Source organism: Arvicanthis niloticus, chromosome 1 (assembly GCF_011762505.2).
Source record: "Arvicanthis niloticus isolate mArvNil1 chromosome 1, mArvNil1.pat.X, whole genome shotgun sequence".
Lineage (NCBI taxonomy): Eukaryota > Metazoa > Chordata > Mammalia > Rodentia > Muridae > Arvicanthis > Arvicanthis niloticus.
The window spans coordinates 72498219-72570307 of record NC_047658.1 but is presented as its reverse complement, the minus strand read 5'-3'; the positions used below and the strand labels follow the sequence as shown (position 1 = coordinate 72570307).

Below are 72089 nucleotides of genomic sequence, written 5' to 3'. Positions count from 1 at the left end.
CCTCAGTGACAGTTCAGATAGGAACATCATCTGGAACTCAGGGCCTCTGCTCTGCTTCCATTTACCAGATTCAATCTCCTCAAATAGTACCACATTTTCTGATTAAACCAGATTTCATCCTTTTCTCCCCAGTATGTCACTCTCACTTTGTGGGGGAAAATAGATTAAAGGTGACTTAAGCAAACATACTTAGATCATCTTCATTCTGGCCCACAGTTGCTGGACTAGGTGCTCAAGGCATGTATTCTCAATGTGCAATGTTATTTCTGATCAAATGTTGAGGAGGGATTACTATTTTTTGAGACCTTTCACTAGAGCCCCCTAAAAGTTCATTTTTCTAACTTATGTAAAATTTCTGTGTCATCATTTATCATGAGAAATAAGAGCTCAGAGCCATTAAATGATCTGTCAGTGATCACATCTAAAATTACTGTCTGAATATATGACTTTTGGACCAGTGCTCCTATAGGAACACAATGTCTGGCTCTGTTGGCAATGAGTAGTTGAGAATCCTGCTTCACATGGATTGCGCCAATTGCTAACCCGTTATAACAAATGCAGATGTGCAGAGAACTTAGAAAATATACTGAATTAGAGAATTTGGACTTGGGATTCTTCTACTTCCCTGACCCAGAGCCACACCAAGCTCTAGGTGCTCTCTTTTAGTATATCTGAAAATTTATTGCTTTCTCTGGGATCTCTCTCTCTCTCTCTCTCTCTCTCTCTCTCTCTCTCTCTCTCTCTCTCTCCCTCTCTTTCCCTCTGTCCTTCCTTCCCTTCCTTACTTTCCTGTCTTTTTTCTGTTCTTTCTCTCTACTTTTCTTTCCCTCTATCTCAGTAGGGTCTTGATATTACTCCATAGCCTAGCTGGCCTCATACGCCAGAATACTGGAACTTTAAGAATGTAACGTCATGCCAGGCAAGAAATAACATTTTCTCTGGCTTCTTACCATTACTTTGAGCAGAGAAATCACTTACTGACAGTTTGTTAATTGGGGACACACACACCAGTGTTGCAGAGCTTAATTGGAAATCCAGTATTCCTCCACTCCTCTATCTAAATGTTTTCCAGATCCAGAACTCTCATTTTAAGAGACATGCCTCCGTATTTCTCATTCTATTCTATCTGCTCTGACTTTATACTCTCAGTATGTATTTCTTGGAGCAGCACCAGAAATAAAGAAATGACCTGAAAGCTACATTTAATATAAGAGCTGTGATCTTCAACTAGTGTCTGTTTCTTCCTAAATTTTTTTTCATGTTCTATGGAATCTGTTGTCCTCACTGATAGGAATTCCCATCTGTTTTCCTTTCATTCTTAGGACCTGAACACATTAAGATTTGCAAGTACAAGCTATGCTTAACAGACAGGTATTTGCTGATCCTTTGTCATTTTTGTTACACATGGAAGCATTTCCTTAGGAAAAGAACAGTTTATCATCTTGCTTTGGTTTGAGAGAATTGTGCATTTCTTAGACAAGAGGAAAAATACATATAATTTTCTTTTTACCCACGATTCCTTGTTCCTCTATTCTTCTATAACATATACTATTCTTATTTTTATATAATATAACTATTATTAGCATACTATATATTACTACTCAACAGAAGAGGAAATAAAGTTATACGCTTGTAAGTGAAAGGGTGCTGAAATTTTGAGTCTCACTGTGGACTATCTGAGCCTAAGTACAGAGCATGTGAGATTCACAATCATCCTGTTGCTGGAAAACATCTGCCTGGAAATTATCTTCCTACCTTTCTAGGTCTGACACAGAGGAAGCCATGATTCTTCTCCCTATGTCATAGTGTAGCTCAGTGGATCTGGATTTCTAGACAAGGTGCTCCCATCAAGCCAGTGCTCTCAATATGGTACATCACTTTCCTTCTGGATTCTTGAAGAGTCCATGTGTCCCACTGATTTATGAGAAGGAAAAAATATGCCTTTGGCAAAGGGAATAATTCACCATGAGTTCTACTATATCTTTGAACAAGCTGCATATGGCTAAAGATGTTGTGACAAGCCCCTGGTATTCAGCCTTGTTTGGAGACTTTGGGTCAGGATCTATTTAAAGAACTGTGTGGTCTATCTGTTCCCCCAAGCACTGATTCTTTTCTGTTTCCTATATTCACTACCTCATATTTACAATAACTCCAATTATTCCCTCTGAGACTAGTAGCTAAAGCTGGAAGCATTAACCCCTAACTTTACTCTCTTAAGTATATACAGGAACACAAAAACAGGTTTAAGTGAATGCAGAAAAAGGTGTGTTATTAAGATTACATAAATTAATAAAGCTTATTCTTATATTAAAACTTTGTATTAAAATATTTATGGCTCTCGTTTAAGGTATATTATATGCAACATGAAAGCTCATTGATACTTCACATATATTTAGGTATAACAATGAGAGGTATGCCTGTAAACATAAAAAGCATTCAGATGTATGTTAGCATATGTGAATATATGTGAAAGTGTTGATAATTACTTGTTTTAAGTATGTATAATTAATGTAACACTCATTCTACAAATTCATATTGTAGAATGCACTGCCTTTGTGTAAGTACATGCCTACTTACATTCTTGATAGTCTGAAATGGCAAATCATGATGTACATAAGTATATGACATTATTTTAAAATAGGGCCATTTTGAAATGATGATGATGGTTAGATAAAGCTCTCAGAGTCTAATGAATTACTAGTCCAATATGACTGAAGTTCTTATCTAAACATAACACCATATGCACATGTCTATGTGCACACACACACACACACACACACTGTGAACAAGAAGGCATAGATTAAGGTGTTGTCCCTATAAATGCAGGTTTCCATCAAACTATCAGAAGCTAAGAGAGAAGGACAGAAGAGACGCTGCTTCCACAAAACCAAGAGAATGAACCACATGTACCAATGCACTGATAATAGATTTGAAGCTCTTGTATCTATGACAAAGAGATTTCTGTTGTTAAGCCACTAAGTTTGTGACCCAAATAGAAGTTGGGGTTGGACAAAAGTCTTGTATCAAGAAAAAAGATGATGGCTTAATGATATTCCTACTTTCTGGGATTCCTTAGTACTTTCCAATAAATAATAAGCCCTGGAGTTGCTGAGATAAAAAAAAATCCAAAGATTAAAGAATGCATTGAGGTAGCTAAGAATTATAAAAGTGGGTTCCAATGATGCTTGAATTGGCATTAAAAAAAAAGAGTTTGCTAAATTGTAAAAAAAAAAAAAAATTATAAAAAGTATTATACTTAAAGCTAACTTTCTCACAAAAAAATAGCCTCTGTGTCTACACTTGGCAACCACAACATCTGTGCCCAGAAAATAGCATAGGATTTGCTATGTAAAAAAAAAAGAGGGGGGGGGGGGTACTTGCTCTCTTACTATCTAGGTTAATTTGCCTTTGTGTGCTCTGTATTTAGTTTCTATTTCTAAGAGTCAAGGGGCTAAGACCTTAAAATGCAGATGATCAAAAGGGAACTTAGGGTAAATGATTAAAATGTTACATAATTTCAGGAAATAGCTTGTACAATTGTAGTAAATAAAAGACTGGGCTTTGGTCTGTAAGAGAGAGCAACTTGAGCAATTACAGAGCTGTCAGTGCATCCATCACTGATCTGAGTCATTCTTTCAAGGCTCCCATTCACTTCTCAGGACTGTCTTCAGGCTGAGGCTGGACCTAAGCATTCCTTGGTAGAATTGCTGCGGTGGCTTACCTATACTTTCATATCATCTGAGATTAGCAATATTTTGACTTCTTCCTTTCCATTCTCTTCATATCATCTGAGATTAGCAATATTTTGACTTCTTCCTTTCCATTCTCTATCCTCTTGATCTCCTTCAGTTGTTCTTTTGCTCTAGCTAGAACTTTAAGTACCATATTGAATAGATAGGGGGAGAGTGGACAGCCTTGTCTTGTTTTGAATTTAGTAGCGCTGCTTTGAATTTCTCTCCATTTTACTTAATGTTGGTTTTCAGCTTGCTGTAAATTGCTTTTTATTATGTTTAGGTATATGCTTTATATTCCTCCTCTCCTCAAGATTTCTATCATGAAGGGCTGTTGGATTTTTCAAAGGCTTTCTCAGCATCTAATGCATGAACATGTTTGTTTCTTTTGTTTTGTTTATATGATGGATTACATTATGAAATTTTGTATGTTGAATTATCCCTACATCTTGATCATGGTGAATGATGTTTTTGAAGTGTTCTTTGATTTAGCTTAAAGATTATTTTATTGAGTATTTATGTATTTATGCTTATAGTAGAAATTGGTTTGTAATTTTCTTCATTGAATGTTTGTGTGGTTTGAGTATCAGCATGACTGTGACTGTTTAAAATTATTTGGAAATGATTTTTATGTTTTGATTTTGTAGAATAATTTGAGGAGCTCTTCTTTGAAAGTCTGGTAGAATCATGTGTTAAAATGTCTTCCCCTAGGTTCTCTTGATTTTGGAGAATTTTAATAACTTCTTCTATTTCCTTGGGGTTGTAAGTCTATTTAAGTTGTTTATCTGATCTTGATTTACATTTGGTAGGTGATAGCTATCAAGAAAATGATACATTTCTTTTTAGATTCTATGAAGTACGGGCTTTTAAAGGATGACTTCATGATTCTTAGAATTTCCTCAGTGCCTATTACATCACCCTTTTCTTTTTGAAATTATGATTACATTTATTCCTTACCTTTTATCATTCCAAATTTTGCATATACCTCTCCAGCCTCTCTTTCCTTCAGATTCATGCCCTTTTATTTCATTGTTATCAAATGAAATAAAATATATATTTATCATATCTATAGATAGATAGATAGATAGATCTATCTATATATGTATATGCATTATGATGTTACTTATATGTATGTTTTCCAGACTGATCATTTGACAATGGACAACTAATTAATGTGCTCTTCTGGCTAAGTGATGGAGAGACTTTAGGCTTTAGTTGGCTTCTTAATTATAAAGGTATCTTTTATTTGCCTGATGCAATTTTCATCTTGAAGGCTTACTCTTAAATAAGCTAATCCTTTCTAGTTCTTTATAAACTCTGGCTGACTGATTCAACTCAGCTCTTCTGGCTCAAACTCCTCTCCAAACTGACTGATTCAATTTGGCTTCTCACTGAAATGGCCTCAAACTAACTTGTAATTTGTTCTAATCTTCTAGCTTCCTCTTATTCTCTGGCTTCAACTGCCTCTGCTGACTTGCACTGAACTTTATGAATTCATGAGTGAACTTAACTCCACTGATCTGCACTCACTGAATATGCTTCCAACTGACTGAACTGATTCAACACCACTACACTGAACTCAACTAACTGAACTAAAGAAAATTCCACTCAATTGAATGACTATCTCCCTGCACTGCTCTTAAATGACTTTTCTCCTAAGAGTTGGCATATCATATCTCTGACTTATTCTGTCAAATCTTTCCCTTATTATTGCCTGCCCCTCTCTGAAGTATTACAGGTGTGTACTAAGGTCATGTCTGCATTAAATCCAGGTTACACAGACCTAGAATGTCTTTGGATGTGATCAGAGCACCCATGTTGCTGGATTAAAATTCCTTTACACTGAATAAACTCCCAAAGTAAAATCGCTTCCTTCTGTTTTATTTCCACTCATATCTTTTATTCTGTTTATTGATTTATTGAATTAGCTAAGATTGCCAGTGCAACATAAGTTAGAATAATATAAAATATTGGCCAATCCCATAGAACAAACAATAATACCCACCAACCAGACCCCCTCAGATCTCCCAGGGACTAAACTACCAACCAAACAGTACACATGAAGGGACCCATGGCTCCAGCTGCATATGCAGCAGAGGACGGCCTTGTTGCACATCAATGGGAGGAGAGGCCAATACATTGTCTAAGCATATCGATTCTCACTTTAATCAGTTATTATGATTTGAATTTAATTGGTCTCCCCTACTATGAAGCTCCATGAATGCCCTATACCACCATGAGAGTTATCCTGGATAATGTCTTCTTTGTAGTTCTTTTACAAGTTTCACAATGCCATGAGTTTGCACCTACATAATTAGACAGCTGACTTTCTACCAATGACCACACTATGGTCAAGCTTTTTAACCCTTTGTGCTCACTCTTGACTAGAGATCCATTGATAAGTCATACTTCTGAGCAATTATACTGAAAGAATCAATTAAATCACAGTAATGTCAATCTCTTCTTCTTTAGATTTGAGTATGATATATAAGTTGTGCTAATATTCCAAGGAAACATAGTTTGGCTAGAAACAAAGGATAATTTCTCAGAAAATCCACCCAGATCTAGTTGTTTTTTATCTTGACTATGACTTAAGCACAAATGTCTACTTCTAGGCTGGGATATTCTTTCTTAATTCTTGTTTTGAGTAGTATCTGGATCTTATAAAAATCTTCTTTTATTTCCAAGTGACTCTGATCTTTCAAAGGAAAGTCTAGACAGGCTCTGACTATATACCTTTATGACCCTTGTTGAAAATGCATCTACCAACTCTGCTGTCTTTATTTTCATTTTCATACATTTGTGGAATATATTTGAAACTTCAATGGTCTCCTTAGGAAATCCCAGCACTCCCTGATTGTCACCTCTTAAACACTCCCTCCTACTGTGTCTGTTCCTCCTTCCTCTTTAGCTATCAATTTTCCCATCAATTTCCTGTTGCGGACTGAGATGCCCCACGCTTGGGGGCCAAAATGTTGAGAACTGCTCTATCAATGTTGGAACCCGCACTCCCAAAAGCCTTGGGGGCTAAATTGTTAGGGCCGGACTGCCCCAAGCTGCTCCAGTCCACAGGTTGGGGTTCAGCAAGAGAGAGAGTTAAGATGGACCCAAGGAATGCAGACCAGACAGAGTGTGATTCAATCCTGTTTATTCTTCAGTCTCTCTCCTTCTCTCCAAGTCCCTAGTTCTAAGTCCTTAGTTCCTAGCACCAAGTCTCAAGTCCTAATTCCAGTTCTAAGTTGCTAGTCTCTTTCCCAGTTCCAAGTTACCTGCCTCAAGTCTCAAGTCTCAAATACCTCTTCCAAGTTCTCTGTCTTAAGTCTCAAGTGTCTAATTCCTAGTTCTCTGATCTGAGAGATCTGATCTGTCTTCTGTCTGCCTCTCACCTTTTATATGTCTCACTTCTAAGTCTCGCCTTTAAGTCTTGTCTCTAAATCACACCTTGAAGTCACACCCTTAAGTCTCACACCTTTAAGTCTCACACACCCAAGGGAAGATCCTGGGTATCTAAAACAAGATGTTATCAGAGTGTACTCAGCTGTTGTAGGCTATTGTAAACAAGTCTCTTGTCAGGGTATATGGCTCAAGATGGCTGCACGGATGATAGCCACCTTCTGTCGGCTCCCCACAATTTCCTTTTGCCCTTACACATGTTTCACTGAGATTCTGATATTATCCTTCCTTTTGTCTATCTCTGACACATTTTCCCCACCTTGGCTCTTAAGCTCTCTGTTGCTACTGTAAATTCTAAATTAAATTCTAAATTAAATTATTTAGAATTAAATTCTAAATTAAGTTATTTAGAATTAAATTCTAAATTCACTGGAACCCTTGGGAGACTCATGCCTCGCTACAACCAAAAAACGTGCTAACAATCAAGTGAGACTCAAATTAGGTGAAACTGAATATTTACCTTCATTGACATTAGAAGCAAGCAAACAGCTGTTATGTATCCACAAACATCACTTAAAAGGTAGTCCAAAACCTCTGTCTTAATATGCATTGGGTGTAGGAAACCGTGGTTAGCGGTGATATATTCACCATTCCAAGATGGCGCAGACATCGTGTCCTCTCCACTAGTAAACAATTAACTGCGCAGCTACAAAGGCAGAAAGCCCGCCAAAGTCACTGGCCAATCCTGAGGCGTAATATTCGGTGATGAGTGAACAGCCAATCAGAAGTGAACACATCACTCTAGGGTATATTTAAGCTGTGCCTCTTCCTGTCTTTGGCCCTTCCGCGCTCTTCCACGTTTGCTGATACAAGTAAAGCCTCGCTGTGGTGATACCCAAATTCTGCCTCTCGTGTTTCTCTTCCACAGGTGGAGGGGACATGGGAGGTGCGCACAACAACTGGTGCCAAAACCTGGGATTCCTCAGGATTGGCCAGTGACTTTGGTGGGCTTTCTGCCTCTGCAATTGGGGACAAAAATTATGAAGCTCTTCTCCACAAGTTCAATTAAGCAATATCAGCACAACCAAGCATGGTGGTTTGTACCCATAATCTCAACCCTTGGGAGGATTCAAGATCATCAAGAGTTCAAAAGACAGCATCCAAATTAACAAAATCAGAAATGAAAAGCAAAGCATAACAACAGAAACCAAGTCCTAGAAAAACCATTCTCAGAAAATCCACCCAGATCTAGTTGTTTTTTATCTTGACTATGACTTAAGCACAAATGTCTACTTCTAGGCTGGGATATTCTTTCTTAATTCTTGTTTTGAGTAGTATCTGGATCTTATAAAAATCTTCTTTTATTTCCAAGTGACTCTGATCTTTCAAAGGAAAGTCTAGACAGGCTCTGACTATATACCTTTATGACCCTTGTTGAAAATGCATCTACCAACTCTGCTGTCTTTATTTTTTTATATTTATTTATTTATAAGAAACCAAGGAACTTTTAAAAATATATCAGATCCTACTACAAAAGCCTGTACTCAACAAAACTAGAAAATCTGAACAAAATAGACAAGTTTCTAGACAGATACCAGGTGCTAAAGTTAAATCAAGATCAGATAGACCGTCTAAACAGTTTCATGAACCTTAAAGAAATAGAGTCATCAAAAGTCTCCCAACCAAAAAAGCCTAGGATCAGATGGTTTTAGTGTAAAATTTTATCAGACCTTCAAAGAAGAACACTCCTCCATTGCTGGTAGGGACTGCAAGCTTGTACATCCACTCTGAAATTCAGTCTGGCAGTTCCTCAGAAAATTAGATACAGTACTACCTGAGGACTCAGCTATTCCACTCTTGGGCATATACTTAAAAGATATTCCAACATAGAAAAAGGACATATGCTCCACTATGTCCATAGCAGCCTTATTTATAATAGTCAGAAGCTGGAAAGAACCCAGATGTCCCTCAACAGGGGAATAAATACAGAAAATGTGGTACATTAACACAATGGAACAGTACTTGGATGTTAAAAACAATGACTTTATGAAATTTGCAGGCAAATGGATGAAACTAGAAAATATCATCCTGAAGGAGGTAACTCAAAACACAAAAGAACAAACACACATGGTATGCACTCACTGATAAGTGGATATTAGCCCAAAAGCTCACAATAACCAAGATACAACTCACAGACTATATGAATCTCAAGAAGGAAGACCAAAATATGGATGCCTCAGTCCTTCTTAGGGGGAGCAAAATATTTACAGGAGATAGAGGGTGGAAGGAACTTGGGAGAAAGAAAGGAGGGGAGAGGAAAAAAGGGGGACAGGATCAGATATTGGAGGAGATGGGAATAATATACAGAGGGTCAGGAATTTGAACAGAAGTGTGTAGCAATGGGGAATGGGGAACTGGGAGTAGCCACCAAAAAGTCCCAGATGCTAGGAAAGCAAGAGGCTCCCAGGACCCAACAGGGAGCACATTGGATGACATACCCAACAAAGGAGAGGGAGAACCTCTAGAGACCATATCCAGTGCTTAGATAAAGCCCTGGGTTGGGAGATGGGGCCACCCACTCACCTCCAAATATTTAACCCAGAATGGTTCCTGTCTAAAGGAGATATGGAGAAAAAATGTGGAGCAAAGACTGAAGGAAAGGCCATCCAGAGACTGCCCCACCTGAGTATCCACCCTGTATACAGACACCCAACCCAGACACTATTGCTGATGCCAAGAAGTGCTAGCTGATAGGACCCTGATATAGCTGTCTCTTGAAAGATTCTGCCAGAGTCTGACAAATACAGATGTGGATGCTTGCAGCCAACCATTGGACTGAGCGCAGGGACCCCAATGGAGGAGTTAGAGAAAGGACTGAAGGAGCTGAAAAAGTTTGCAACCCCATAGGAAGAACAAAAATATTAACCAAACAGGGCCCCCAGAGCTCCCAGGAACTAAACCACCAACCAAAGAGTACACATGGCTCCAGCTGCATATGTAGCAGAGAATGGCCTTATCTGGCATCAATGGGAAGATAGGCCCTTGGTCCTGTGCAGGCTGGATGTCACCCTATAGGGGAATGCCAGGGTGGTGAGGTGGGAGTGGGTGTGTGGGTGGGGAAGCATCTTATAGAAGCAGAGGGAGGGGCATGGGATAGGGGGTTTGTGGAGGGGAAACGGTGTTGGGGAAAAAAAGGCTGTGGGTAGTTGGCTGGGAACGCTCTGGGTTCCTCCAGCTGGAAGTTGGGCCCGGCTGTTCATTAACTAAAAGCCTCTCCCTAGCTCCTCACGGTTCCTTATAGCAGCACAGCCCCAACACACGAGGAAGCCCTTGGGTTTCCAAAAGTGGTTTATTCACATGGCGGATGGTGGACGGATCTGGATGCATACCCCCATAAACCCAGGATCGACCTGAGTTAAAAGGGGAGGGGAGAAGGGGGGTGGGACTGGGGAGGAATGTTTAATGGCTCCACCTCTGGCCTTCAGGTACCTCATTAGTATGTAAATCTCTCTAGGGCCTGTTTGCCCTCCACCTGTGTACCTGACTGAAGGATGAAGGTGGAATGGAGATTAGACCTCCTGTTAGGCCCAACAAAGCTGGAAAGGAGATAACATTTGAAATGTAAACAAATAAAACATCCAATAAAAAAAGAGTTCAATATGATCCTCACTACATAGTGTTGTTAAAGCCAGCCTAGGCTATATAAACTTAGTTTGTTCCATTTTTGTCAGAAACACAATTTGGATTAGAGTATAAAGTAGAGTAAATATGAGATATAACTTGTGGGGAAAAAAATCTCACGGGGGGTGGGGGGGAAGGGAGTCCGGTGGCGGGGTCTCCGTAACACCCTCTGGCCTACATAGTGTTTTCTTTTGACTACAGAGTCACCCCTCTTTTTATGAAAGAAAAGAGAGTGGGATGTTGGGCCTTGGATGAGGTAACTCCATTTAACCTTCCACCTTCAGTCATGTAACACACAGGTAGAGGGTGTGATTAACAAGTCTCCACCTCCAGAGATTTAAATATTAATGAATTATCAAAAGGCCAAGGGCATAGCTAATTAAGTTATTCCCTCCCCCTTTCCCCTCCCTAAAAAAGTCCTGCTCCCTTGGCTTTTGGGGGGGAAGCACATACCATCTATATCCACTCAACATGCCATGAACAATAAAGCTTTGGAAAACTGGACTCCACGTGTTGCCTGGTCTCTCCGCCAGAATCTCAGCTTTTGGAACCCTGGAACCTTGCTGATGCAGCAGCTGGCCCGCCCACCGACAGGTGCGTGAATGTGGGACTCTCCTTGGCAGGGAAGCCCAACCCCCCCACTCCCCGCCCCCCCCCCGCGAGATTTTTTTCCCCACAATAACTTTTATACAAACTAGTAAATTTTTATTAACAATTTTTATAGACAAAACTAAATACGTAAAGTATGTTGTCTGTTTATATCTAATTATAAGTTTATGATAAGAAGAGTTTGACCTTTGAGAGGCTCTACCCAGCAGCTGACTGAGACAGAAGCACATACCCACAACCAAACATTGGACAGAGGTTGGGGGCCCCATGGAAGAGTTACGGTAAGAACTGAAGGCCTTGAAGGTGATGGCAAGCCCATAGGAAGACCAACAGTGTCAACTAACCAGGACCCTTGGATGCTCCAGGAGACTACCAACTACAGAGCATACAGGGGCTGATCAGAAGCCCCCTGGCACATGTGCCCCAGAGGGCTGTTTTGTCTGGCCTCAGCGGGAGAGGATATGCCTAATCCTGCAGAGACTTGCTTCACCAGGTTGTGGAGATTTCAGAGGAGGACAGCGGAAGGGAGAATGGAGGGAGGTATTCTTAGAGAGAGGATCAGAAAGTGGGAGGCACTTGGGATGTAAATAAAAAAATAAACTAAAAAAGAGAGGGAGAGAGATAGTTGTACATCTAGAGGCTGTTTGGGCGCTATTGCATGGCACACTGGGATCCTAGAAGGAAATAAAAAAGGGGGGGGAATAGTGAGAACAGAGGAGGCTTGATGGGTTCTGTCTATTGATGGTTAACTATTTCCAATGACATGGTCCCAGGGTCATCTTAAGGTTTACCTAATGGAAGTTTTCATTTCTTGTAAGAATGTTGTGCTGAGTTAGAATCCCCAGAGCTCTGTGGACTAATTGGGAATCCTTGGGGAGACAGGACTAGACATTGAAGAGACGATCAACTGCTGTTCTTGCTCAGCAGTGAAGCTCTAGTGACTGCCATGCCAGTTGTCCCTTCTCTGTGTGTCCCACTATCTACCAACTTACTATCAAGCTTCCTCACAGACAGGGTTCCAATTTTACTTTGTATTACCTCAAGCAAACAGCCTTTAATTTTTGTCTGATTCAAGTTTCAAAAGCTATTGGTCTAAAGGCCAGAACCTCAATCTTTACAAAAAAAAAAATCTAACAGTGTTTTTAAATGCTTGCTAGAAGTCCAGAGTTCTATTAGCTCATGGAAATCAACTAAGACCTACCCCCAAGTCATTGAAACACACAGAAAGAAATCCAAATCCAGGTACGTGGACCAATCTTGAGACAAAACTGCTAAGGGATAAAGAGGCGTAACTGATTTACACTTTAACAAATTATTTAGAATTTGGATACTGAAAACACAGAGTTTGCTTGGGTGAAAAAGCAGTAAGAATGAATAAGAGTTCCTGGCCTCAGTAGCTTGCTCTCACTTAGCATGCTTCTCATTAACTTTAGGTCTTTGCCTCCCAATTTCTATCTCTTGATAAATGAGAAAGCAACTTTACAATAACAAAAATATGACTAATAACTCATGACATTTGAGCAGCCTTGTGACAATAGATTTTGTGCAAATTCTACCCAGTTATTTGATTTAAACACAGAGGCTACCAAACTGAAATATGACCTCACTCATTCACCACCAGTGCATATAACGTCCGTTTTAATGGGATGCTGTCAATCTGGAACAGGGAGGCAAAAGTATAATTGGTGATGACTGACATTGTGGTGCTGGTGCTCGCTTCAGTGGGTTTAATCATTGGGCAATTTGAGAATCAGCCTGGGTGGTTTACATATAGAAAGGCTGGAAAGATAAACAAGCACAGTACTCCAAGAAAAATAAGGCTGTGTCTCAACTCCGTAAAATATGTCCTAGGTTCCCCCTCAAATTAAAGGAAAAACTCTACATCACTTAGAAATATAAGTTCTTGAAAAATAGTTGAGCCCTATAGGGTTCACTTAGAACATTTCCTGAAGCAATAGTATGTATTACTATTCTTGAACAATTGCAAGTGAAATTATAGTAAATGATTATCTTTATCTCATCCTAAATTTATTCACATGATCTCAAAGTTTGTATTGCTGCTATCATAATAAATATATCAGAGGTAATTCAGTCTGGGAAACTTTTTGCTGCCTGTGCTTTGATACCAAAATAAGCATTTAAAAATTTGTTTCTCATTTGCTAATTATTTATATAGATATATTTTCATTTACTTCATTGAATTCTGCTGTTATAATTCCAGATGCTAATATTATCTGCTGAATATTTTTAAAGATATAAGTTGTTGCAGATACATGTCTACCAAGTCAATATCTGTACTATCTCAAACTAAAGTGTACTCATTTGAGATAATTCATTTATGCCACTGCAGGAGCATTCCTCTGAAAACCAGGTCCTGAGGGCTTGGTGTTCCTGTAATGTCAGTCTTTAATGCCTCTGACATAGAAATCCCCACCTTCATTCTGATTGGGATCCCAGGGTCGGAGCATGTACATGTTTGGCTCTCCATCTCAATTTGCCTCATGTACCTTGCGGCCATCATGGGAAACTGCACCATCCTCTTCCTCATAAAGACAGAGACCTCTCTGCACGAGCCTATGTACTATTTCCTCTCTATGCTGGCATTTTCTGACCTAGGATTGTCTGTTTCTTCCCTTCCAACCATGCTGAGAGTATTCTTGTTCAACTCCACTGAGATTTCCTCAGATGCCTGTTTTGCTCAAGAGTTTTTCATTCATGTATTCTCAGCTATGGAGTCCTCAGTGCTTTTCATCATGGCCATTGATCGCTTTATAGCTGTCTACAACCCTTTGAGATATACCTCCATCCTTACAGTCAGGAGGGTCTTTAAAACTGGCCTAATATTTGCTACATTCTGCATTGCAGTTGTTCTTCCATTTCCCTTTATACTAAAGAGGTTGAAATTCTGTAAGAAAAGTCTCTTATCTCATTCTTTCTGCCTTCACCAGGATGTTATGAAGGTAGCTTGTTCCAACAACAGAATCAATGTGATCTATGGATTTTTTGTGGCTACTTTATCTCTGTTATACTTGGTGTTCATTTTTGTGTCTTATGTGATGATTCTTAAAATTGTCCTGGGCATTACTTCACATAAGGGTCGCCTCAAGTTCTTTAACACTTGCATCTCTCATGTCTGTGCTGTTCTCATCTTCTATGTGCCCATCATCACTTTGGCAGCCCTTCACCGTTTTGCTAAAAACATTTCTCCAGTTATTGGGGTCATAATAGCTGATATCTTCCTTCTGGTTCCACCTCTAATGAATCCCATTGTATATTCTGTGAAGAGTCAGCAGATTAGAAATCTGATCCAAACCAAATTATGTGAGAAACATCACTGGTGGGAAATTCCAGCTTCCATGAAAACCTGGGTTACATCACTATATCTGAATACATGTAGACATTAAAAAGTCATAACGAAAAGAAAATACTCCATTATTACAAAGGTACACTGCATATATCCAGTAAGCCAACATGGATATTTTATTAAAAGGGACAAGCACTCTATGTTAAATGTCTACGGGATAAATGTAGAGGTTAAAATAAAATTAGACTAGGTAAATTTCTCTCTTTTCTCACTCATCTTTTTTGTGCAACCAATGTTAAAATTTTATCAAGTGTCAAATACAATAAAGACTTTTTTCAATGAATTATATAACTAAAAATTTAAAATATGCTTGCAAGTAAAAGTAAAGGCCATCATGACTCTAACTCAGCAGTGACTGATTTATGCTGTAAAAAGTTCTTACATACACTTATTCATACTCACCACTATTTTTATCACCTATTGTGAGAATATTAGTCATCAGCAACCTTAAATAAAATATTAATTATTTGTGTAAAACAAATAAATTAAATTAAAAAAAACAGTTAAAAAAACTTCTCTCCTGTCTCTTCCCACACCTGATCCTGCCCTCATTTTTTACTCCCCTCCTCTATCCCTCCCAGGTCCTTCTCTCCTTCTACCTTCAGTGATTTTTTTTGTTCCCCCTTCTAAGTAGGATTGACGTATCCAAACTTTGGTCTTCCTTCTTGGTAAGCTTAATATGTATGGTCTGTGAATTGTATCATGAGTATTCTGAGTTTTGGGGCTAATATCCACCTATCATTGAGTACATACCATGTGTGATCTTGTGTGTCTAGGTTATCTCACACAGAATGATATTTTCTAGTTTCATCCATTTGACTATAAAATTCATGAAGTCTTCATTTTTAATACTAAGTAGTATTCCATTGTGTAAATGTACATTTTCTGTATCCATTCTTCCTTTGAGGAACATCTGGATTGCGTCCAGCTTCTGCCTATTATAAATAAGGCTGCTATGACATAGTGTCCTTGTTATATGCTGGAGAATCTTTTGGGTATATGCCCAGTAGTGGTATAACTGGGTCTTCTGGTGGAACTATTTGGACAGGAGAGAAATCCAGAGGGTCAGGAGAATGAATAAAAATATGTAACAGTGGGGGGGGGGGACCATTAGCAAGTCCCAGATGCCAGAGAGGCAGCAAGAGGTTCTCAGTATCCAACATGGATGATATTAGCCAAAATAACCAACAAAGGGGAGATAGAACCTGTAGAGACCACCTCCAGTAGATAGGCATGGGCCGCAGTTAAGGGATGAGGCCACCCACACACCTCAAACTTTTTAACCCAGAACTGTTCCTGTCTAAAAGAAATTCAGGGACAAAAATTGGAGCAGAAACTGAAGGAAAGGCCATCCAGAGACTTTCCTACCTTGGGATCCATCCCATCTGCAAACATCAACCCCTAACACTACTGCTGATGCCAAGGAGTGCTTGCTGACAGAAGCCTGGTACAGCTGTCAGCTAAGAGGCTCTGCCAGCACCTAATAGAGATGCAGATACTCACAACCAACCATTGGACTGAGCCTGGGGACCCCAATGGAAGAGTTAGAAAAAGGAATGAAGGAGCTGAAGGAGATTGCAACCCCATAGAAAGAAGAACAATATCAACTAACTGGAACCTCCAGAGCTCCCAGAGACTAAACCATCAGCCAAAGAGTGTACATGGATGGATCCATGGCTCCAGCTACATATGTAGCAGAAGATTGCTCTATCTGTCATCAATGGAAGGGGAAGCCCTTGGTCCTGTGGAAATTTGATACCACAGTGTAGGGTGATGTTATAGGGATGAGGTGGGAATGGGTGATTGGGTGGAGGAGCACACTCTTAGATGCAAAGGGGAGGGGAGATGGGATGGGGGCTTTGCAAATGGAAAGCCAGGAAGGGAGACAACATTTAAATGTAAATAAATAAAGTAACCAATTCATAAAAAACTTAAAACACAAATAAACAAAAACAGTTAAAAGACCTTAACAAAAACTAATGACCAGTACATTTCTGATGCAGCGTATATATGCCAATAAATCATTGCTAATTAATTAATGTGAAAATAAAGACACTTTTAAAAAATGTTTACCCATGACTCCATCTGTACATGTGTGGAGAATGGCCTTGTCAGGCATAAGTGGTAGAGGAGATCCTTGGTCTCATGAAGGCTGAACACCGAGTGTGTGTGTGTGTGTGGGGAATTCGAGGATGGGGAGGGGGCAGTGGGAGGTGGGAGGTGGGGGCATATCCTCTTAGAAGCATGAGGAGGGGGGATGGGATAAGAGGTTCCTGGGTGATGGGGGGAATGGGGTAAGGGGATAAAATCTGAAATGTAAATATAATATCCAATAAAAAATAAAAATATAAAAGCCACTGAAATAGAAAAAAGTTTGAATACTATTGTAATTTTCAATTACAATGAGATATGCTTTTTAAGTGCTGTTTCTATTATTAAGATATCACAAGTACTCAAAAGTTTAAAAAATAGGAAAATGGAATATAATCATCACAAGAACTCTATTGTTCTTATCTTCTTGCTTATATGGCCTTAAAATCTTGCATATCATTCAAAACGATGTTAGAATATTTGTATGCCTGCTGCAAGTCTTTACTACCAATTACATCAGCAGCATCCCCTACATTTTTACCCTCAAGTAAATCAAGAGGCACTTTCCAAAAACGCCAATTATTTAAAGGATAATCAGTCCAGAACTAGCTAGCAACCTATAATTATGCACAGATGTTTTCACACATTGGCTTTGTGAGTTTCTAATACATGAAAGATGTATTTTAGGAATTTTAGTGCACAGTCTCCTTTTAGTCTCACAATGTATCAGCTTTTCATATATCATACCTCTCTGTTTATTCAGTTAAAGAGATTAAAGTTGTAAGGACTTATTTAATGAACTTCCTGCAGACAAAAAGTCAAGTGTCAGGAAGCAAACATTATTTCTAAAATGTTGGAGAAGATTGGATGCCAACATTATTTCTGATATGCTGGAGTAGATCTATGTTGCCTATGGTATAGTTGTCATATTCCAGATTGCACATCCACAAACAAAGCTATCCAGTCAATAGTGTTGAGCCTAACAAACTAGAGTTTGAATATAGTGATCAAATAGCAAATAATTACCCAGATGCCCTTGATCTAAGCTACAAAGAACCTAAGGGCAACCTGCCATCAGATTTCCTTGAAAGGCAACCAATGGACAATTAAAGAAAAGAAAACATTCCATTTAAAAAATGAAAAGATGCAAATACATGTTACTAAGAAATAACAGTGTATTTGTTTCATTTTAGAGAATGGTAAGATTTATTGTCATTTTTCCATATGTTTCATTCTGAAATTCTACAGGAAACTGATCATGTGAAAACTGAAGGGAAGACACTACAGAGGGTGAAATAGTATACAATGTAAGGTTACAAAAAGTAAGCTTTATTTCTTAGATGTAGTAGATGTGTAAATTAGGTAGGGATGCAATTTTTCAGTTTCACCAGTCATATTCCCATTATTGAAGGCAGTCTTATTGGGATTTTACTTTAAACAGAATTGAAGCAAACACACATTTTGTTGTTGTTTTCTTTCCTAACAAAATAAATCATTTCTAAACAAATAAAAATATTCTGTTTAGATTCTTTCCACCCATCAGAACCATAGAATAGAATACTTAAGCAATAAGTCTTATAGTGTGGTTATCTGTTTTATCAGCATAAACATTACCTACCCTCAATCTTGCTAAAATATAGTCTTATAACCCCTTTAAAAATAACTGACTAAAACATTTATCTTAATCATCCTTCAAGAGGATTCCTTTGTACACTGAGCTAAAGTACATTACATTAAAGCATGCCATTATTGATGAGGGGGTCAGAATTTGAACGTGTTTGTGTGTTAGTGAAGACAGAAAGGCATAAAAGGATTCTAGGCAAAACATAAAAAATTTGTAAAATGTTATTCATTCTACTTCCCTCTCTTTAGTCAAATTATGAAGTTAATATGAATAATAAATTATATATGGTTTACAATTAAAATCCAGACTTGCTTTTCTGTCATTTTAATATAAATCTACACATCTGACATTGATTATTGCTTTGACTGAGTAAATAAGACTTAAGTAAGGAATTGAAGAGGGAATAGTAGGGTGGGGGAATAGATAATATATGCAACCCAAAGACAAGTAATATAATGTATCATATACGTATTCATATATTCTTACAAATAAATGTGGAAAATACACCCATTTCAACATAAGATAGATAAAATGCTGTGATGGCTATTCCTTACTGTCAACTTGACTACAGCTAGAATTAACTAAATCCAAAGGGCTGGATACACCTTTGAGGAAAATTTTCTTTAAAAAAAAATTCTTTATTTTATGCATATGAGTATACTGTCACTTCCTTCAGACATACCAGAAGAGGGCATCAGATCTCATTACAGATTGTTCTGAGTCACCATATGGTTGCTGGAAATTGAACTCAGGACCTCTGGAAAAGCAGACAGTGCTCTAAAAGCAATGGTCTTACTTGAGGTTTTTATTGCTGAGATAAAACACATGACCAAAATCAAACTGAATAGTAAATGATTTATTTCTGCTTACAAATGTCACACTCCATCACTGAGGGAAGTCATGGCAGAAACCTATAAACAGAAATTAAAGCAGGAACCCTGGATTGCTCCTCATGGCTTGCTCAGCCTGCTTTCTTATACAAGTAAGGACCACCTGCCCAGGAGTATCTCTGCATTTCCACCATACACCCCGAGTCTCGATCCACCCACATCAAGCATTAATCATGATACTATACTAAGAAATTGCCTACAAGCAATTTTCTCAGCTGATGTTTCCCTTCCCAGATAACTCTAGCTTGTATCAAATGGACAAAAAATAAATGAACCAATGAACAACCAGGACAAAAGCTATCTTCCCTGCCCCCTTGTGTCCAGGGAAATCATATCTAGAAAAAAACAACAGCTAAGACAAAGGCCAAGGAGCAAAGCTTGAAACTGAAGATGTCTAACAGGCACTTAAAAGCAACATATTCTTTTGTCTAAATCTATGACTAATTCAGCTCTTCATTTAAGTCCCTGAAGTCACATCTTAGATTTGCATGGAGCCTGATACAACTCCTCAAACAGTTTTTTTTTTTTTTTTCCATGTAGGCATTCCCAGGGAAATTTCTTGGCTTTGTTAGACTGTATATACCAGTGGGAAGTGGAAGCTTAAAGAATTCAGTGCTTCCTATTTCACAACACCATTAACTTCATGGTAGAATGTCACATTGACTTTCTTTAAAGGTAAGAAATTTTTTTCAGGACATCTGATACAATCTGTACCCCATTTCCATCTGGATTCTGAGAGGTTACACTAAACATGATCTTAGTAAATGTAAATCAAAAGATTCTCACTGAAACTGAGAATGCTGAAGAACTAACAAAAAGAACGAAAGGGTATGTGACAACAGGACTGTGAGTCTGAACATCCGAGAAATGCCTGATCTAAGTGGCATGTGTGAGAACAATACACTTCAGCTGTCGCAGATTAACTCATTTGCATTTCTGTTGGAAGACACAAGCCCTTGGAAAATTAATCATATTTCTTTTATTAGACTTAATTTTCTTATATATAGGTAAGAGAAAGCAATTGCATAAAGAACATAAGTGAGAAATTTGGCAGTCGCTTATCAGGATGTTATAATTTGAATTAAAATACTACTAATAGGTAGCTTGTGATGTTTGTCTTATATATTCAAATTGAATCTTAATGGAAACTACCTCATAAAAATGATGCAGTTTTGAAGACAAGGATGGACATCATTTTCCAGAGTCTTTCTATATAAGATTATCTTATGTATAATTAATAGAATGTTGAGAATAAAGTCATGTTGCTCAGAAAAGAAGTACCAGAAGAAGGATAAATTTATCAAGGGGTATAGATCTCCATGAAAATAAAACAAAAAGCCCACAAAAGTAATGACTTTAAAAAATATTGTCACATTCCGAAGAAGCAGTAAAAGAGTTGTAGTCTGTTTGTCAAAGGGGAGGTAATATTATTGTTGCTTGGGGAGTGCAAAACAATCTAGAAAGAAATATAGATCTTATATCTGGTTTTTGTTTTGTTTTGTTTATACAATGGATAAAATTTGACACAAATAGCAACATATTTAATTATGAATTTTATTTTATATTAACATTATATATAATTAAATAAGAAAATACAGGACTACAAGTAGGCTCTACCCACTCTTCTGGCCATTACCAGTGCAGTCCTGTTGCTTGCTCTGCTGCTATTCTAGGACTGAAAGAGGATAGATATTCATCAGCTAAAAAGGAAGGCAGTCTATAAAAGAAGTAATTTTCTGAAACCAGTTTATAAGTGCAGAGAAAATAAGATGTGGCTTTTGAAAATGTATATTAAATCATTTCAAAGGAGAAAAATATTTGTTTTAATTAGTATTCTATATGATATTACTGAGAAAATTCATGAAATGTTATCTAATTTTGTGTATCCTGTTTATACATAGGCTAAAGGTACCCAATTCCTAAAAGTCCTTGTTGCCTGTAAGGCTGTATGCTATTTTGCAGCCCCATTTCAGCCACTATTTAAACTGTTATTCTGAGAGATACACACAATATGAATATAAAAGTATAAAATAATTTTTAAGTGTGCAATCTCACCTACCAATTTTTTGGATTTCTACCAAAATTTTATTCTTACTATTTTGTTAAAGTAGAATATAATTGTGAGATTTTGAGATCTTTCATGAGAAATGGGGCATGGGAATGATGACTACTTTTCCTTTTGATCAATGAAACCCATACAGTTGTATGCATTGCCCAGGAGTGTTCATGAGATCAATGGATTGTCTAGAATTGATAGAACCAAGGTAGTTGACAGTAGCAGAATGAAACAAGCAAATAAAGGAAGACACTACCACATCCTTCTCATTGGTTTCTGTCTTGCTTTCACAGTATAAATTGACAATGTGGAATAGATGTTTGGCCTTAGAAGTGTGAATTGTAACAGAGAGAGAGTATCTTCTGCTCTAACATCATTTAAGAATCCCCTATCTGCTTCAAGGTTATCACCTAGGTCGTATCCTTCCAGAGGCATGTCTTCTCTCAATGACACACAGACTCTTAGATTCCTCCTTATTGGAATCCCTGGACTACAGAGGAGTCACATCTGGGTGTCCATTCCTTTCTCCTTTGTGTACCTTCTCTCTTTCCTGGGAAACATTATAGTCCTCTTTTTTATAAAGACAGAGCAAAGCCTCCACAAGCCCATGTATTCCTTCCTTTCCATGCTCTCCATCTCTGACCTGGGACTGTCCCTCTCTTCCTTACCCACCACCTTGGGACTATTCTTGCTTGGAATTCATGAAATTCATGCAGCTGCATGTTTTGCCCAGGAGTTTTTCATCCACTTGTTCACAGTCACTGAAGCTTCTGTGCTATCTGTAATGGCATTTGACAGATATGTGGCCATTCACAGCCCTTTGAAATACAGTACAATCCTAACCAGCTCCAAAATCAAATCCAAAACCAGTTATCAAAATCGGGGTTTCTCTGACTACCAAGAACGTTCTTTTAATCCTTCCACTGCCCTTTCTCTTGCAAAGACTGAAGTACTGTCACCAAAACCTGCTCTCCCACTCCTACTGTCTCCATCAGGATGTCATGAAGCTGGCCTGTTCTGACAATAGAATCAATGTTGTCTATGGGCTGTGTGCTGCACTTTCTACAATATTGGATTTGTTATTTATTATCTTTTCCTACATAATGATATTAAAGACAGTTCTGGGGATTGGAAGCCCCAGAGAGCAGTTCAAGGCTCTCAACACCTGCCTTTCTCACATTTGTGCTGTGCTCATCTTCTATGTGCCCATGCTAAGTGTAGCCATGCTCCACCGCTTTACCAAGAATGTGTCTCCTCTAACCCATATCCCCATGGCTGATGTTTTCCTCCTGGTACCACCCCTGATGAATCCCATTGTGTATTGTGTGAAAACCCGTCAAATCCGAGAAAAGGTTTTGAAGAAACTTTGTTCAAAAAGAAGCTGATCCAAGGAAGAAGAAAGCAAATAAAGGTGTAGTAATTAAATAGACTGAATGTTTAGCTGGGATGAAGCATGATACACAGAACCATGTTGAGTAGGAATGAGCTGAATACCTCTAGCACCCCAGTCTGATGATGCTCGGGATCCTGGGATCTTTTATACCTCATTCAGAAGCCAGAGGATAGATGAGTTATGGTGTTCAGCATGGTGGGTATCCTTAGTGTCTGTTAGATAGCACACAGAGCAAATGTCTCATGAAGTTCAGTACACTGAATGTCCTTAGCGCCAGCCTGCTCTCGAGACTCCCAGATTGTACAACTCATAACTGAAACATAAAGGAATATTGTAAAACTGTGGTCCCTCCTTTTAAAACTATTTACCAAAAAATAATGTAAAAATATCTATATATGTACCTATTCTAACATCATTATTCTACATTCCTTTACGTAGTAAGAAAATAAAAACTACTACCCAAGAGAAGGCCTAGGGGTTCTTATTCATTTTCTTAATGTTACTGGTGCTGCTGGGTGGCTCTGGTTTGTTCCAGGATACTCTGTCTGTATACACACACACATGCTTTTATTTTTTTATTTTTTGAGATTATATGTTCGTTTTTTAAATTCTTTAATCTTTTTAATAGTCCAGTCTTCATCCTCCTCCCAGTCTGCCATCTGACTGTTCCACATTCCATACTTCCTTGCCCCCCTCACCTATCGTAAAGAGGATGTCTCCACCTCCCCACCCCCATCCCACCAGCCCTCCCCAACTCTCCGGAGCCCCAAGTCTCTTGAGGTTTAGATGCACCTTCTCTCACTGAGTCGAGACACTGCAGTCCTCTGTTGTACATGTGTTGGGGGTCCTCATATCAGCTGGTGTATGCTGCCTGGTTGGTGGCTCAGTGTCAGAACAATCTCAAAAGTCCAAGTTAGTTGAGACTGCTGGTCTTCCTATAGGGTCGCCCTCTTTCTCAGCTTCTTCCAGCTTTTCCCTACTTCAACCACATGGGTCAGCAGCTTCTGTCCATTGGTTGGGTATAAATATCTGCATCTAACTATTTCAGCTGCCTGTTGAGCCTTTTGGAGGGTAGTCATGCTAGGCTGCATGCATGGAGCCTTGCAAATAAGTACATCTTTACTGCCTTCTCTTTCTTTCCTCTCCATCCTCCCTTGTATCTCTCTTTACTGTCTTTCAAATTAATAGCCCCCTTTTCTTTAATAGTTGTTACAAATATACATAAATGTATACACAGAGAGCAGAAAAAAATGGCTTCCCCCAGGACATACCAACTTGTTATCCAAAATCAAATGAAAACATATACACAGTTTTAACTATAGATTGTCAGCATATTTGGGTATAAAATTTAAACTAATAGAACTATTGCGTTTAGAGTCATATGGCTCACATTAACAAAACTAATTGCATTAATCAGTGTATGTAGACCAGTGTAGACCAGTTTACCCTATGTAGACCAGTGAGGCCTCAGAATCTCTTGGCTTTTCCTCCTGATGCTAGCGTTTCCAGTGTGCACCATCATCTACACCTTCGTGGTTATCCTAACAGCAACAAATGACCATATTACAGTTGCTCATTTTACTTGTCTCTGATTAAAAGTTCATTTATGCTTACATATGTATGCGCTGCTTTAGATCTTTTTCTACTTGTGTAGTTTAATACCAGTTGGTAAACATATATCTGAATAATATCCCTTTCTGACTGAAAAAATAGTAAAAATCCTCCTCCTCCTCCTCTCTCTCCCTTTCTCTCTCTCTTTCTCTCTCTCTCTGTCCTCTCTCTGTCTCTCTGTCTCTCTGACTTTCTCCCTCTCTCTGTCATCTCTCTGTCTCTCTGTTTCTCTTTCTCTCTCTTTCTCTCTGTCTCTCTGTCTCTCTGTCTCCCCATCCCTCTCTCTCTTTCTCCCCTTACATATATATGTATTGTGCTCAGTCCCCAGTTTAAAATGCTCATTCCAAACATATCTTCATATCTCCCCATCTACTACTCCACATAAGCATTTTTAGTGATCAGTAACTCTATTGGAATGTTATACATTTTTACAACATAGACAAATATCTTTTGTGGCTCATTTGTGTACTCTAATAGCTTTAATTCTTTTGTCAATACCTCATTAAATATCTACATGTCTGTTCCAGACAATTACCAAAAATATCCCTTCATTTTTATTTTATTATTTATGCACTTCAAAGATCATATTTTAAATTGCATGTATAGTTTTGTCTGTCTGAGGATATATGTGACTGTGGTTTCCAAGGAGATCAGAATGAGTCATCAGATCCTCTGAATCTGGAGTTATAGGCATTTATCTGCCCCAGAAAGCAGGTTCTAGGAACTGAACTTGTGTCCTCTGCAAAATCAGTACACAGTCTTAACCACTGAGTTATTTCTCCTGGTCCTCCAACTCCCACATTTTAAAGAATAATCTCAAAGGGATGGTTAAATAATATTAATGATATTTATTTTTATGAAAGTGTACTAGATAAAGCAAATCTATCAAAGATCTGAGAAAGTAACTGTGAATTCTATTCAACAGACCAAGAACAAGTCAAGGGCAAGGAAAATAACATTTATCTTAAACATGGATCCATGTTCCAGGCTGCATAACAGTACACTCAAAGCTTAGCAGCATACAACAATCATCCAGTTGCTCTCAGTTTTGTAATTTGTGCACAGCTTAGCAGGTATACTCATCTACGATCTAAATGAACATAACTGGGAATGTTCTCTGGGGCTAGAAGGTACACATCCAAAGCAGTTCACTCCTGTATCTGCTACCTAGTACTCGCGCCATAGTTAAATATAACCAATTCTACTTCTATAATTTAGCTTCTACATACAATTTATCCATATATACTGGGCTTTTAAGAATACTAATATAACTGGATCCAAAAATAATAACACAACACAGAGTATTCCAAGAAACAGAATGAAAGCTTCCAGTCTGTAAAAGACTACGCCTAAACATGAATACACTCACTTCTTCATTCATTTGTCATTTGGTAATAATGAAGCTCTGATGTAAAGTGAGGAGAAAGAATTTCTATTTCTGAGAACAGTGATAAATCCTATAGAGCTGCCTTTATGCTACCACAGGGCAACACTAATATCAGGCCCAGAAGTCAATATTTCACACTACTGCTCCTAGTACTATGGCTTTGACATTACTTTTACTTTTTCTCTTTGACCAAACCTGTTGATGCCCAGAACACCTAGCCAAAGGGGTCCAACAGGAATCCCCAAATAATCCAAGCTTTTGCCAAGACTGTAGGCTTCTCTCCACAAACTGACACTCCATAAGGGGATGCAGAAAGAGTGCAAGAGCCAAAGGGGATGGAGGACACCAAGAAAATAAGGCCCTCTAAATTAACATGAGCAAAGTTCATATGAATTCACCAACTCTAAAGCAGAGTGCACTGGGCTTGCATAGTTTATACTAGGTCCTATCCATTTATATTATGACTTCTAGTTTATGTGAAAACAAGTGGGTTTCTGATTCTTGTGTCTTCTCTTGGGCTCTTTTCCTTTCGTTAGTCTTGTCTGGTTTCAATGTGATAGTTTTGTTTTATCCTATCATATTTTGTTATAGTGTTTTCGATGGATGGATGGATGGATGGATGGATGGATGGATGGATGGATGGAAACCTAGCCACTAGAGTAAAGGTTAACAATGGAACTGTCATTTATACCTGCTGAAAGAGGGAAAAATCCAATGGAGTAATATTGGGTATGTTAACCACTCCATGGCAGGCCTGATGTAGTTGACCAACATTTAATGGACTCTAGTTTTGTATATGTGTTTTATTTGGTTACAATTTGGTGTTTTGTTTTTCTTTGGGGGTGGTGCTTTTTTTTTTTGGTTTTACTGTTCTATTGAGTTTTTGGTTTTTTGAAAAAGACCTAAGTGGGGTGGGTAGGGAGGGGTAGAGGATCTGGAAGCATTTGGGAGATGAGTAAATTATGATAAATATATATTTAAATTTTTAAATTGTTTTAAGTAATTAAAATATAAGAAAAAAGTTATCTGCCCTTAAAGTAAATTTTATAATTCAGACTATCTTTTGATAATTTCCTGTTAGCTATGATTCAGAAGAATAAGGATGCTACTCGAATTTAAATAGAGGTGTTAATACAGATTACTCAAAAATTCTCCAACATTCTACAAAGATGTGCTTGGGATTCAAAAGCAAGACTGGAGAAACAACACATCCAGCTTCCCAGGAAGTACTCATTTGGTCTATTTGTGATATTCTCTCTCTCTCTCTCTCTCTCTCTCTCTCTCTCTCTCTCTCTCTCTCTTTCTGCTAGATATACCTAGCTCTGTCCCTCACCTAGCCCAGTACCTACCTCTTCCACATTTTAATTGACAGATACACTTAATCTCTGCGATATGCTCATAGGGACAAGCCACAAAGAGAACAGCTCTTGTCATCATCATAATTAATCTTCATTAATCTTCCCATCACATGTACCCTTCCTTTCTACTGTTCATATGCAGGGTCTCATTAATATCGATTAGCTCTTTCCATGTTGTATGAACAGGGAAAGAGAATTTTACACATTAAGGGAATGGCTCACTATTCTTTCCATATGTCAGTTCCTAGACAATGACCTGGTTATTAACATCTTGTGTCCCTCAGTCTCAGAAAATGAATATATTATTAGGACACAAGTGACCACTGGATTGTAATCTATTCCTACTTTTTTGTTGCAATGTTCCTTTATCATTAACACTGTATAATTAATACTCAGTCAACAGATATTATATGCTATGACCCAAATTTTTTTTAAAAGTCTACTTCCCTGAATGGAACTGTGTCAACTACATGATTTTCCAGAGGTGATTCAACCACAGGGAAAGGTGAGCTATCACTGTGGACATGAGCATGTGTGTTTGTCATGCCAGCCAACTCTCCAATGGCAGCTGTGCCTCGTTAAAGAATTGCAACCCTAAATAAGTTTGGTTGGTCTGTTTCTGTTTCTTTATCCTTAAGATGCAGATAATCATAAGCAATAATCAGGGTTATTGTGAGAATTAAATTAGATAGTTTATTTTAAAACATCTAATACTGGGGCTAGCAATTTAATCACCCAATAAATGTTAGCTATTGTTGCTCTAATTGACATTTTTAAAAAAGATTCTTGCTGCTTGCTATTGATGATGATACTGTTGAGTCTTATTTGAAGAAATTGGAGTCTTAAGGAACTAACACCTTAAAAATAAAAAATATAATTTTTGTGGGATATAGAATTCCCATAAATTCCATGCAGAGTTCTTTAGTAGTAACTCCATTTGATAGCTAAAAAGTATAAGCAGTTTTGTTTCTGTTCATGTTTCAGCTTCGGCTCCAGACTCCTATTTTTCTATTAAATATTCAATTTTTCTTTTTAATTTTTTTTATTTTTCAAATAAGGTTTTTATTTGTAAAGAGTCAGTAGCACAGCATGTAGGACATCACAGTTTGCAGGGCAAAATATACGAGGTTAATTCTGGAATGCTATTTTGGAACACAGTACAAAATGGTCTTTAATTCTATATCTAAAGTCCAGATTTTTTTCTTTGAAGATTTTGGACATGCTTGAAGACTTTTATTAAACATAGCTGATATAGCACAGAAATTGTTCTACAATAAAATTGATCAGAAAACAGTATTTAAAAAGAAACATTTGAAATAAACTTAGCCTCTATAAATCTATTGCTGTCCACTGTAGCACCCTTAGCTAGCATAGTACACTATAGTCATGGTCAAGGAGGACATGGAATAAGCTTAAGTGTGCTGATGTAAATTGATAAATGTTTGTAGCTTATGTTGTCTTGGTAACAGAACATAAAGAAGGGAAGAAGACTCAAAGAATGTTAAACCTCATTGAGCAGATGGTTTACAACATACCTGGCTGCTGTTCATGCAAAGATGCCAGAAACTGATGCCACCAGTAAAATTGGGTGAATAATTAAGAGGGAAATATGGAAGAACCACTGTGAATTAATATTGGACATTTCAGTATTGTCAAGTACAATATTGAATTTTTGAAGACACATTATGTCAAGGAAGTTATATGAACAATTATGGAAATAAAGAATTCTAATGTCTAGAAAACTAAATTTGGAAGCGTATTATGATTTGAATATTGAATCTGAAGGAGTTGAGAGGGGAATAGAGATGTTGATTGAAGCAAAATCCACTGGTAATACAGAAGATAGAGTAAGTGGAGCACAGAAGTAAATTACTGTAGGGAAATAATGACTAGAAACAGGATTAGAGCTGCTGACAAATGGGAATGGGACAAAATAGACATGGAAATCAATGCAGCTCATGAGGGGCAGTAATAACCTGATTGTGCTGTATCAGAAAGGAGGGACACAAATGTGTCTCTACAGCCTATGGCCTCTGCAGTGTGGGCTTCAGCCAGAGTCACTCTATTCTGCCACTTGACCCTGAAACAAATAAAAATTTTTTATGGAACCAAAATATACTAACAAAAACAGAGTAGATATTCCCTCTTGCTCTCAGTAGGTCTGGCTTTCATAGTCAGTACTAAAACTTGAAATCATGCTAACGTTGTGAGCCTAACACCTTTGCCCCAAGACAAGACAAAGGCATCCCTTCAACGCTGGCCTCTTTTCCTTGATACTTATTTCAGCCCCTCCCTGAGTGTGCCACTAAAAGCATGAAAATTGTTTGGGGAATTATTAGCCACAGCTGAGATCCCTGAGGAGAAACTTTAGACACTTTAAAAGGACCATACATTTCAAACAGGAACTGCTTACTATTCTTGTAGCCAAACTGCCACAGAACTTGAGTTCTGAGTTGAAGTATGCCATCCAAGCCATTTTCTCTACAGCTCTCATTGTTCAGGTATGTTACAAATGGAGTCACAGAGAGAGCAGTTAGGAGCAAAGAAGACTGGACTCCTAGAGCATATACTGAGCTCTCTCTCTCTCTCTCTCTCTCTCTCTCTCTCTCTCTCTCTCTCTCTCTCTCTGTGTGTGTGTGTGTGTGTGTGTGTCACATCCCCACATCATGTTAGTGAAGAAGGTTCTGAATAGAAGATGTGTGCACCTGGGACCGGAAATTTAGTCCTTTCTGAATTACTGTGTATGCTCATAAAAGTTATATAAAACTTATAAAGTTATATAAAACTTATAAAAGTTATGTTCATCTTTTACTTACTCTCTCATCTCTTTTTTTCTGAAATTGTTACCTTTCCTACTTAAACTTCTATTATGAAAGTTAATGACTACAGTGAGTTTTGTATCAACTTGGAATATTCAAGCTCCACACTAATACAGGGTTATGATCTTCCTTGGGAGAAATTTTGTAAGTTCTTTCATGTCAAAAATGGTAGATACTAATGAGGAAAGAATGGAAAAGAGTAAAATGAGAGGAGACAGATGGAGAGCAGAGTAAGGGTACTGAGGGAGAGGGGAGAGAGGGAGGCAGAGAGGGAAGAAGAGCTAATGAGAGCTAATACTGACAGCCCTGTACGTATCACCTGTTCTTGTTATGACCTGGCTGTCAATGTAAGATGAAAGCATGTCACTTGTTTAACTGCTCTTGCACTTCCAATGAAACGAGAGGGAAGGATTATTCTGGGAATCCAGAGAAGATAACACTATTAAAAGAAAAATAATGAGGACTCTGTGACATGACATAACTAAAGCCGACTGATAAATAGTGAACCAAAAGCCAGTGGGAAAATATGCTATAATTAGTAAAATATTGCATTAATTTAAACTTTTAATTATTTTATATGCAATAATATTTTTATATGTATTCAGTTCAGAGGGGTTCAGGCCTGTTACAGGCATGGATGAAATTTCTTTGTCAGAGTGAATTAGAAAAACCATCTCTCATTGATCTGAAATACCAGTGACAAGCACTAAGAACTGTTCCTTTTTATTTCTGCGGTGTCCCTTCTTCCTCATCTACTTACACATTTCTACAGCAAGTCTGGTTCCTTGCCTGTGCCTAGGTGAGAGTTCAAGGGATGAAGCACACCTGTCTTCTGGTGTGAGCCAAGACTGCCTTCCCTTTTCTGTTCCCTGCTCTCCCTTTGCACAGTTACCTGTCATTCGTAACAAAAATAAACCTGCAAGGAAAATGACTGGAAAATCAAGATTGCACCTGCAATAGAAAGCCATGGGTGAAACTTTTCATTCATTGGCAGGATGATTCTTCTGTGTCTGAAGATAGAGGGAAACACATAAAGATGACCCAGTAGTGTCTCTTTTTTTCTCAAACTCTGAAATGAATCTGAGTAGGATGGATGAAAACAGGCTTCACTGGGAATCTGTTGGCTGAAAGCCCCACACAAAAAACCCTTCTTTTTAGTACATCTCCATCAAGCTGATAGCAGATTTACCTTTGACATTTTCTCTCCTGATCAGCATTCCCATCCTCAGGATGATCTTGTACCACTACCCAGCCACTGGCACTATGCTCACCAAATCCACTATTCATGCTTCTGTTCCTCGTCTCCTCCATCTGCAAGCTTCTACTTCTCTCCTGCATTCATCCCATTTACACTAGCATTCTTTCTTTATAGTGACCTCTTTTCTTTCTTCAAGAGTCATGAAATAATGGGGTTATTATCAAATTAACCTTTCCATTATTGTTTGTATTAATTTACAGCATGTGTGGCAAAGCTGGGGAAATAATTGTATGCATTTAATTATTTTCTATGCCCTTTTACATCATGAGAATGTACAGCTATCCTTAACTCCTTAAACTCTTTTTCTTTAAATGTTTCTGATATCCACACTGACTTACATATTTCCTTTCAGGAAAAAATCATATAGAATATTCACTTCTCACTTATTCTTCACTGTCCAACAAGATTAAGTTATGTGATTATCTCCAGTTAATGAAAACTTTCTCTGAATCAGTAGGACCTCACACTACAGTATTTTAAAATGACCCTTCTTTATCTTTAATCTATGCAAGTAACAGTGTGAACTAAGTCCTATTTATGTTATACTATTTTCCTTATGACTCTCTACTCTGTCCATTATTAATCTAACTCTATGCTTATCTTCATTTCAACACTACTAGAACTGTGATCTAAGCCCCACACTCTGCTCTCCACACTCTACCTTCTAGCAATTTTTTCATAGAGATGACAGGTGCCCTGTATTACAAACACTCTTACTCAAAACCAACACACACACACACACACACACACACCTCACAAATGTTTCCTCACTATTTTCTGTCTTAGTTTATTTACTGTTATTTGTATGATGTAAATTGCATATTGCCATATACATACAAACTTATCCAAGGTAAAGAATTTACTGGACCTTAAATTTAATTTTGAATTGCTCAATTCTTTTAACAACTACTTTTCTGTGCAACAGCAAAATCAATATGAAAAGACAGCATTAACTCCGGATGTAATCATGGTTTTGATTTCATGCTCAACTTTTTGCTACTTGATAAACTTAACCTGGATTTTTTATGTCTTTGTCACTATTCCTCCATGTGCCTTTGGATCCTAAGAATAGAACCTCTGTGACAGAATTGGTGTCATAGTTGAATAGCATGCATCTAGTAAAATAACATATGGCAAACACTACATTAAACTTTGTATTACTGTGATGGTTATTAACTAGTCAATCTACACTTGTCTGTGTGGGTAACAACTGAGTGTTTTGCTGCAATGTAATTGATTCTGAAGAAAGAACAAAAACAGCCCTGTTCATATGCTATAGGCAACTATGCCAAAATATCATATCAATCCAAGCCCACTAAGCTGAGTTTCTTCATTGTAGGCAGTATATTAGAGGCTCCCTTTGGTCATTTCAGATTTCTTTCATTTGTTCTTTTTGCATCAAAATTGATCCTCACCCCTTCTCCAACATTTCTTCATCAAAGCCTGGTTTATCCTTTCTGATTCTGGAGTTAATCTCTCCTGGTACCTTTCAGAACTCTCTCTCTCTCTCTCTCTCTCTCTCTCTCTCTCTCTCTCTCTCTCTATCTCTATCTCTATCTCTATTTTTCTCTCTCTTTTACAATAATTTTCTGACGCCTCAGCTTCTAAGGCAGTGGTTCTCAAGCTTCCTAATGCTTTGACCATCTAATAAATTCCTCCTGCTGTGGTGACCCCTAAGCATAAAAATGTTTTCATTAGTACTTCTAACTGTAATTTTGCTACTGTTATGAATCAAAATGTAAATACTTTGGAGATAGATATTTACCAATTGGGTCATGGCCGACAGGTTGATAACCACAGCTCTAAGGACTCACTCAATTCTAAGCTTCAGCTTTAGACATTACTGTATGCCTCCTTGCCCACTGTTATGGAAAGCTGTCACCAAGCATGAAAAGAATGACCATCTTGATATCATTGCATACTATAGTTACCTGTAAGACACCTTTAGAAGATCAGGCCTATCAAAGTTTTCTTATGGAAAAATGGAGAAAAGGCCATTGGATGTCATTTGAAATTAACACTGAACTCCTCTGACCTTAGATGCCTGTAATTCTGTACAATTGCATGTGGTTGTAGGAGGTGTAGAGTAAATTGAGTATCAGTTGAAGAGCTATGGAGTTTAGGGAGCCAGTATCCAGGCTATGGTGGGAATTTTTTATGTATATCTATTTGAGAGCGCATTTACACTTCTGAACTTCACCAACACATCTGAATGTTAACCCAGTAATGGTTCACCAAGCTAAACTTGGTTGAAATCATGTCTTTGGTCCTTGCTGCCCTATCTGGGGTTAATAAACAGTTGTTCACTATCTCCCCTGGAATCTAATACAATATTCCTTAAAAGTTGCTATACAGGTTGAGGAAATATTTTACTCCGCTAGTAAGATTCAAGTTCAGGAATGCCAACAAACATTTATTAAACACTATTTTAGATCTCTTCTGTAGTCTAGAAAACTTGGAATAAAACAAAATGCTCAGGCAAGTTAATGTATTTGAAGGTACATTTTGTACAGCTAACCCTAGTAGATATTTTTTCATAGTGTCTTATAGTTTGAGTTCTTCATGCATATAAGGTGATTGTGAAAGCTTCAGTTATTAAATAGGAAACATTCTAAAAGAGAAACAGACCACAAAGTAACATATAAGATTACCTCATTAAGTCTTAGAGATCAACTCTAGAGAACATAGTGCCATAAGGCTAAATTTTATAGAATATAGAGGTATAGCAATCAGTTATGATCATTCACTCTGCCACTCTAAAAAGGGTAATAGACTTAAGTCCCCCCTCTGCAAACTCTTCCTGACTCCCTAGTCCTGAACATTTAGATGACAGAGGATCCAGTTCTATCACTCACTTACGTGGAACACATTTTTTGCCTTAGGTTGGTGAATATAAGATTATAAAGCCATGGTCATCCTTGACAACAGTAGCCTCCAAAAAGCCACTTTCTTCCTGACAGGCTTTCAAGGTCTGGAAGAGTTCCATGGATGGATCTCCATTCCCTTCTGCTCCATCTACTTAATAGTGATTTTAGGAAACCTTACCATTCTCCATGTCATCCGGACTGATGCCACTCTCCATGAACCTATGTATTATTTCTTGGCTATGCTGGCCCTCACAGACTTGGGACTCTGCCTCTCCACGCTGCCCACTGTGCTGGGAATCTTCTGGTTTGATGCCAGAGAGATCGGTATTCCTGCCTGTTTTACTCAGCTATTCTTCATCCACACCTTGTCTTTAGTGGAGTCATCAGTTCTATTGTCTATGTCCTTCGACCGCTATGTAGCAATTTGCAACCCACTGCGTTATTCTACCATCCTGACACCCAGAAGGATTGTGAAGATGGGGCTGAGCTCAGTGCTCAGAAGTGCACTCCTCATTCTTCCATTACCATTCCTCCTTAAACGCTTCCATTATTGTCGCTCCCACGTGTTAGCTCATGCCTACTGTCTGCATCTGGAGATCATGAAACTAGCCTGCTCCAGCATCATTGTCAATCATATCTATGGGCTCTTTGTTGTGGCCTGCACTGTGGGTGTAGACTCCCTGCTCATATTCCTCTCATACACCCTCATCCTCCATGCTGTACTAGGCAAAGCCTCCCGTCAGGAGCGTCTCCGTGCTCTCAATACCTGTATCTCTCATATCTGTGCAGTACTACTATTCTACATCCCCATGATTGGCTTATCCCTTGTGCATCGCTTTGGTGAGCACCTTCCCCGCATTGTACATCTTCTGATGTCTTATGTGTATCTGTTGGTACCACCCCTCATGAACCCCATTGTCTACAGCATCAAGACCAAGCAAATACGCCAGCGTATCATCAAGAAGTTTGAGTTTGTAAAGTAGGTATTTTCAGTAGAATTATGTTAACTTGAAGGAAAAGTTTGACCACATATACCATCTTTTTTAATTGTTTCAGCTATGTTGTAGAAAATACCATTATCTTTCACTTATTAAGAGTAATAAAAATAGTAGGTATGTAATTGACCTTGAGTTACCTACCTACCTCTCTGTCTCTTTAGTGTTCACAACTGATATATATATATATATATATATATATATATATATATATATATATATATTATGTGATTATTGCAAAGACTAAATGAGACAATTCATGGAAATCTCTAGTACAGTGCCTGACAATAATTCTCAATTCATAGCAATGTTTATAATTTGAGAAAGTCCAAATTAGAAAATGTTTCCTCTTTCAGTCCTCTCTGGTCAATAAAGTTAAATTGATGTCTCTTTTTAAACTTATATGTTGATGTATTTTATTGCCTTACTATGATGCAATTTTTGTTCATTAGTAGATATTTGTAGCCACAGCCTCAGCAATGACTCCTCATAAGGATACCTCTTATACATGCATGCACATATACAGGCACAGGTATACATGCACGCACACACACAGGCACAGGTATACATGCACGCACACATACATGCACGCACACACACCAAATTAAGCAAGAGAAGAAATAACCTGGAATTTTGAGGAAAGATATCACTTTAAGCCAGTACAAGATCTGTTCATGAATAATCTTTAAAAGAGCTCCTGGAAACAGGGACTTATTACTTACAAACTGAGTAGCTACTCAAGGGACTTGACCTCTTCCTTTAGCTAGTGTAAATATAACACAGATGAGAAATTGAAAGACAAATACATTTTTGTTCTTTGCAAGATTATATATATATATATATATATATATATATATATATATATATATATAAATCTCCTTCCCCTCTATTCCTTTCTCCATCTCCCCTCTCTCTTTCTCTCACTCTCTCTTTCCCCCATACACACTCTACTGTTGTTCTTATTGTTTCCATATATGTATGTATTTTGCTGTGACCTGTTTGTTTGTATATGTTACTTACGTCCATGTGACCTGCTTGTTACCTTTTGTTATATCCATGTTGTACAATTTGTGTGAAATAGTTTATCTGTTCTCACATTTCTCTAGATACATAAGCAGCAACTGTAACACTTTATATTCTGACACAGGATGACATATCATCTTCTAGGATGTGACTTAGAGTCATGAGAACCAGAAAGGTTTCATTTACTATTTCTTTCTGTCTAGTGGTATTGATCTAATTCTGAATTTATAAAAAGTAACATTTCACTATGAGGAAAAATAATATATAACTAGCAATGATATAAGAAGGTTTACTGTCAGGGACTACTCTGCCAAATGTTGGAACCCGCACTGCCAAAAACTTTGGGGCTGAAATTGCTACAGCCTGCACTGCCCCAAGCCTTGGGGGCTAAATTGTTCTGGCTCATACTGCTGCTCCAGTCCACAGGTCAGGGCTCAGCAAGAGAGAGAGTGAGGGCAGACACAAAGAATGGAGACCAGACAGAGTGTGATTCAGTCCCGTTTATTCTCAAGTCTCTTTTCTTAGTCCAAGTCCCAAGTTTTAAGTTCCTAGTCCCTAGTTGCTAGTCCCTAGTGCCTCCAAGTTCCAAGTTTTCCCGTCCTTCTTCTGACTGCCTCTCACCTTCTATAAGTCTCACTTCTTAAGTCATGCCTTTAAGTCACACCTTTAAGAAACACACACCCAAGGGAAAATCCTAGGTATATAAAACAAGATGTTATCAGAGTGTGTTCAGCTGTTGTAAGCTGTTGAAAACAAGTCTCTTGTCAGGGTATATGGCTCAAGATGGCTGCAAGGATGATAGCTACCTTCTGTCGGCTCCTCACAGTTTACTACATTTAAAACATGATCCATGTTAGATATAGAATCTCTGTATGCAGAATACAATAAGAGAGAAAACTATGAAAGTAATCATGCTTGGATGGTAAACATGGGCACATGTAGCAACAAAAGTAGAGCCTAAGCACTTAAAATATATAGATTCCTATGAACACACATCCTAATGGATTCCACCTTTTGTGTGTCCAAACTTCCTTCTGGTGACTCAGCAGGTAATTAGTGCAATTTCCTAATAAAGCAGTTTTTCTTTATCTATGCTGCCTGGTTCTTTGGTTCTCATAATGACCTAAGACCATCGAGTGATCACTTCACACCACTTGAGAAACACTCCTTGCTCATTGTTGCCAGAATTCCAGAGACAGAAATGCTTTGAGTTGGAAGCTTGTGTTGTTCCTCCCTTATCTAAAGTAATTCCTTTCTTGCATGGAAATACCCATCTCTGTGCTTACACCAATTTCACATGAACTTAACCAGCTCTGAAACAACTATCAGCTCCAGTAAAGTCCTTATAACTTTGGTTGCATGTTGGTAAGAATGCCATCCTCATGCTCCCCTCCTGCTTTCTTACACGGTGTTCTCCATTACAATATGTATTAGCTGACTTCATGTACACATGTTTCCTACCTTTACCTTGATTTCTCTGTTTCTTTTTTTAAATAATACTAGAGATGGAACTCATGTCTATGTGCATACTATACATCCCATCTGGCACCAATCTTTATAGCTAATCCTTCTACATTGACCTTAAAGCATTTGGAGACTCTTATTCCTCAAATTAATTAATTAATTTTCATTTTCACCATGGTTTGTGTTGAATGACTCCAACAGTCTTTTAGTGGAAGTTATTAACCTAAATTCTAAATAAAATATATGCTTGTAATTTTAAAATACTCATCTAATAAAAGTCAAATAGCAATCTTTTTTAAGATTGTTATTTTCTCAAATTATTTTTATTTGGTAACCTTTACAATCATGGACTAGATTGTTTACTCTCTAATTATCACATAAGCCTTTTAGAGACTAAATAGTAATATTAATTATTATAATCAATATTACATATATCTAATAAAATAGAGCCTATGACCATACCCAAAATTGCCTTACTTCAAAAGATGCTTTTCTTATAGTTGGGTACTTCAGGAATACTGAACTCTATCTAGTTTCTTCATATTGTATTCTGTTTAACTCTTACAAAAGCTTCATGAAGACTTAAAGCTGACAGAATAAGCTTGTCTGTAATATAAATCATTCTCTGCATTCATTCTGGTTAAGATCATTAAAGGTACATCAAACTTTAATAACATTTCTTTTATTCTCTGCCTCCTTGACTACCTCTCTTTCTCCTTCCTCCTTTATTACAATATGGCATTCAAACCTAGCCAATTATTTCTAAAACTAGCTTTATTATTCAAGTGCTCAGGTTTATAGATAAGTTCATACTAACAAAGGAGTGAAGAATTAAATGCGTCATTTATTGTACACAAATATATATAAATAAATGAGTGGCAGAATTGAGGAACAATAAGTATTGTAGGTTGAGTAATTTCTAATTTACAAGAATTGAGAACGCAACTATATTTAGACATTAGGCCACAAAGCAGGTATGGATAAAATAAAGTCAGTAAAGTAGGACAAACATCTGATAACTGATATACTTATAAGAAGAGGTGATTTGAACACTTCAAGAGAAGGTGAAGCTGAATCTACTCAGGGTAAAATGTGTAAGGACCATTGTTGAATGATGACCCACGGAAACTCAGAATTTTTAGAAGATTAAAAAATTGTATGTATCTTATTCTTGGATTATTTTCCTTACAAAACTGTGGAAAAGATAAACTACTGTTGTAAATGTCCCTCATCTACAGTATTGATTTATGTCATATTTGAATTACTATAGCTGATAATTATGTTTTGAAAAACTCCAGACTAAATATTAAGGTTCTAATTTTATTAGAAAGAGAATTTTATTATTATTTTATAATAAAGCTTTGAAATCAAATTGGAACAAATCACAAAGATAAACAAAACATGCAAGTCTTTGCAGTCATCTATGATGTCAAGTTTTCTGGTTTGCTATGGTGAAAGTAAGGCCAAGACTTCTATGTTCACAAACATAACAGGCCATTCTAGTCTAGATTACCTGGGGCACTGTGATTTGAATAAACAATGCTACATAACACCAACATGCAGACAGTGTGCTCAACCAAAAGCCTAGTGGACTGTGGCCACAGAAGAACCATTCACATCCAAAGAGATGAGCTAAATCAACAGACAGGAATAAACTACAATGGCATTAGGGATTCTGAGAAATTCCTTCATATTCCCTCCAAAAAATTAGATACAATTAGTTAAGTAATTACTAAACATTGAAATAGTACTTACCCTTATGTCTATAATACCCTCTTCATCAACTTTTCCAGTGCCAGATTAACAAATGATTACCTCTTTAGATCCCTTCATCAACAAATAAAAATGCTGGTTTTATTTTTTGTCTTTGTTTGGATTTGATACCCAAGATTCGATCCAAGCCCTCATACAGGTTAAACATGAATTTTACCACTGAGATTTCATTGTCAACTCCTTTTCAGTTTTCAGATATTATCCTTATTCTTTAATATCCCTCCAGAAATCATTTTTACTATCCCACCGTAGCACTGATATCACTAACTAGCCTTTCCCCCATTGAATTTAACCTAACACTCACCAGTCTCTGGTGATTACTCTGCTCTCATCATTGTCAAGACCAACCCTTTAGATTCAGTGTGTGAGTGATGTTGGGTGGTACTGGTCTCTCTGAGCTACCTCACTAAAAAAAAAAAAAAAAGTGTTTTTTTTTTATTTATATATTTTGAGCATTTCATACATGAGAATTCTATTTACCACATTTTTATTCCTCCCTCTCCTACCTGTAATTCTTCCCATGTAATTCGCAACTATTTCTGAAATTCATAACCTTTTTTCTTACTATATTGTTAATTTTATTGTGTTATATATCAAATTATTTTATTTTACACACACACATACACACACTACTACTTCTCCTACCACTACCTCTACCACTACCACTACTAGGTCAATTCAATGTTGTTCATATGTACACGCATTTATGGGTAAGCAGTTGCTGTTGGATAATTTATCAGGTTTATCATATAAAATCAAAACTTTCTCCCCAGAAGCAATTGATTTTCTCCTGTAGTACGCCTTCTAGTGGGTGGGACTTTGGGGACTTTCTCCATGCACATTAACATTTAATCTGATGTTCTTTCTTGGGCAACCAGATCATTGATAAGTCATTTATTCTTTATATTTTGACTAGTTATAGATCTCTGTAGTGCCTCCAACTGCTTCAAAATAGGTTCCTTTGATGTGAGGTGAGAGACACACTTATATGTAGGTATAAGACAGATATTTAAAATATAGTTAGAAACTATAAAACAGCAGTAGTAGGCTCTCCTCTAGAGTCTATGACCTCTCCAGCCATTAGAGTTGGTTAGGTTTACAGTACCAGGCATGGGCATTGAGCAGACCTTTAGTCCATTTATATAACTGTTGGTTACTCCCAAGATGTAAGAGCCACTTTTGCACCACTGAGAGTATCTTTCTGAGTGGTGGTCATTGTTGTGCTTTAGTGAAGCTTTGCCACTGTACATGACTATTGATTTTTTTTTTCTGTTGACAACTTATATAGCATCTTCTCATACATGAGAGCTAGTCCTCAAGGTTGTCTTCCAGTTTAGTGAAAAGTCAATTCTTCTAAGTCATGTGTCCACTGTCTGAGGTCTCTTCAGTGATAGGGACTTACTATCACATTCTAGAAGGCAACCAAGGGAAATGACAGTAGTCTATATTGTTTGAGGTGCCTTGGATCCCTCTGACTAACAATTGAATGGAGATTTACCTTTTCTGATACTGGGTATTTGTCAGTTTATGACTCTTAGATGTAACATTATCACCATGTGTGGAATAACAACATTTGATATGTATAATATAATTTTAAATGAGCTTATAAAATAATGTTTCCCCTTTTCAAACATCCCTTATGTTATTTAACTGCCCTGCCTCAATTCCCTTCCTTGTTACCCTTTATATTTCTCCAGTTAAGTCTTGCTCCTATATTTCTCTCTTAAAACCACCCTGCCCTTTATAAATATCCAATATTCTTGTCTATCCTTAGCTCACACACTACTTTATTTAATATATTTAAGTTGTAGTGTGTCCTACTGCCCTAGAACACATAAAATACTATCAACAATACCTACTTTGCTTTGCTGGAGATATGAAAAATGTTCAAAACTTTCTAAACTGAACTAATGAGGCCCAAGAGTCCAGTGTCAGTGGAGACTTGGTTAAAAGCAATTGTAAGTGTCTCAGTGGCACCTCAGTCACTTAAAGTCAGGGATTTCTGTATTCATCCTCCACTCTCTCTATGTTCATGGCCTGTAGCAGTATCTTGCTTCTGCCTTGGTGTGAGGTGTGCAGACCTGAGACTGGACCCTAGCATGTGATGAGTCACTCCAGTAAACAAATGTTTAATATGCAGTTGTAGCACTAAGAAGAGACCATGGAAGACTCACCCCACGATCTGGAGAGGCAGAAAAAGAGATTTTGATCTGAAAAATCTGACAAGGATATCTGCTGAAGATGACAGCTGTTGCAGCCTGGTCTTCCTATCTTTGTGAAATCTCAGGTCTGATAGCAGAGATAGCTCAGAAAGCATATAAGAGCTTCTTCATATCTGTCCACTCATTTAGTTTCCTGCCCAAGAAGTTGCCTTCTCTATGGGAACAGTGGGAATACTGATGAGAAACAGAGACAAGTTAAAACTGTAAAACTGAGGTGCTGAGATAGACTCAGCTATCATAGGTTAAGCATCTACCACTTTGTCTACAAACAAGATTAAGACACCAGAATAATTTTCTAAGAAACAAAAATAAGGTGTCTAGGAAGCTAATTAACCTCCTGGAAGGAGATCTTTTCTGTGACAGGAAATGATTATTCTCCAAATGACCACAGAGTTAAAATAATAGAAGCCATTAAAGTCACAATATTTATTTCAGAAAGAGATCTCCAAGCAGAAAAACTATAGACCACATTGTGGGTTAAATCTATTCCCATTTCCAACCTTAACTGTAGCAACAGTTTTAGTATAATGGAGCAATAAAACCTCCCTCATGATAGATGCATATTCTGGCAGTTGTTTCATGAGCTCTTAATAGTTACCTTATTAAGGTCTCAATCCCCGCCAAACCTCAGGCAGGCTAATAGATGTTCATCTTGGATTCACTGTTCTGAAATTATTTTGTTTCTATTCCCATTACTCCAACCTATCCTTATCATACTTGCTGATTTCTATTAAGTGCTATCCATTTACAATGACAAGAACACTTTTTATTGAAAATAGATTCTTCTCTCACACAATACATCCTAACCACATTTTCTCCTCCCTAAGTTCCTCCTACCCCTCCACCTCCTCTCTCCCCCAGATCTACTTTCACTTCATTTCTAAGGAGAACAATTTCAAATTCCACAGAGTATGTAACTGTAGCTTGTAACAAATAGAAAGTAAGAATGAAAAACTTTTGCTATCTCTGTATGTCTTTTTTTATTTAGCATCAATCCACTCCGGGTTGCTAAACGGCTACCTTGATATGATCGTTGATCTATTTTTCAGTTTTCATTATGAACATTTTGGTTCTGAAGATTTACCTTTGAATTTGAGCTCCATTGCTGGATGGATATATGATATAGGAGTTGATATGATCATAACACATGATGTACATGTATGTGCTTTTAAAAATTGTATATCTTAAAATTCTAAATGAAGAAAACCTTTTTTATTCATAAAAATAAGAAAAACTTATTTTTATGAATAAAAAAATATAGATACCAAACAATATATTTTATGTTAAAATGAAGTAGAATGAAGAAGAAATAAATATATCCCTGATAAGCATCTGTTAACTCTCCAGAACAGTCTTTAAATTATTCCACTAGAATCTTAGAAAGCTTTCTTTTGTAAGTTAGTGTTATTACCTTGATTTGCAAAAGTGGAAAGAGCAGCTGGAAGCTTTGATTCAATCCTTACTCTTCCAAACCCAGACTTCCCTGGTCATTTTAATTTCTTTTCATTATAGCCCATTGAGTCTAATCAATGCTGTCTTTGTGTACATGATTGTACAGGCATCTGTTGGAGCATAGGCTACCTAATAAGGGACACTTCCCATGAAAAAAAGAAGCTGACTCACTCTACCTCAACTCTCTTCAACTGACACAGCTTCAGGAATTGAGGGCTTATAGTCCCTGACAAGTAAGTTAATATAGCGAGTCTCCTGAGTTAAATTTAATGAATAATGTGAAATAATTATCAATCAGAAAGGCCTGAAGAATACAGCTTAGGACCCCCAAATTGATATGTCCAGCAACAGGCTGTAGATTTGTTAAAGACTCAGTATTTTTAAAGGTCTATTGGGTCTTCTGTTTTATGCTAACTGCTGCTGTTTGTCACTAAATTATCATCCATGTGACAGAAATTATGACAGCTCTTCAGAACCAACACTCTAAGAAAATATGATGTTACATTCCATTTTCCACTTTAAATCATGAGCTCAAGGCAGAAGGATTTCTGGGAACATAGAAATAGCATATTTCAGTAACAAGAATTCATGAGTTAAAAGGGGTGCTCTGGAAGCCAGAGTAAAGCAAAGGGGGAGAGCAGCTTCATCAATAATGGAACTCCTTTACTCTAACTCTTAGAAATTACACAGGTTAATAAGAAAGGAACTGTCGAGGGCAGACCTGGAGGGAGATAACGACTAGACTTATTTAATATTTAATAATTTTAAAAAAGGGGCCCCTTTACTATTGTGTCCTTGTTACTCATTGAAACCATGAGACTGCAAAATATTTTCTTCAAAAAGAGGTTGGTAAAATGAGTGATGTAGTTCATGTCTATAATTTTAGCACTGGATAGGTGGGACAGGAAGATGAAGAATTTAATGTCATCTTCATCAGCTACATAACAAGTGTCAAGCCATCCTGGCACCTATATATGAGACCTTGTTTCAATAAAAAGAAAAAGCCAGAAAATGATTGAAATAATCTCTTCAGAGAACTATACAGTTCTAGGATTATTTCATTCTAATCTTTTTGGTATTTAATTTCAATTTGCCAGTTTTAATCTATTACTAACACTTCTACAGTTCATTTCAGGATTTTGGACAGAATTCATCTCACCCATTCACTCCATTTACAATGACTCCAGGACCCCTAGGAAATGGAAGCCTATCTTCTACCTTCTTGCTGAGTGGCATCCCTGGGCTGGAGCACATGCATATCTGGATCTCCCTCCTGCTGTGTCTCATGTACCTGGTTTCCATCCTGGGTAACTGCACAATTCTTTTTATCATTAAGACAGAGCCCTCGCTCCATGAACCCATGTACCTCTTTCTGTCCATGCTTGCTCTTACTGACCTGGGTCTCTCTCTTTGCACCCTCCCTACAGTGCTGGGCATCTTTTGGGTAGGAGCACGAGACATTGGTCATGATGCTTGCTTTACTCAGCTTTTTTTCATCCACTGCTTGTCCTTCTTGGAATCCTCTGTGCTTCTCTCTATGGCCTTTGATCGTTTTGTGGCCATCTGTCGCCCTTTGCACTATGCCTCTATTCTCACCCACACAGTGATTGGCAGAATAGGTCTGGCCTCTCTGGGCCGTAGTGTTGCACTCATTTTCCCATTGCCTTTCATGCTCAAACGATTCCCTTATTGTGGCTCCTTAGTTCTCTCACATTCCTATTGTCTCCACCAAGAAGTGATGAAACTGGCCTGTGCAGACATCAAGGCAAACAGCATCTATGGCATGTTCGTCATTGTTTCTACAGTGGGGGTGGACTCTCTGCTCATCCTCTTCTCTTATGCACTTATCCTGCGCACTGTGTTGTCCATTGCCTCAAGGGCTGAAAGACTCAAAGCTCTCAATACATGTGTTTCACATATCACTGCTGTGCTTCTGTTCTATACTCCCATGATTGGATTGTCTGTAATCCACCGCTTTGGGAAGCAGGCGCCCCATCTAATTCAGGTGGTCATGGGCTTTGTGTATCTCCTTTTCCCTCCTGTGATGAACCCCATTGTCTACAGTGTCAAGACCAAACAAATTCGGGATAGGGTAACCCATGCCTTTTGTAACTAGATCAGTTACATAAATTTGCTATCTTTGAACATGCTTGAATAGAGGATATAATTACTTGTTTAGTCAACAAGCATAGAAGATTGAACAAATTGATTACACAATTATCCTTTTACAGGAGGATATGGAGGGATATTATACAGAATGGTGTGGTAAACCATGCTGTAAAAAATGGCAGTAGAAATATGGCTGATCCCACTTTCTGCTCAAGAAATGAAAATTCTCAACAATGAAAAAGATCTACTTTTTCTTTTTTCCTATTCTTCCAATTCTAACTTCATTTGTAAATGATCTGCTTGTTGTCTACTTGTGGGAGCCAGCCACTGCATTGAGAAGACTAAATCCCATGGTGGGACCACATGTAGATATTCCATCCAACAGGCCCAGCTTACACCAGAGCATTAACTAAATCAATGTCAACACCACTGAGTGAAAGTAATTCAGATTATCTCAGTCTTTGTCTTTCTAGTCTTTCTAATGGGCAATCATGAAGGAATCAATTCTACTGTGAACCTAATCACAATCCATATTTGTAAACAAAAGAAAATTTTAAGATACTAAAGTTGGGATCAATTTTAATTTTGTTGCTTGAAGTAAAATGTAAATAATGTAAATAGCAGAGAAGACAGCTGATTTTCAGCAGGGAGGATAAAGAAAGCTTTCTTTACAGTGACATAGTTCTCACCTTAGAAGACATGTGAGAGTTGGGTCATTTAAGATTTTTGAGGGAGAGGCTAATATAGTTCAAGCCTCACCCTTGGAATAGCATGTGCAAAGCTGAACCAACCAAGGTGAAAAAAACAACAACACTGTATCTAGGGCAACAGTGTAACTCAAATGATGTTTACTTTTAAATTTCATTTATTTATCTATGTGTGAGAGAAAGTGTGAGAGTGTGTGCATACACACAGGTTCCTATGTATAGAAAGGATATCAGATCTCTCAAAGCTGAGATTTAGGGTGATTATTTGTTTTTAATCTTGTAACTTGGGTGTTGGGATCCAAATTCAAGTCTGTATGGCCAAGTATCAAGTGTCATTTACCACTGAGCCATCTCTCCACGTCTGATATAATTTTTGTCAATGCTGTTCTAGCTGTTGCTATTCCCTTGTATATCTGAGAAAAGTTGAAAATGAGGAAAGAGATAAGTCATAGATGACATCAAAATGTCATGAATAAATGAGTGAATAAAGTTTGTTAATGTGTGTTATGACTATATCAATGCATTACTATAGATTAAAGTTATTTTATGAGAAGTATATATTGATTTGTGACTTTTGGTTGGAGATATTTATGGAAAAATGGGCCTTTAAGATACTTTAAAGGGGTTTTTGCATCACTCAGAGGAAACCACAGGGATGTCGTGTTTCTGCACAGCAGTACATAATGCATAATTCAATAAGGACTGCCTAAACACCAAGTCCCCTGTCATAAGTTTATGTGCAATAACATCTCATTCCTGACTGATCTCTTTCAAGGACAAGAGCATCTAACATTTTCTCACGCTTGTGACCTGCACCTCACCATTCACTACCTATGGCTTATCTTTTCTAGCATGCAAAAGCCACATCTTCAATAATGTCTAAGTCTGTATTTAAGCATCATCATGTGAGAACATCAATCTATAGAAAACAGTAGTTTGTGATGTGTTCCTGTAATTCCAGTACAATGAATACAGTGAGCCCTGTCCTCTGATATCTTATAATGAATTAAAAAGTTTTATTGATACTTAGAGTCATGTTTAGAAGGCATAAGCTTCTGTATAACTTGGGTAAATTGCAGTAGCTTATTTGATCTAATTATATTAAGCTTGTTGAAGTTCAATTTTCTTTTAAAACATAGCTAACTATTTCCATTTTGCAAAGCTGTCTATATCACTAACATGATAATTTCTAAGAAGAGATCTTCAGTGTTCTTGACCAAAAAATAATAATAAGCAAGATAATTCATGTTAGTTAAATTAAGCTATTTCACAATGTATACACTCTTTAAAATACTATCAATGTGATATATGTGATATATATGCATATATATATAATTTCTCAATAAAGAAAATAAGATAAAAAGGAATCAAGACACACCAAGATACCTAAATTTACAACTTAGAAAATAGAAAATTTCAAAGAAAAGTCTTAGCAGATTTTTTATTGCAATAAACTTCAGATCCTTCAATTTATTAAGCAAACAAAAACCATGGACACATAAAGTAAAATATAACATGGAAAATATCATAAACATATAAGACACCAGAAATGGCCCTGAGAGAAAGGGCCAAGGCAGCTTTCCAAAGAGACACTTATAAATGGGTAGAATTATCTAAAATATTTTATTCGTTCTAAATGACTCAGCAATAATCTTGTATATCATGCTGATATGATCCAGGTAACATGGAAGAGAAGTTGCATTCTAATCAAAGCAAGAACTCTTGAAAATGTCAAAATGTAATAAATGTTGCTATAATTCTTTCTAAGAAATACTAGAAGGCTAGGCATCTAACTCAGTGGCAGCCCTTTCTTAGCATGTGTGAGTGAGGCCTTAGGTGATCCTTGGTACTACACAAAGACAAATAATAAAAAGTTCTACTCATGTGATAAAGTGGTAGGCTGAAAGGAAAAAGAAACCTTGAAGTACAGCCAGAAATCTCACTGGGGATTAGCACCTGAAGGAGCACAGGTTTGTAGTACTTTAGTAGACAGTGAGTGGCTACTCACACCAATCATTTTTCTTGGGTTTTAGAATATAGCAGTGGCCAAAGCAGATAAAACTCTACCCTTGGGCACTTCTGTCAGAGTTAGACAGCCAATGAACATGAAAATGAATAAAAAGCATACTATGGTAGAGATAGAGAATCTTACATGGAAAAGTTGAGTAAAATATGCTCCAGAAGGTTCAGTTTTATAACAGTCAAGAAAATCTTTACCAAGAAGGAAATATTTTAAGAATATATGATATGTGGCAGAAGGCTGTTGCCATATGAAAGGGTTCCAGATGAATAGAAGATTATGTTGAAAATCTAAAGTTAGAGTGGGTATGTGTGAAAAATACCACTGCATCTAGTACCACTAGAATGGAGAGTATAGCAAGAAGAGAGGTGCAGTTTCTGTATCATGTAGGTAGGTTGTTGATAGATTTTTTAAATCTCAATCAGAATGAGATGGAGAAGTCATTGGAAGATGCCAAGGATATGATTATATACAGAATTGCCTGCAGAAGGAAACGGAGGGAAATAGGCCAAGGGGTTATTGTAATGATCCAGGAAATAAAGAGTGTTAGTTGGAAACAAAGATTAGTAAGAGAAGCAGAGGTAGATGATTATATCTTCCAAGTAGACATGATGGGATTTAGTTGAAAATTGACATTGAGTTTACATATCATTGTGGAGGAATATTGTGATTTATTAAGCCATGTACAAGGATCTCTATGGTTCCCAGAAAAAAAAAAGTGAAGGAAGCAAAAAGGATAGAAGGAATAGAGGATACCCCAATTCCCTGCATTGTTTTTTTAACTTAACAGAATCTATTTCTAGCTCACAACTAACTGCTTTGTAATTATGGTACCTTGCGGGGAAATAGCTACATAATTGAAAGAGGTCATTCTCACTTGTCTGGGAGCAATCTGAGGGTACTTTCAACTTGTGATATCACTTGCAGGCAAAAAAAAAAAAAAAAAAAAAAAAAAAAAAAAAAAAAAAAAAAAAGCACGGTGGAGGTAGGATGTTTTAATTCCTGTCTGTGACTCAGAATCACCTTGAGAGTACCAACTCAGTTCAGCTTCCTAAGCAGCCAGTCCTGCCATCAACTCACGAATGAGTGTACTGTCAACTTCCATCTCCTGATATGAAAATGTAGATTGTCTTGAAGGATGAGTCTAATGTCTCTTCTGCTTATATGCCTCTGACTCTTTTATTTCCTTCATAAGCTCTAGATTTACTTAGAAAATCAGAAGTTCTAAAGAGTATTATGGAATTCTGGAGTACTTTCTGAGACAATTTCTGGGAGTGTGTGAAGTCCCGGGTATTTTTGTAATAGTATTAAGACAGCTTGGATTTGTATTTCTTTAAATTTTCATTGGCAACCAGTCACACTCATGTTCTGAGGTTTTCAAAAGCTATAGGACATATACTATGACATTAAGTTAAAAGCATGTGTAACATTTGACATTCCACCTTTCTTCTATTGAGATAGTAAATTAATGCAATCTGTAAAAAATTGTTCAATAATTCCTCCCTTTTCAATAAGTTAATTTAGTTGCATTTGATTGTATTACCTTTTGAAATGTGTCATGGTGTTAATTTAAATTTATTAACATGATATTCACTAACCCACATTTAGTGTTATTTTCAATTTTGAATGTCATAATGACTATGATTCCCTGCTAAAAGTATGGAAGGTAGAAAAAGATGCCAAGGAAATGCTGCATAATAAGAAAAACACACTCTCCAAAAATTTCAGCATTCTAGTTTGTATAACATGAGTATTCTGTTGCAGATTGTAAAATATATTCTGTGTATATAATCACAGCTACAAATATTGACAGTCAGATATTATTTTTATTAATACAAATTTGTAGAAAGTTTTCTGAAAATGATCAGTGTTGGAAACCTGACTTATAGGCTGTGTTGAAGTTGTGTTGAGGTGCAATGCTGTTTGTTTTGGGTATGGAGGAAGGGTTGTCCATAAGTCCTGAAATGAAGGTGATATCTAGAAGCTGGGAAAGGTGAGGAAAAAGACTCTTTTCAGTGACCTCAGAAAAAAATTTGTCTATTGGGTTTGTCTATTCTTTGATTTTAGCCCTGCAAATCTTAGGTATTTTAAGATAAGTGACTATACAATGAAAACATGTCTATTGTATTTGACCATTTAATGTATATTAGTTTGTTATGAAATAATAGAGAACAAATGCATCACTTCAGAATTTACTACAAACCGAAGCTAAGACATAAGATAATTAGCAGCATAGTGTATGTATGTTGCTCAAAGTATAAGACAGACAATATTAATGAGTAGAGAAGTATATCCATACATGATATAAATAAAATGTGTGGAGATCTGGTATTTCAGTACAAATTGCTGAAAGTTGTTTTAAGATTATATATGAGGGAAAATTTTAAATATGAACTAAGAACATATGACCAAACCTGTCGGGTCTGACACAAGGTCTAATCTCCATTCAACCTATAAACAGGCCCCAGGCCCTAGAGAGATTTACATACTAATGAGGTACCTGAAGGCCAGAGGGTGGAGTCAATTAAGCATTCCTCCCCAGCCACTCCCCCCTCTCTTCCCCTCCCTATTTAACTCAGGACTGCCCTGAGTTTGGGGGTGCACATCCAGATCCATCCACCATCCGCCATATCAATAAACCTGTTTTGGAAACCCAAAGACTTCCTGTGTTTTGGCCAGTGAGGAGCTGTGGCGAGGCCTTTAATGAGCAGCCTGGCCTAACTTCCAGCTGGAAGAACCCAGGGTGTTCCCAGCCAATTGCATACAGCGTGGTGTGAGGAATCTCCTGCGTTCACCAGCCAGTTATTACCTACTCAAACCAGCTCAGTCAGCCAAGGGTCTCAAGGGAGGGAGTAAGGATTGAAAAGAAAAAGACAATTAGACAACATAACATGACTCCAGCCAGTGCTGAGGCTGAAGCAACTTTATTTTTTCCCAGTCCATTTTTATAACATTCTAGGTACATGCAAAGAATAGGGTCAGTTCTTTGATCAAAGACAAAGTAATCAAACAAGGCAATAAACAAAGAGATCAAACAAGGCAGTAAACAAAGCCCAGTGGTCAAAGTTTCTAGGGGCTTATCAGAACAACCAAGATAAAAAGAATGCCACACATTCCTAGATTGAGTTTACCTTGAGCTTTATATTAGCCCAAATTTAAATATTCTTATCTGAGCCTACCTCCATGTCCTAGCCCAATGACAAATTCCTGCCAAATTTCTAGAAGAGGCCCCAAAAGCTGTTGAAAAACATAGCAATGGGTATCAGTGGGTGAAGGACATCAGAGATGCACTTCAGTAGAGGAGAGATCCCCATAGTTTGATGATTGATCCTTGTTTAAGATACATGTTTACTCTATACACATCTATATACAAGTGCTGTCATCTTTCCAAAGGGACCCATTATATTTTTTGATTAATGACTGGTAAACAGCCGGATATCTTCCTGTTTCAAGCTTTCTCTGGGATGCTATATTTAATATTCAGTCACGTGAGAGAAATCCTCAAAAAATTTACATCCATCCTATAAAACTCTAATATTTTTCAAAAGTTTGGATGTGTTCAAAGCAAAATTGGGGCCTCAGTACCCTACATAGAATTCATGAGAACTTTAACACCTAACTTTCCTTTCAACTGCACTTTTGCGTGTAAACTCAGCCTTTTAATCTTTCATTAAAATAGTTCTTATATCATCAAACTGTTAATAAATAAATTTGAGAAAAATATCTTGATATCAATGTCTGTGTTCTGTAGAAATCTAATTTTAAGAGCTATGTTTTATTTGAAAGTCACTAACACTATGACATAAAAAACTAAACAGTAATAACACAGGGTTTAAAGCTATTTCTCAGGTACTTTCTGGAATATGGGAACCTAATATGAATTATTTTTTATTTAATAACAATCAAAATTAGAACAAAAATCAAACAACAACAAAAAGTACACACTTCTGATCCTTCTCTCCTCATCCAAGAGTTACTACTTCACAGGAGAGTGTTAACTTGTCTACTAATCTCTCCCAAATTCAATCTGTCTTGAATAAGGATCAGACATGTTGTCCTTCTGCCTAAAAGACTTTCAAATATATCTAGGGTTCAACTTCTTTTATATACTCCTAATCCAGTTCAATCAGTTCATTCAAAACTCTCACTCAATATTTGTCAAATAACTACTACTGTACTACTAATTTGTTGGTACAAATATTTTACATTACAGAAATATTCTATAGCTATCAATTGAAAGGTAATGTTAGTTATGCCTCACTGAATCATATCATATCTCTCAGCTGTTTCTTGAACAATTACTGGAAATATTCTCTACCCAATTATAAATTATATATATCATAAAATTTCAGTGCCTCACACTAGAGCTTCTAATAACCACCATGAATGACACTGAGCACAGCAGGTGCCAGTATATGTGCCTAATTGCAGAAAATGTATTATTTATATTACCAAGTGCTTATCTCACACATAAGTTAACCAACTTTCCCAAAACCTTCTCTCGGATTTGTCCAGTCTTTATACAGTACACAATGGGGTTCATCAGGGGTGGCATCAACAAGAACATATCTGCAATAAGGATTACAAGTAGGGGACTTTTGTGCTTGGCAAAGCGATGTATTGCAGCCAGGGTGATGATGGGCACATAGAAGATGAACACAGCACAGATGTGGGATGCACAGGTATTTAGGGCCTTAAGTCTTTCTGCAAGAGATGCGATACTGAGAACTGTCCTCAAGATCAGCACATAAGACATAAGAATCAAGGCAAAGTCCAGCATGATACAGAGAGCTGCAAAGAAGCCATAGATAAAATTGATCTTGTTATCAGAGCAGGCCAGTTTCATGACATCCTGATGAAGGCAGTATGAGTGAGAGAGGAGATTCTTTTGACAGTATTTCAGTTTCCTTAGTGTGAAAGGGAATGGAAGCACCAAAATTGTGCTCCTGAAGGCTAAAATTAACCCTATTTTAGCAACTCTGCTGCTTGTGAGGATAGAACTGTATCTTAAAGGGTTGTGAATGGCAAGAAAGCGGTCCAAAGACATAATCAGAAGCACAGAGGACTCCATGGCAGTGAACACATGAATAAAGAACTCTTGAGCAAAACAGGCATTGGGTGAGATTCTCATGGCATTGACAAAGAAGATTTTAAGCATGGTAGGAAGGGAAGAGAAGGACAAGCCCATATCAGAGACAGCCAACATAGTAAGGAAATAATACATGGGCTCATGAAGGGAGGGCTCTGTCTTGATGACAAAAATAATAATGCAGTTACCCATGATGGCAATAAGGTACATGAGGAAGATGGGGATGGAGATCCATGCGTGGGCATATTCCAGTCCTGGGATCCCAATTAGAAGAAAATACTTGACCTCAGAGTTGTTAAAAACAGACATGTGTGGGAATAGGAGCTGTATCTGAAATCATAAAATAAAAAAGCAATCATTCTTTTAGATGATATTCAGTTTTACAAGATGAGGTAAATACTTTGCAATAAAACATATTTAGCGTATGCAACTAGGACATTCTTCCAAAAGTACTGCAAGTCCTTCAGCATGTTAACATCCTCCAACATGACAAAAGACGATTCTAACTACCTTTCTAAATTGATGGCAATTCAAATATTTTTGTTGGATCAGTTAAAAGAGTTCCAAAATCCTTTGTACTACTTTCGCTGCTCAAACCTTAAGCAATTCCCTTGTTAACTTTACAACAAATCTCTGAACTTCATAGAAGACAGTCTGAAATTATAGTCTATTTAAATGTTCAGAGATCACTGAAAATAGTTTGGAAAACAGGAATGGCTAGAAAGTAAGTGAGAGTAATTAATGTCTTAATCTTAAGAGGTAAGTTTTCATTGTGCACATTTTATCTCCTCTTATTATCTATAGTATATATCATATTTATTTATATATCTCCTAAAATTTTATAAAAATGAAAATAACAATGGTTGTTCAAGCATCTACATCACATCTTTGGTTGGTCTTAAGTGATTTAGTCTGTCTGATTGTTATAAGCCTGATTTTATATCAGTAAGATTTAATCACTCCCAGTAGATTTCTATTTTATATATATTTTTGAAGAATCAAACACATATCTAAAAATATCACATTACAAGAAAATTTAAATATTAACATCACTTAGTAGAAATACTAGTTTCTAACACAATGTGAGAAATTAAGCCTGAAAGTTTTTTCATTCATTTATTTCTTCACCCACGTGGTGAAGAGAAGTTTTCTAGTTTAAGTAGTTATGGGTCATAGTTCAAGTTTTCATCTTATTATTTCAAAGGCCATTTGTGCAGTGTGATGATTTGTGCAGTGTGATGATTTGTGCAGTGTGACGAATGCACTCCCCTTACCAGACCTGACTGGATTATTTTACTCTGATCATTATGATCAACTGAATAAAAATGTCCAAATTTGGAAACAAATTCAAACTGTGCAATTTCCTTTTGAAATGGAAACATTAAAGATGCACCCACATAATAAACTAAAACCTGGTTGTATTCTTGGGGTCAATATCAACAGACCTATTATTTCATTTTCAGATCCAATATATAATCTTGCAATTTATATGTTTTAGATTCAAGATAATTCAATGTTGAATGATTCTAAATATACTTAAAGTAACACAAATATATTTAACATAAATTGTTCTATATTTAAAACGCCATTTGAAATAAATGCATGTTAAAAAATTATGAAACAGATTTGAAATTATAAAATATCCAGATTTGTAGCAATAAGGAAGAATCATGGATAGGCCAGAGATACAAAGACATATTAGTTAACCTTCATTTAATAAGTGCTTTTACTTCAGGATTACTAGAGAATATTTCTACAGACCCCAAAACATTAGACTAAGAAACATTAATGTAATAGTTGGTAATGGGCTGTAAGAATAAATGAGATGCATCAAGGAGGGAAAAAAGGTACAAAATACTAGTCTGAATCTCACAAAACTTTAGGAGCTGCATGATTGCTGAGAGTGTCATGTGCAAGAAACAGGCAGTTGGAGGAAGACTACAATAGTGGATGCTGTAGGTACCATGGAAAAAGAATGATTTGAGAAGATAATACATAAGCAAGCATTGCCCAGAGCTCTTAGAATATCCATAGCTAAGATAAGAAACAAGAACTCAAAAGATTTTATGAACATCTGTACATAATGATCAGCCAGGCAACTTACTCTCTGTAAATCTATGACATCAAATGTATTATCCTCTTTCATTGAATATTACAAATAAAAATTTCTGCTTCAGAGTCATTTTAGACAGTGTGATGTGGTCTCTAACAAAATACAGATAATCAGTAGTATCAGCCGCTTTCACAAATAATTCAAGAAAAAGTGGCTAACCTTTTCTTTGGGGCATCACATGCTAAACTGACCAGGTAGTGCTTCTTTTTTTATTGATCATATGGATCACTTTTATTTGATATTTTATCAATTAAATGAGATGTTATGAATGTCAGAATATTACTAAAATAGCCTGGTACTTAACCTTGCTGTTTAACCATCAAACCATTCAACAGACAAACACACTCACACAAACACACACACACACACATACACTTGCACACATAAATGAACCTACCAACCACACACATATACATGAACACACTTGCACACATACATAAACCTACCAACCACATAGAGATACATGAACACACTTATTCACACAAATATGCTGATACAGGCACACCCCAAAGATGCTTCTCCTTCCTTTCCATAATTACTTATTCAAACATAAGCTTTAATTTTACTTAACAATTTCACTTCACAAAGGTTTAATTTTAAGTTCTTAGTGGGATGTTTAGTTCCTTGTCCTTACCAGAACCAGAAGCACACTTCCCTGGCAGGTAAGAACAAGAGCCCTCTACTTTATCTAGATCAGTCTCTTCTGTTTTTTCTAGAGTATAGACCTCTAGGAGTTAAGAGAAGTCTCCTGGACATTTTGACTCTAATCTTATAAAGAACATGGTGAGTCTGCGAGTTAACTCCTTAGCACCCAGGTTTCAGCAAGAACCAGATACGGGTTACCAACTGGATGATCAAATCTGTGAGAGGTAAAGAGTGGAAATCAGAATGAAGATTGAAATATGATGTTCACATAGGTCTGGAAGCATAATTAAGATAATGGACTTGGTTTAATCAAATATTCTAATTCCAATTCCAAGCCATACTTCTGGACTTTCCTACAGATAAGTTTTATCATTCATAAATAATGAGTAATACCCAAGGGTCAGACACTTCTGAAACCACTTTGCAAGTCCAGAATGGTTTTTTTCCCAGTAGTCTACAAAGCTGTTGGTAAACAGTAGGTGCATGTGATTTGTGGCCCTATGTCACATTTCTAGCCAGACATCTCAAAATTACATCCCTCTGGCATTGCATGTTATATTCATGATAAGGTATTCAATGGCCACACTTTGTGCTGCTACCATAGTTTACTAATGTATTTTATCAAGCCTATAATAGTTTTTGTTTAAAAACATGTCACTCAAGACTATGAAGCAATAATGAAGGCTTGATAATGTTTATATATAAATTAAAAAGACACAGATACAATGTTATTTTGGGCAATTGTGGCAAATTCCATTAATTGTACTTGAATACTTTTTATGTTTTCTATTAGTGTATAGTAATGGCAGTTTTAGTATGACATTTCATCTGTGCATATAATGTACTTTTATCCTAGTTACTCATGCCACAACTTTCTCTTGTCACCTTTCCATTCTTACTGACCTTTCTCTTTTCAAAAATTCTACTTTTGTGTCTTTTAATTTTAAACAACCCAATAATTTCAGTTAAAATTATTTACAAGGACAAGAGTCACGATTTATTAAATGGGCAACTTAAATTTGATTACACCATTGAACAAGATTTATCTTCCTTCCCTCATATCCATTACCTGTCTATAGACCTCAAAGATGGATGGGTCTTCTAAGCCAGTCTTCCCTGGCAACCCTTAATTTTCTATAGATCTTTAAGTTTGGTATTGGGGTTTTTTTTTTTCAGCAGTTTGTGTCTTTATTATCTAGGTTTAGATTGTGCTGTTTCCCTTAATTTCTTATGTTCTTTTCTTTCTTTCTTTCTTTCTTTCTTTCTTTCTTTCTTTCTTTCTTTTTTATTATCTTAAATCTTTTTTTACAGTCCAGTCATTTCTCCCCTTTTATTCTGCCTTCCAACAGTTTCTCATCCTATGCATCCTTCCCCAGCTCTAAGAGAATGTTCCCACACCCCACACACACTATGCCAGGCTTCCCCATTCCCTGGGGCCTCAGGTCTCTCAAGGGTTAGGTGCATCTTCTCTCACTGAGTCCAGACCAGGCAGCCCTCTGCTTTATATATGTTGAGGGCCTCAGATCAGCTAGTGTATGCTTCCTAGTTAGTGGCTCAGAGTCTGAGAGATCTTGGGATCCAGGTTTGTTGAGACACATCAGTCTTCCTATGGGGTCACCCTCCTCCTTAACTTCTTCCAGCCTTTCCCTAATTCAACCAGAGGGGTCCCTGACTTCAGTTCATTTGGTTGGGTGTTTTTTAAAAACTTATTTAAATTTTGTTATAAAGAATCAGCAAATAAAAAAAAACCATACATCAAAATTAACCAAATCCAAACTCTATTCATCTCAATGAACTTCTGTGCAGATACAGCAATCATTCTGAAGATGGCAAGCATTACCTTGGATTTTACGTTTGAATTATCAAAGATATTTTATTCACTTATCTACCACCTAAAAATAAAAAGTTCATGTCAGGGTTAAACCCCAGCAAAACAGTTAGCTTTACATCCTCTTCCATGACTCATGTGCCCATTACCTGCATTCAGTCCTTGTGCTCTAATATTTATCCTTTCTTGTTGTCCATTTCTGTATGTCATAGTGTACACACATGTACATGTGTTTACATGTACATAACACTAAACACACACACATATATATATACACACAGAGAGAGACAGCAAGAGAGACACAGACAGAGACAGAGAGAGACAGAGAGACAAAGAGAGATATAGAGAGACACAGAGAGACATATATAGAGAGACAGAGATAGAGACAGAGATACAGAGAGAGACAGAGAGAGAGACTATAAACCAGGATTTATATATGAGAAAGAACATGTGTTGATATTCTTTCTGAGGTTGTGTGACCACTGTTAATATATATCCTAAGTTCATCATTTTCCTATAAATTATGGGACTTCATTTTTCTTCAGAGGTGAATAATATTCTTTTTTATATACATGCCACATTTTCATTGCTCATTAACCAGCTGGTGGACAATTTACTTGCTGTAGTGAGTGGAATAGCAGAGCATCAGTAAACATAGTGGTGCAGACACCTCTGTTGAGAAACTTCCGATCTGATTTCTACAATAGCAGTACTGATTTTTACTCACACCAACAGTAAATAAGAGTGTCTCTCATCTACATGCTGGCATTTGTTGCTGATGACATCATTCTGACCTGGGTAAGGTGGTATGGCAAAGAAGTTTTCATTGGTATTGCTCTGATGGCTAGCTATCTAGCTATATTGAGTAACTTCCAAAGTAGTTATTTATTCATTTGTGGGTTTTTTTTTTTTTTTGAAAACTGTCAATAGGAATAATTTTCCCAGTTGTTAACTGATACTTTGACTGCCTTGATGTTTACTTTCAGCATTTTTTTTTTAATTCTGGATATTAGCCCCTTTTCTGTAGGATAGCTGGTAGAGATCTTTTCCCATTCCATAGGCTGTTCGCTCCAATGGTACTTTTGGTGCTGTACAGAACCTTTTCATTTTCAGATATATATTTCCATCTTTTGATGCTCTGGTTAGTTTTTGTGCTACTAGCAATCTGTCTACAGAGTTCTTGCCAACTGCAGTGTCTGGGAGAATATTCCCTACTGCCTGCTTCATTCTACTAGAAGTTTCAGGGTTTCCAGTTTGAAATTAAGGTCTTCAATCTATTTGTAATTGTTTTTTATACAAAATGAAAGATTTCAATATAATGTCATTCTCCTGAAGACAAACAACCAGTATCATTTGTTAAATAAGCTACATTTTCCTCTCTATGCTTTTGCCTCCTTTAGCAAAATTAAGTGAACATAGCTTTGTCATTTTATTTCCATATCCCCTGTTTTGTTCCATTGGTCAAAGAAATCGTTTGTTTACAGAGGGAAGAAGAGCTGATGTAATAGATGTCCCATGAGAGCCAAGCCCAAAGGCACACCTCTCCGCATCTGCTATGTGTAGATAAGAGCCTTGATGGTCAGACCTGGAGCAGCAGGCTGAGAAGACTTTGGTGTAAATTCATTTTACTTTGCTGTTTGGTTGAGTGGTGAGTGCTCATAACATCACATTGTCTTAGAATATAATATGGCTTTAAGGCCTGTAGCATACTTAAACCAATAATGTTCCAAGAGCCAGAACTCAAAAGGGGTTGTAAATAAGAATGACTCTAACAGAAGCTTCCAATTTTTAGTATAAAAACAGCTCAGAAATTCATCAATATTCATTCAGTAAAGAATAAAATACATTTACCTAAAAAAGACAGGAAGCCAAGCATCCACAAATACAGAATTCAGACTGTCAAAACAGAATCCCAGTTGCTACACTGGAGTTATAGAGAAAAGCTCCACTATTGGAAGAAATGGCAAGTGGGATAAGTTTATAGTTTTAAGTGATTGGAAGAAAAACTTTGGATCAAGAAAACTAGTGATGCCTATGCACTAGAAGCAATTACAAGAGACGCTCAGGGCATACTGGATCTTTGGCAGGGACATGAGAGAGACATAGTCTGCAGTTGCAGTTGTGTGTTCCTACTAGTTATTTTCTCCCTAACTAATAAAGAGTAACAAATGACACCTGACTCTTAGGGGTCTCATATAATTAAATAAAATGATAGGTATAAAGAACTCAAGATATTATCTAAGAAAAGGCCTATCTGAGTTTTAATTCTTGTTAATAATAAAATTTAAGACATTCTTTCAAAAATGCCAAGTTTTTAAAGTATTCAGATTTTTCTTTATCAGGCACAGAGCTTAGAAATAAATATACTGTAGCATTCTGATTATAAATGAGGCTAATAAGAAATTTATTATATTTTAGATTTATCACTTACCCTTAAAGAAAATGTATTATTTTGATATCCCCTGCTCACCAGACTATGAGTGCCATAGATAAGTAGATGTTTTGAAATTCACATAAAAAGTATTACAAACTTATTGGAATACAATTTTAAAAACATGTAATATAAGAATCACAAATTATCTAGTATGTTGTAAGAGATCTTAATTTGTCTCTCACTTTCTATCTCTTTGTCTCTCTGTTTCTCCTTGTCTCTCTCTCTGTCTCTCTATTTCTGTCTCTTTCTCTGTCTGTCTGTCTGTCTGTCTGTCTCTCTCTCTCTCTCTCTCTCTCTCTCTCTCTCTGTGTGTGTGTGTGTGTGTGTGTGTGTGTGTGTGTGTGTGTGCGCGTGTGTATTTTTAAAATACCCACCCCCTCTTTTTTCTACTCTCTCAGAACAAAAGCCCAGCCCATGTCTTATCTGAACATCCCCAGGTTTTCCTAGACAGAAATTGACACTGTGCCTTTGTCTTATTTTGTCAGAATGAATGCTGCTTGGTGGGTTCTGCTACCAACAATCCAACTGTTGTTACATCATTTGACCCATTTTAGTCAGAAATTATACTGATATGCTGTGTGCTGACTAACTTAACCAGGGAGGACAATGTGTAACTTGTCCATACTAAAGTTCAAAATAACAGTCATTCTTGATACATTTTTTATAGCAGCATCAATATTTATGTATCCAACAATAGAAAACAACTTCTTTGTAACTTAAGTAATTTTAGTATATTAGCTAAGATGAAATGAAAATTATCACATAATTGACAAAGCTCAAATTCAAACAGCATATTCATCTCATATATATTCACAAGGATATATTAAGAAATTTCTTGAACTTTGGCTTCAGTTTTAAAATTTTACGTTATAAATAATGCTTTGATGTGAAGACTGAATGAGATACCAGATTTGAAGCAGCTCCTATGTGTTACAGTGCCATGGACATCAGTGTCTGACCGTTTCACTCTCCAGTTTCTCTTTAAGAACTTGCTACACTTCTTCCTCTTTCCAAGATTTAGTATCTAGGAAAACACAAATAATGGTATTTATGTACTATTTATATACATATTTCACACATATTTCACATATGATAGGTTAAAAGTCTTAGAATTGTATTTTTATATTTTTCTCTTTTATTTGTTTATATATAATTTGTATGTATATACATAATACGAAATGGTTAATTTCAATATTTTATAAATAATAATTGTAGCCTAATGCTAAACCCAAGGAAATGACCATTAATCTTAGCCCACTAGAAGCCAGAAGACAATTTCCAAGAAATGAAAATCAATACCATTTAGTTATTCTATGTGATAGGAGATAGGATATGTCCTATTCACTAAGTTGGGGTGTATACTATTCAATGTAATCAGATATGTATTTGCCAGAAACTGTGCTCAGTCATGAAAATGTCACACTCACTTTGCTAGCAACTATTCTTTAAGCAACTTTATTGGCTACTATGGAAAGGAGACACAGACACAGCAATCACATGACCATTGAGGTGCGGTGCTGTAATATAGTAGAGTAAGTGGCAGTTGGAGTACATGGTCCCTGCTTGGAGTCATCCAGAATAAAGGCTTTCATGAGCAAGCCACTCCTGAGATCCTCCAATTGTAGTGGCAGAGGAGCTAGTCATGCTGTCCTGAAAGAACCATTTTAGGGGAGAGGGAGTGGCTAGTACTAAGATCATAAAATGTCCTCTGCTTCATTCTCTTGAGAGAATAGTTTGGCTCTCCTACAACAGCATTTCAGTGACACATTATAAAAAAGGAATAATACAAAATCTTGTGATCTGCTCTTAATTGTCATGTGTCTAACTCAAGGAAGCCCTCACATTCTTTACATCAAAAAGTAACTGCTGTGAAATATATATATATATATATATATATATATATATATATATGATTCATTTTTTTGATGAAATTAAATTTTAAAAAAAATCTCAAAAACATGCTGTTAATTAAGTTGCCTTTGAAAATTTTCTACATCTGAAGAGGTCTACTTGTCTTATGGTGCCAGAAAATTATTTTGAGTACTGACCCCATTCATCCTCAATACTTTGCCTCTAGCTTGGTACTTGATAAACTACTTTCTATCTGTGGATTTAACACATCAGTATATGTGAGATGACTTATTATACCCTAAGAAACATATATCATATATGACATATATTTATCTTTCCAAGTCTTCTAGCCTCTTGTTCCTTCTCTTTTCCCTCCTTCCCTCCCTCCTTCCCTCAAGTACCCCTATGTCCCAAGCAGAAGAAAATGAGTTATTCTGGAGTCCTGCATAACTATGTGAGTTTTCACGTGATAGAAACAAAGTTTGAATAGGCAAAGGAAATAAATCTGCAAGTTGTTACTCTTTATGTGTTTTCCCCTGAACATGGAATAGAATCATAGGTTTACTTGAGGCAGTGAATACATTCTAATTGCCAAATAACAGGAATCAACTCTTTCATAGTTGACTTAAAAGAAATGTCTTATTCTTTGGTTTTTAACTGCATTTTCTCTGTCTCTCGGGCATATGTGGTAAAAGGAAGGAAGATAAGCAAGACAAGTTCATGTTGGCAGTGGCACTTCAGATCTCTAAGTAGATGCGTGTAAAGTCTTCTATCATGTCCATTCTCAATTCTTCAGAAATTGAGATCACCACCTTCTTCCTGATTGGAATCCCAGGCCTAGAGTATGCTCATGTGTGGATCTCCATTCCCATCTGCCTCATGTACCTGGTGGCCATCCTGGGCAACTGTACCATCCTCTTTGTGATCAGGACTGAACCCTCACTCCATGCTCCCATGTACTATTTCCTTTCCATGCTGGCCATCTCTGACTTGGGCCTGTCCCTCTCCTCCCTCCCCACCATGCTCCGGATCTTTGTGTTCAACACCACAGGAATCTCCCCAAATGCCTGCTTTGCTCAAGAGTTCTTTATCCATGGCTTCACCGACATGGAGTCCTCAGTGCTTCTGATCATGTCTTTTGACCGCTTTTTGGCCATACGCAACCCACTTAGATACAGTTCTATCCTCACCAGTACAAGAGTTGCCAAAATGGGACTGGTGTTTCTCATTAAAAGCATGCTTCTAGTGCTTCCATTTCCTTTCACTCTGAAAAGACTGGCATATTGCCGGAAAAGCCTCCTTTCTCACTCCTATTGTCTCCATCAGGATGTCATGAAGCTGGCCTGCTCTGACAACACAGTCAACTTTTTCTATGGGTTCTTTGTTGCACTCTGTATGATGTCAGACAGTATGTTCATTGCTGTCTCCTATGTGTTCATCCTGAAGACTGTGATGGGCATCGGATCCCATAAAGAGCGCCTCAAGGCCCTCAATACCTGTGTCTCCCACATCTGTGCTGTGCTAATCTTCTATGTGCCCATCATTGCTTTAGCATCCATGCACCGCTTTGGCAAGCACAAGTCACCTATGGCCATGATCCTTATTGCTGACATCTTCTTGCTAGTGCCACCTCTGATGAACCCCATTGTGTACTGTGTAAAGACAAGGCAAATTCGTGAGAAGGTTCTAGGAAAATTAGGTCTAAAATAAAATTATGGTGGGTGGGGCAGAAACCTGGGTCAGATTGCTCAAGATGACAGAGAAAATAATTTATTTCGAAGCAAAGTATTTTCAAGAATTCATCAATATTATTTTCTCAGACAAGTTCTAAGCAGGAAAAATTATTTTAGATACCAACAAGATGACTACTCAAGGTGGTGGTCTGGATATAAACTCACCATTATCTATCTTAATCATTTTTATAATTAATACAACCAGTAGTCTGGATACTATATGAACAGAGGATTCACATGGGAATTGACAGGTGAATGGAGAAGAGTTATATAATATCATTGAAACTGAGTTCACACATTTATAAATTTTGGTTTCACTCTTTACAGAATGAAGTAGTTATTGTCTGCTTGAAAATAATGAATATCAAAGTACTTGAGAATTATAGAGTGTATTATTCCAATTTAATTTAATTCAACATTTTATTTTAGATGATTTTCCTTCTCTCCTATATATTATTCTTTAAGAAAAAAACAATCTTTCTCTACATTATTTCTGAGCTGCTAGCAATAATGGTCAAAATAGGGATAAAAGGGAAGACTTCATTATCAGTAAGAATTAGAGAAGTTGCAAACAAATATATGGCACTGTAAAATAACTGGCATTTTCATTGCCTGGTTTAAAACATCTATTATAAAATGAAGGATTTTATAGGTTTTTTTTAAAAAATACTTTATATTTCAGGTTATGATATAATCAAATAAGCCAATAAACTAGAAGTGATTTTTCAAATAATTGAAGATATTTGAATATTAGTAGCAGAAATTCATGCATGTGTGTGAAATAATTTTTTCATATTGTAACAAGATAAGCAGCTAACCAAAGAGGACTAGGTCTCTCAAATAATTTTTTTGTTTCCTGTTCTGCTTTTATTTGTGAATATTCACTGCTAAAAATGATAAAAATAATATTTAAGATAATTCAATGCTTAAATTTTTGTATGTGAATTGAAAGAAAATATTTGTCAATAACTGTCCATGTTTTTCCCAGGGATATAAAAAATAATCTTATTAATTCCATTGCTATTAAGTTATTATTCCACTATAAATTGTAATGACTACAAATAAGAAGAAAGAATACACTTTATTAATATTAAATTGTTTCTCAGTTAAGATTTTGGATTTTCACACTAAATTTGTGAAACAACACTAATTTCCTTAATATTCTATGTTATTCTTTAGGTGTTATGCTTGTTTTTTATCAGTACATTGATATTTTTCTATAGCATTTTAAGTTGAATACCTTTCATAGTTTTATTAGAATAATTAGTATGAATTATATTAATTTTTACAAGCAATGAATTTCATTATGGCATACTCATATATATCTATAGTATGATTTGCTCATATTTAACCCAGTAGTTTCCACAACCACCTCCATCTAGATCTTTTTTTCCTCCTGTATTATTTCTTCTGTATTCATTTGTTTTCTTTATTTTTTTTTACATTCTAAAAAATTATTTATTTACTTTAAATTCCAAATTTTATTCCCTTCCTGGTTCACCTTCCGACTGTTCTACATCCCATACCTCCTACCCACCCCCTTACCTCCACGAGGCTGTCCCCACCACCCATCCCACCAGACCTCTAAACTCCTTGGGGCCGCCAGTTTCCTGAGAGTTAGGTGCATCTTCTCTGGCTAAACCCAGACCCAGCAGTCCTCAGCTGTATATATGTTGGGGCCTCATATCAGCTGGTGTATTCTGCCTGTTTGGTTGCCCAGTGTTTGAGAGATCTCAGGGGTCCAGGTTAATTGAGACTGCTGGTCCTCCTACAGGGTCACCCTCCTCCTCAGCTTCTTTCAGCTTTTCTCTAATTCAAACACAGGAGTCAGCAGCTTTTGTTCATTGGTTGGGCACAAAAAGATGCATCTGACTCTTTCAGCTGCTTGTTTGGTCTTTTCGAGGGCAGTCATGATAGGTTCTTTTTGTGAGCATTCTACAGCCTTAGTAATAGTGAGGCCTTGGGACCTCCTCTTGAGTTGGCTCCTACTTTGGGCCTGTCGTTTTCTTTATTAAAAATTTACTTTCTACACATGAGACTATATTATGATAGTTGTCTCTTTGAGTCTTCTTTATTTAGATTAACATGAGAACCCTATACCATCAGTTTTCATGCTCATAACATGATTTTATTCTCTATGGCTGCCTAGTGTTTTATCATCTATTCAAATATACATTTTCTTTTTTCTTCTTTTTCTTTTTTTTTTACAGTGCAGTCATTATGCCCCTCCTGGTCTGTCCTTTTGATGGTTTCTCATCCCATACCTCCTCCCCTATCTCCTCCAAGAGGATGTCCCCACCGACCCCCACCCTACCAAACTTTTCCACTCCCTGGAGCCTTAGTCTCTCAATGATTAGGTGCATCTTCTCTCACTGGGGCCTAACCCGCAGTTCTCTGTTTCATGTGTTGGCCTCATATCAGCTGGTGTATGCTGTTTGGTTTACTTAGGTTGTACTTGCAAGTAATTTTTGTTCCAAAGAACCATTTTGAAACAGTCATTCTTAAATGATTAACTATGCCTGGTTTTATGCCCATGTAAGTTTACTCAAGAAGTTACTGTTGACTATCTGACCATGGCTGGCACCCGTGGCTTAGCCGGAGCCTGTGTGCTTCTTCCTAGGTTAACCTGCTCCGTGATCCCAAGCATTCTCCAGTTATGTCACAACACTTAACTTCATCTTTCTAATTTGAATTTTGTTTCAGTTGAATAATTAGAAAAGTCATATTTACTACTATAGCTCCAATGATTGGGAAAAAACATTAATCAGATGGAATAAAGGAATACATACACAGAGATTATCAAATTCATTAAATATTGTGGTGGGGATCAAACTGGGGGCCTTTTGGAAGTGAGATGAAAGTTTATCACTGACCTCCATTCTCATATTTAGATTTTCTTTTTCTTTTTCTTCCTTTCTGTTGACTTGCTTTCATAGTGCTATAAATTTCTATGTAGGCTCCTGGGTGATAAGGCATAGTAATTATTTTACTTAGCTGCAACCTCTTTTATTTAGCTACAACCTCTCTTGATAATAAGTATTTTCTCCAAATTTTAAGGATTATGAGCATAACATTTTATTCTTTTTCATTGGATATTTTATGTATTTACATTTCAAGTGGTATCCCCTTTCCTTATGGTTTGCCCTCTGGAACCTCTGTCCCATTCCACCTCCCCCTACTTCTATGAGGGTGCTATCCCTACTATCCTCCCACTACCACCTCACCCCTGGCTTTCCCCAACACTGGGGAATCGAGCCTTCACAGGACCAAGAGCTTCTCCGTCTATTGATGCCCCACAAGGCCATCATCTGCTATATATGTGGCTGGAGCCATGGGTCCCTCCATGTGTACTCTTTGGTTGGAGGTTTAGTCCCTGGGAGCTATGGGGGGTCTGGTTGTTTGATATTATTGTCCTTCCTATGGGCTTGCAAACCCCTTTAGCTCCTTCAGTCCTTTCTCTAACTTCTCCATTGGAGTCCCCATACTCAGTCCAATGGTTGGCTATGAGCATCCACCTCTTATTTGTCAGGCTCTGGAAGAGCCTCTCAGGAGACAGCTATATCAGGCTTCTGTCAGCAAGCACTTTTTGGCATTCACAGTAGTGTCTGGGTTTGATGCTGAACCATCACACTCATTTTTGAAAAGCCATATTGTTACAAGTGAGAGGTCGATAGCTTAATCTTAAACTCAATGAATTTGCACTTAAAATACCACACATTCTGTATCATAATGTAAACACATTGTCATGTAAGAAACAGGAAAATGTTTATATCCTTTCTAATTTTTAATCTGTGTTCAGAAACTTAAATGCCTATTCGCTAGGCTATTTCTGCCTCAGAATAGTAAATAGGCTAGAGCAAATCTTTTCCCCTCATCCTTTTTTTAGAGAGCCCATACTTTTCCCATCAGGTTTACAATATAAATTCTTTTAGAATTTACCCAAGTAATTCTAAAACTAAATTTGCAAAAGTATATGAATGAACAAACAATAAAAACAAATAGAAACTCAGTTTAAGCTGAGTGTGATGATGGCATTTATTAAGAAGCTATAAATCTTTGTGTTTCCTTAGTAAATCAGTGAAAAGAACAAGCAAAAAACTTCAATACATTATTGAATATTGTAAGCTTAACATGGTGATAAATATCACAGGATAGAGATAGATTGGCTAATCAGATAACACTGAAAAGACAAATTCAATCTAAAGTATTACAGCTGTAGCTCTGATATTTTTTCACATGAAAATAAACAAAGTATGTTGACTACAGAGATAACTTTAAGTTTTATTTAGATTAAGAAGAACTCTAATAAGTAGGAGAAGTTTTGTGTAAAAGAAAACAACTTTTAAGGTACTATAATTAAGCAATGGATGGTTACAGTTTATGGTTACCGGGTCCAGGCACTGGACCCTGTGAGTCTATTGATACCAAGAGATTTGGTGTAAGCATGTGAAAGATGAGTTCATTGTTTACTCCTGTTCCACAGTAAGAAGTTAAAGCTTAGAAAACAATTTAAAAACTTTTTCAAAGACCTAGATTTCTAAAGCATCTAGACATTGAATCTGAGCCCAGAAACTACAAATCCAAAGCATACAGTTTTAGACACTACATAAGACTTTGCAAAATTTTGACTCCTTCTAAAAGTAGGACTTTAGTTTCTTACAATCTAAAAAGATAATTGTCAGTGTCGTGAAATACATGATTGTAAGAATTTATATTAGGAGCTACTGAACTACAAAAGCAATAACTAGTAACATTAATTATGATTAAATACATATCACACTGTATTAACTAAATGACATTCACTAAATTAAAAGTTAGGGGTTACCTGAAGATGTAGGTCTACTATCAAACATCTTACAGTCTGGTGTTGGAAAAAACATTAAATTAATAATTAAGTTTACTGACTGAATGTAGTAATTTTCAGCACACATAAATGAATAACGAATTGCTTATTCTGATGGAACATGAACTGGGTGAAATATCTAAAGCACTTTAATGTTTTGCCTAAAGGGAACCTAATACAAATAATTTTAATTGTAAGTAATATGATTATTGCTTGGTAATTATTAACTGAAAAAATATATTGAGCTAAAAAAAGCAGAATTACTAAGCCAACAGTGTTTCTGCAGAACTGTGGGGTTTCCCAGAAAACTGAGACACACAGAAAACTTTAAGGCTAGTATTACCTACTTTGTAAAGAAACCAATGTTTTAGATCAGAAAATCTTGCCTTACTTTGTTCAGTCATGGATTATTCTAGATAGGAAAAAAAGTTTTATAATTCCATGAGTAGAACAAGATTTTAGAAATTCACTGTCCCAACAACACTATACCCAAGGCAATTTAACTACAAAACAAATATCTTTCATTAAGGTGGTCTCTTGATGTTAGAATTTCATCAAAATGACTGGTTATACACAGCACAGAATTCCTCATTAAGCATCACTCAAATTCTTGCCCAATGCTGCTGTGTCCCATGCAATAAAGGGGGGAGGCAACTAGCTTGTCAGAAGGCAGTGAACACTTTCAGACAAAGGCTACTGTATGGAGGCAGAGTCTGTACTAAGGAGAAGCTGGAGACTAAGAATAAGAACCTATCCTGGCAGCCTAGACCATGCAGCAACAATAATGCCAATATGTAATGTACTGTACTAAAGGGAAATATACAAGCAGTTTAAATTATAAAGGCAACGTCTTTGATAAGAAAGTAAAAGGGATTAACAAAAGAAGTATAAGGGTCCCTGTGCAAGGAAATAGGACTATGACACGAAGTGAAGTAAGCGTGTAAGATTTTTCTAGATTTGTTAATTACACATTTCTGTCTGTGTTTTGTGCACATGCATGTAACTTTTCCTTTCACCATCATGGGTGAAAAGAAAAACCCCCATCACTCCCTGGGGAATATGAACCTCAGTAAGGGGAAAGAAGAGTTTATTTAGTCAAACAAAAATATAAATGATGCCATTTGTTTCTGCTCTAAATAGTCCTGCTTTACAGCAAGATAGGAGTTCCACTGGAAGGATTTTAAGGGTCTTTGGTGTTTGTGTGTGTGTGTGTGTGTGTGTGTGTGTGTGTGTGTGTGTGTGTGTGTGTGTACGTGTGTGTGTGCAAATATGTGCTGTGGTGTTAGTCCTCTCTTCCGTGGAATTGGTCCAGGAGATAAAACCCAGGTCCTCAGACTTAATAGCAGATCTCACTAGCCATGAAATTATCATTTTGCACATGAGATTCCATGTAAGTTATTTAAATATCATTTTACATATTTGCTCATAAATTGACTTTGAAATGTGTTTTTAAAGCCCTCTTAAACTCAAAGACATGTGGTTCTTCTCTCCTGTAATCAAGTTGGAATTTCCTTACTAACCATCATGCCTGAGGATAACTAATCAATAATCTTCTTCTTTAGTCATAAGTCATGTACTAGAAAGTTGCCTCCTTCTATCCCATCTTCCTCTAAGGCTTCTCATACTGTAGCCCCTTGAACCCTTGAATCGGAACAGCCGGAATATGGCTTGGCGAATAACCTTGGTCTTCAAGCTGTAAATGATTGGATTCAGCACAGGTGGCAAGAGCAGATACATATTGGCCAAAATACTACAGATCACCCTGGGGGTAGAACTGGAGAGACGGTGTGCCAAAGACAGGGTGATCATTGGCACATAGAAAATGGTCACAGCACAGATGTGACAGACACATGTGCTAAGAGCTTTCTGTTGTTTTTGAGGGGCCACGATGTTCAGAACAGTACGAAGGATCAGGACGTAAGAGAAAAGAATAAACATTAAATCAGTGCCATTCAGGTAGAGTTGAAGAAACATTCCCCAGAAACTGCTGATCCAGGGGTTGGTGTATGTGAATTTGATTATATCTGGATGGAAGCAAAATGGATGGGAAAGCTCTTGGCCTCCTTGGAAGGACACACTCTTCACAGCCATAATTGAGGGAAACATGAAAACCACCTGTCTTATACAGATGATCAGTCCAATCACAAAGCTCATCATGTCTGTGAGGAAAGTAGCATACTTCAGAGGGCTGCAGATGGCTAAGTAGCGGTCAAAAGCCATGGCCACCAACACTGAAGACTCCAGGAATGAAAAGCTATGCACGAAGAACATTTGAATGAGGCACACCTTAATGCTGATTTCCCGGGCATGAAACCAAAGAACACCAAGGACTGTGGGAAGGGTTGTGATGGTCAGACCTAGATCAACAACAGACAGCATGGAGAGAAAATAGTACATGGGCTTGTGGAGACTCCGTTCAATGATAATGACAAACAAAATAATACTGTTTCCCAAGAGTGCAATGGTGTAGAGACCACAAACAGGAATGGAGATCCAGATGTGAGCAAGTTCCAGTCCAGGAAAGGCTGTAAGGAGGAAGCTGGAGGAGGAGGAGGAAGATGATGAGGAAGAGGAGGACGTGGTGTTATTGAAGATCAGCATAGTGAGTTGAAGACACACTCTGAAAAAAATGGCAGTAATACTATTTGTCATCAGATCCTTCTTATAAACTCCAATGTTTTTGTACATCTTTCTCAAATTACACAACTGTATTCTGTTTTTAGAACTCCTCAACCTCTATAATATGAAGAGATTAAAACCTCTTGACATAAATTCTCCAGCTCATTAAACCATTTTTGCTAGTGCCTGGCCCTACTTTCTTGACTCATTAGATCTCATTAGATACAACTATCACTTGTATTTTATGTTCCCTGTATCTTTAAAACTCATGTGTTGAGCTCCTGGTTCCAAGTATAGCACTGTTTATCGTGAAGCTTTTGAAATTGATTAATCATAAAATCTCTAAAATCATGGATGTGTTAATTTATTTAGCTTAATAAGATATAAAGAAGTTTAGAAAAATTAGATCATGGGATCTACTTGAAAGAAGTTAGTCACTTAAAGGGTGTACCATAGAAGGATGCACTTTGATCCCTGCCTCTTCCTCTTTTTCTCTGTCCCCTAGTTGCTATCAAATGAGCAATTTTCCTTTACCTTGGTCTTCCACCATGGTATACTGCCTCACCACAGCCATAAGCAACCAAGTCACATACCATGGACTAATGCCATAAAATGAAATGAGTCTTTCTCTTTTATAAATTATTTGTCCTAGTCTCCCTAGGTTTATTCACATCTTATTTTCCAGATTAGTCTTTAAAATCTTATAGGCATATATCACACAAATGTAGACTATGAAATAAGAACAGTCATGTTATAACCTGATAGGCTTTTGCACTGAGTCACTAAACTGAGCTGCTCCAGAGTACTAGAGAAGTACATTGCAGCCATACTACCACTTTGAGTACACTCCGCAAGATGACTCTGTTCGTATGTTTTAAGATGTTGCTGTACAGATGACTCCTTGCACCTGAATAGTGTATCACCCTCCCCTCATAGTCTCCTTGTCTATTTTTGGTATCATAGATTATTTTCTGTCCTATATTGAAATAATTCCAATGTCTTCCTTTTTCCACCACACATATTTCTAAGATGCTCTC

The 72089-nt window shown here is 37.0% G+C and overlaps 7 protein-coding genes and 1 pseudogene across 9 annotated transcripts in view; 5 read left to right on the top strand and 3 right to left on the bottom strand.

Moving 5' to 3' along the window:
- LOC117723599 (olfactory receptor 52R1-like) overlaps positions 1 to 2094 on the bottom strand; it is a 6353-nt gene extending 4259 nt beyond the window's left edge. Inside the window, exon 1 of the mRNA XM_076911197.1 lies at positions 1756 to 2094. The gene's annotated coding sequence lies outside the window, so the exon portion shown is untranslated. The remainder of the gene's footprint in view (positions 1 to 1755) is intronic.
- An 11511-nt stretch (positions 2095 to 13605) lies between these two features.
- Positions 13606 to 16567, top strand: LOC117693593 (olfactory receptor 51A7-like). Its single transcript, XM_076911184.1, has one exon. The coding sequence runs from the start codon at positions 13811 to 13813 to the stop codon at positions 14816 to 14818; it is 1008 nt and encodes a 335-aa protein (XP_076767299.1). The 5' UTR covers positions 13606 to 13810; the 3' UTR covers positions 14819 to 16567.
- A 5305-nt stretch (positions 16568 to 21872) lies between these two features.
- Positions 21873 to 22824, top strand: LOC117693550 (olfactory receptor 51A7-like; annotated as a pseudogene).
- Positions 22825 to 29605: 6781 nt separating this feature from the next.
- On the top strand, positions 29606 to 35529 carry Or51g1 (olfactory receptor family 51 subfamily G member 1). Of its 2 annotated transcripts, none has more exons than XM_076943176.1 (2): positions 29606 to 29689; positions 34226 to 35529. In XM_076943176.1, exon 2 carries the CDS (start codon positions 34354 to 34356, stop codon positions 35113 to 35115), a length of 762 nt encoding a protein of 253 aa, XP_076799291.1. In that variant the 5' UTR covers positions 29606 to 29689; positions 34226 to 34353; the 3' UTR covers positions 35116 to 35529. The 2 variants fall into 2 exon arrangements, with proteins under 2 accessions (XP_076799291.1, XP_034376038.1); XM_034520147.2 differs by having other exon boundaries at positions 34148 to 35529.
- Positions 35530 to 41386: 5857 nt separating this feature from the next.
- Or51g2 (olfactory receptor family 51 subfamily G member 2) lies at positions 41387 to 47085 on the top strand. Of its 2 annotated transcripts, none has more exons than XM_076939510.1 (3): positions 41387 to 41674; positions 43168 to 43294; positions 44197 to 47085. In XM_076939510.1, exon 3 carries the CDS (start codon positions 44239 to 44241, stop codon positions 45175 to 45177), a length of 939 nt encoding a protein of 312 aa, XP_076795625.1. In that variant the 5' UTR covers positions 41387 to 41674; positions 43168 to 43294; positions 44197 to 44238; the 3' UTR covers positions 45178 to 47085. The 2 variants fall into 2 exon arrangements, with proteins under 2 accessions (XP_076795625.1, XP_076795620.1); XM_076939505.1 differs by having other exon boundaries at positions 44187 to 47085.
- Positions 47086 to 50784: 3699 nt separating this feature from the next.
- Positions 50785 to 56073, bottom strand: LOC117722934 (olfactory receptor 51A7). The gene is made up of 2 exons (XM_076943091.1): positions 55734 to 56073; positions 50785 to 53316 (listed from the first exon to the last, which is right to left on the bottom strand). Exon 2 carries the CDS (start codon positions 53293 to 53295, stop codon positions 52357 to 52359), a length of 939 nt encoding a protein of 312 aa, XP_076799206.1. The 5' UTR covers positions 53296 to 53316; positions 55734 to 56073; the 3' UTR covers positions 50785 to 52356.
- Positions 56074 to 59168: 3095 nt separating this feature from the next.
- Positions 59169 to 64641, top strand: LOC117723341 (olfactory receptor 51A7-like). Its single transcript, XM_034522903.2, has 2 exons — positions 59169 to 59220; positions 62553 to 64641. Exon 2 carries the CDS (start codon positions 62611 to 62613, stop codon positions 63565 to 63567), a length of 957 nt encoding a protein of 318 aa, XP_034378794.1. The 5' UTR covers positions 59169 to 59220; positions 62553 to 62610; the 3' UTR covers positions 63568 to 64641.
- A 5326-nt stretch (positions 64642 to 69967) lies between these two features.
- On the bottom strand, positions 69968 to 71058 carry Or51t1 (olfactory receptor family 51 subfamily T member 1). The gene has a single exon (XM_034491171.2). It carries the CDS (start codon positions 71032 to 71034, stop codon positions 70003 to 70005), a length of 1032 nt encoding a protein of 343 aa, XP_034347062.1. The 5' UTR covers positions 71035 to 71058; the 3' UTR covers positions 69968 to 70002.
- Between the last annotated feature and the right edge of the window lie 1031 nt (positions 71059 to 72089).

Excerpts from the sequence above, each read along its gene's own strand:
- LOC117693593 (XM_076911184.1), top strand. The coding sequence starts at position 13,811 with ATGTCAGTCTTTAATGCCTCTGACATAGAAATCCCCACCTTCATTCTG.
- Or51g1 (XM_034520147.2), top strand. The coding sequence starts at position 34,174 with ATGGTCATCCTTGACAACAGTAGCCTCCAAAAAGCCACTTTCTTCCTG.
- Or51g2 (XM_076939510.1), top strand. The coding sequence starts at position 44,239 with ATGACTCCAGGACCCCTAGGAAATGGAAGCCTATCTTCTACCTTCTTG.
- LOC117722934 (XM_076943091.1), bottom strand. The coding sequence starts at position 53,295 with ATGTCTGTTTTTAACAACTCTGAGGTCAAGTATTTTCTTCTAATTGGG.
- LOC117723341 (XM_034522903.2), top strand. The coding sequence starts at position 62,611 with ATGCGTGTAAAGTCTTCTATCATGTCCATTCTCAATTCTTCAGAAATT.
- Or51t1 (XM_034491171.2), bottom strand. The coding sequence starts at position 71,034 with ATGCTGATCTTCAATAACACCACGTCCTCCTCTTCCTCATCATCTTCC.